Source organism: Trichomycterus rosablanca, chromosome 5, assembly GCF_030014385.1.
Source record: "Trichomycterus rosablanca isolate fTriRos1 chromosome 5, fTriRos1.hap1, whole genome shotgun sequence".
In the NCBI taxonomy this organism is placed as follows: domain Eukaryota; kingdom Metazoa; phylum Chordata; class Actinopteri; order Siluriformes; family Trichomycteridae; genus Trichomycterus; species Trichomycterus rosablanca.
In genome coordinates, this window is record NC_085992.1 from 42,354,006 (window position 1) to 42,414,953 (window position 60,948).

The following is a 60,948-nucleotide window of genomic DNA, read 5'->3' on the forward strand; positions in this document are numbered from 1 at the left end:
TTGTCATATATACATATACACTGAATCAGCCATAACATTAAAACCATCATTATCAGCTCCACTTACCATATAGAAGCACTATGTAGTTCTACAGTTATTGACTGTAGTCCATCTGTTTCTCTACATACCTTTTTAGTCTGCTTTCACCCTGTTCTTCAATGGTCAGGACCCCACAGGACCACCACAGAGCAGGTATTATTTGGGTGGTGGATCATTCTCAGCACTGCAGTGACACTGACATGGTGGTTGTGTGTTAGTGTGTGTTGTGCTGGTATGAGTGGATCAGACACAGCAGCATTGCTAGAGTTGTTATATACTGTTTTCACTCACTGTCCACTCTATTAGACACTCCTACCTAGTTGGTCCAACTTGTAGATGTAAAGTCAGAGACGATCACTCATCTATTGCTGCTGTTTGAGTTGGTCATCTTCTAGACCTTCATCAGTGGTTACAGGACGCTGCCCACGGGGCCCAGCAGGTACAGTGAGGTGTTTAAAAACTCCATCAGCATTGCTGTGTCTGATCCACTCATACCAGCACAACACACACTAACACACCACCAGCATGTCAGTGTCACTGCAGTGCTGAGAATGATCCACCACCTAAATAATACCTGCTCTGTAGTCATCCTGGGAGAGTCCTGACCATTGAAGAGCAGCATGAAAGGGGACTAACAAAGCATGCAGAGAAACAGATAGACTACAGTCAGTAACAGAACTACAAAGTGCTTCTATATGGTAAGCGGAGCTGATAAAATGGACAGTGAGTGTAGAAACAAGAAGGTGGTTCTTCATCCCCTTGCTTGCTTAAAGGTCCAACAGAGGCTGGACTTGAACTGACAATCTTCTGACTGATAGCCCAAAGCTCTACCCACTAGGCAACCACTGTCCCAGTACTGTAATCCATGGCAGCACCATGGTGCAGCTCATAAGAGTGGGTGCCACACAGCAGAATGGCTCATGGGGACTCAGGTTTAATCCTTTCCCCCAGCCATTCTCTATAAGATGTTTTGAATAAAGGCAGACCAGCAGCTCTTAATTGTCCCTGTTTAAGTAAGTGTAAGTGCCCAGTGTTTCCAGACCTATCATAGCTAATGGTTTTTAATTAACTTTGCCTAATCCAAGTTGATTCATTTTTAGAAACAACAACTTTTTTTTAGAAACAACAACAATTTTATCAAGGAATGTGCATTGCTCTGTAGTGTAGTAAGTGAACACCACCCTTTTTTGCCCCATATTTTACTAATCTGGATGGGGCTAATTTTAAACCACTAACTGATTCTCTTACAGTAGATGTGGGTCTGGTAGGGTGATAACAAGCACCCAGATACTCATTTCTGCAACATCACTGAACATCACTGAGGACATAGGAAAAAACACTAAGCACTCTTTCTATTTAGATGATTGTTTAGTATTGACTGGAAGACCAGGTTGCTGGTCATACCTCCCAATAAAGGGAGCAGTTATGCCTTCTTTGATTCGTGATCGTGGATTGTTATGGCAATGTCAAGCTAAAAATTAATACTTGAATGATTGAGGCCATTTTGTTACATCACTAAGTCTTATTTGCCATTTTTAAATGTTAGATTTGTACAATAAATATTTTCGAAGAAATAATTCAAAGAAGGCATTTATAAACTGTTTGCATAATGTTTATGTAGCAAATTAATCTCTGTTAAAGGTCCCTAGGCTTGTCTTTACAAATAGACAGCATTAAATAACTTACAAAAAAAAATTATATAATGGTCCCATGGAACTGCATATTTTTTAGGCTTATGTAAAATAATGGGGTGGTTTTTGACACTTATACACAAAAATTAACACAAGTGTAACATAAAAAGCTCTGAAATACAATTAAAAACAGTTAAAAATCAGTAAATAAATACAAAACCTGCACTTTACCTTTACTTCTTTATTGTTTTCTTATGCTTCTTAATTAGTGGAGAGAACTTATAAGCAGTAATAATTAAAAGAGTTTAGTGTTTCGATGTCGTTCTTTTAGTACATTAATTCACATTAAGCTGTATTTTATATGATAAACGTTTTAAACTCTTTAGGAAAAGCTGATTCTCACAATTTCTCAGAATCCCGAGCTATAACAGAAGTTTAAAGTGAAACAGGAGAAAAATCCAGCTGAACACAGATACATGTGAAGCTTTCAGAGAGGATTTGATGGTTATTCCACACAAATGTGTGTGTGTGTGTGTGTGTGTGTGTGTTTATAATTATAAACAATTAATTGTGTGTTGGTAGTAGTGAAAATTTTACTACCTTAAATGTAATAAAATGTGTTACAGTGTTACAAATCAAACTGCAGCACAACAGTGGCACCACATGAACAGTCATTTACTTTATTGGTATGAAATGCCGGTTTACCTAATTTAATGTAACTACAGCTCAGCTCTGACAATTATTTTAGCACTGTAATCCATGGCAGCACTGTGGTGCAGCTGATAAGAGTGGGTGCCACACAGCAGAATGGCTCCTGGGAACTCGAGTTTAATCCTTTCCTCCAGTCACTCTCTATAGGGAGTTTTGCATAAACATAGACTGGCAGCTCCTAATTGTCCCTATGTATAAGTAAATCAATGTGTGATGTATATGATGTTTTCCTGCCCTGTGCTCAGTGTTTCCAGACCCATAATGACCATAACCAGGATTGAGCAGGTACTGGAAATTAATGAATAAATAAATATAAAAAGGAAACTGTACCCCATCACTTCTTAGAAAGATTGTAACCAGGGTGTTAGTAACCTGAAAAGTACTAACAACCCCCATTTAAAAACAAAATATTTAGGCTTTGAATGTACCCTGCTGTTACTGTAAGCATTGACATTTCTAACCAGGGTCTTAGTCTTTCATCAGCTTCTGCTTGCAATACAATAACAGTTGCTGCACAATGTGTGTCACACACTGTCAAATGTAACATCTAACCAACCGTCGATGAAATAAAACGTAGGCAGAATCTTTCCACCATTTGGGTCCATCAAGTACGTAAATTATTTGCACAAAGCGTATCATTTAGGAAAGACACAATTTTCTGGCCGACAGTGAATGATAGTTTGCACTGTAAGTAAATATAAACCAATTATGTGAGCTTATTATGCCATACCCATCAAACTGTCAGCAGCAGTGTCTAAGCTGAGATCTTTACATATTCAAAACCCAGCGGAGCATTTGACAAATCTGATGATCTGCTGAAGCAGAAACGGACATCACTCCGTTTATCATTCACATACAAATTACATTAATGGTTGCTCTCATAGTCTGAAAATGGCAGGAGGAGTGAAGGAGCGGAGGCTGAGAATAATGCTAATCCAGCTATTTACATAAGAATGCTTTATTATCTTCATAAAAATAAAACAGATAACTCTAAATGTTTGTAAAAAATAAAAGTAATAATAAAACCACGGGTTTGCTAGTATCTATTGTCTCGAAATCCTGACCATTTTTGCATGAAGCCTGCCTAGGAAGTCAATAATTATTTGTTTTGTTTACTGTTAATGAAATAACTTAGCATGTTTATATATATATATATATATATATATATATATATATATATATATATATATATATATATATATATATATATATATATATATATATATATATATATATATATATATATATATATATAACTAAACATGGCACACCATAAGAAAACTAAAATCAGTATCACAGAGGTATGAGCTTGGTGAGTCTGAGAGCTGGTTTTAATCCTGCGTTTTTGTCTTGTTTCATTACTGAGAGCTTTGCGGTTCAGCAGTGCGTGATGGCACATCCTGGGAGACAGGCGCTGTTTAGTAGGACTTCGTGTGCAAGATAAATTCACGATCAGCAATGACAGACTTGCTGATGCCATTTGGGCGCAGTAGGTGCAGCTGTGCCATGAAAAGGATTGTGAAAGTAATGAGAGGGTGACAGTAGGAAGACTACATAAGCATGTACAACTACAAATAGGCTAATTTACTGGATAACCAATGTTTACAGCCAAGACGAAGCTTTTTTGCTGTATGAAGAAAGATAAAGGATTGAATATCCATGTATACTTTTACACTGGCTCATTATTTTACAGCAAACAAAAAATGGGGATTTTTTTATCAATTATTCTGCTAAACTACTTTGAGCTTTGCATGCATGATGAGTTGACTGCTGTATTCTGGTCAGGGTCACAGAAGGTAAGACATGTCAAGCTCACCACAAGAAGTAACAGCATGTATGACACTAAAGCTGTTACTTTTTGTTTCTTGTTTGTCTGTTACTTGTTTTCTTCCAAAATGGGCTTAATACATATAATATTGCTAACAAAAGTGAGCCAAACAGTTGTCCATTAAAACAGACCCACCACAACCCTCACCCTAAACAGCAGCGGTAAAACAGATGATGGATGGATGGATAGATGGATGGGTGATTGGGTGGGTGGATGGATGGATGGATGGATGGATGGATGGGTGATTGGGTGGGTGGGTGGATGGATGGATGGATGGATGGGTGATTGGGTGGGTGGATGGATGGATGGATGGATGGATGGATGGATGGGTGATTGGGTGGGTGGATGGATGGATGGATGGGTGATTGGGTGGGTGGATGGATGGATGGATGGATGGATGGATGGATGGATGGAAGGATGGGTGATTGGGTGGGTGGGTGGATGGATGGATGGATGGATGGATGGATGGATGGGTGATTGGGTGGGTGGATGGATGGATGGATGGGTGATTGGGTGGGTGGGTGGATGGATGGATGGATGGATGGATGGATGGATGGATGGGTGATTGGGTGGGTGGGTGGATGGATGGATGGATGGATGGATGGGTGATTGGATGGATGGATGGATGGGTGATTGGGTGGGTGGATGGATGGATGGATGGATGGATGGGTGATTGGGTGGGTGGGTGGATGGATGGATGGATGGGTGATTGGGTGGATGGATGGATGGATGGATGGGTGATTGGGTGGGTGGATGGATGGATGGATGGGTGATTGGGTGGGTGGATGGATGGATGGATGGATGGATGGATGGGTGATTGGGTGGGTGGGTGGATGGATGGATGGATGGGTGATTGGATGGATGGATGGATGGATGGATGGATGGGTGATTGGGTGGGTGGATGGATGGATGGATGGATGGGTGATTGGGTGGGTGGATGGATGGATGGGTGATTGGATGGATGGATGGATGGGTGATTGGGTGGGTGGATGGATGGATGGATGGGTGATTGGGTGGGTGGATGGATGGATGGATGGATGGATGGATGGATGGGTGATTGGATGGATGGATGGATGGATGGATGGATGGGTGATTGGGTGGGTGGATGGATGGATGGATGGATGGGTGATTGGGTGGGTGGATGGATGGATGGGTGATTGGATGGATGGATGGATGGGTGATTGGGTGGGTGGATGGATGAATGGGTGATTGGGTGGGTGGATGGATGGATGGATGGATGGATGGATGGATGGAAGGATGGGTGATTGGGTGGGTGGGTGAATGGATGGATGGATGGGTGATTGGGTGGGTGGATGGATGGATGGATGGATGCAAACCCCATACCAGGATCTTTCTTATCATACTTCAACATAAAGTAAGTTCAAAACATTGTAGTTATTATTGCTTATTGACATAAATAAATAATTACAATAATACAAAAATACAATAATAGGATAAGTGAAATGGTTATGGATTTCTCAGGTTAGAAAATGTCATCAGTGCGGGATCTGATTTATCAGGGATGATTGCTTTTGTCTGTTCAGTCACTGGTTCTGGATTGATTGGTGAAGTCTTGAGGGGGACAAGAAGAACAATATATATCGTGTTCTCAGTGTGTTCTATAAAGTGTGTTCTGTAAAGAAAGTATTATATATTTATTGGGCCTATACTCTATCCTGACAAATTTTGTGTATACATTTTTTAAGAAAGTATTGAGAGGAACCTGTGATTAGGAATTATTTTCACTGATGTCACACTACACCTTAAAACCAGCACGTTAAAATCGCTAGTAATCATCAAAACAAACAAAAAACATCCAACAAATCGCATTAACAAAAGAATTCAATTTACATTCCTTTTTAATTTTCAAGAAACGTACCCCCTTTGCCATCTAATGTCAAAGCCATTAAGTTTTAACACAATTCCAAATAGTTTTACAGGAAGTATAAATGCTCAGCTACTGTAGAGATTTTGTGATATAAAGCAGTGACGTTTTACAGTATGACATCACATATTGTAAAACAATGAAACCATATTACTGTAAAACTGTAGCCCAATGTATGACCTGCAAGTGTGTTACAATAAGTGTATTACTTTAAACAGAAAGCTAAACAGTGAAAGTCCAACTAGAAATACATTTACTTAACTTTTTGAGTCAGCAGGGGACATCAGTGTATTTATAAAGGTTCTTATTAGTGGCTCTATATAGAACAATTAAGCACGTTCAGTTTGTTTGTTTGTTGTGTTTATTAGAATTTTAACGTCATGTTTTACACTTTGGTTACATTCATGACAGGAACGGTAGTTACTCATTACACAAGATTCATCAGTCAGGTTATATCGAACAGTCTTGGACAGTTTTGCATCTCCGATTCAGCTCACTTGCACGTCTTTGGACTGTGGGAGGAACCCAGAGTGAACCCACACGGACACAGGGAGAACATGCAAACTCCACACAGAAAGGACCCGGACCGCCCCACCTGGGGATCGAACCCAGGACCTTCTTGCTGAGCATGTTCAGTACAGTTGTAAGTAGATTGTATAGGATGCATAACAATGAATTCAAACTTTTACTAGCAGGGTGGTACGGTGGCTCAGTCGGAAGCTCTGTCGCCAGGTGGGGTGGTCAGGGTCCTTTCTCCCTGTGTCTGTGTGGGTTTCCCCCTGGAGCTCCGGTTTCCTCCCACAGTCCAAGAACATGCAAGTGAGGTGAATTGAAGATACAATATTGTCCATGACTGTGTTTGACATTAAAGACTTGAACTGATGAATCTTGTGTAATGAGTAACTACTGTTTCTGTTATGAATGTAACCAAAGTGTAAAACATGACATTAAAATCTTAATAAATAAATAATTTTCTTTCACTAACATTTAATCAGTTATCACCTGGTAAAGTCTTATTTCTTTAGACATACCATGTTTTACAGTAAAGCCAGTTTTACATGGTAATGTAATGTTAATGTTAAACTCGTACCTTTTTTATTCCGATCGTGTGAACGCGCTTCAGGAAGATTCATAGCTCAGTGCGCGCCCCCGCATCTCTCATTTTACTCCAAAGCTCCGCACACAACTTCACAGTTTAGTAGAAGATGATACAATATCAAAGCTTATAACTAAACCTTATAAAATTAATAAACTATTAATTATCTATTATTAATAAACTAATAAATTCGACTCTGACCGTACACATGTCCTGGTCAGGATGAACAGGCAGCCTGACAGAAGTATCTAAATGAAAGTTAAAAACTTATAAAGACTCAGGCTATGATATAACGCTTTAACAATGAATTAGTAAAATATTTAATACTTTACTAAATGTCCCGTAATTGTACTCTGAACAAAATATCCTTTCTTTTAAACAGCTGCACAGTTCTCTTCATTTTCCTGGCTTTAGGAAAGTAATTACACTGAGGTCTAGCAACTGGATGAATGGTGGTCACGTGGTAGACGGACCATCGAGAGCAGGGCACAAGCACACCTCTGTTAACCTAAAGGTCTCACACACACACACACACACACACACACACACACACACACACACACACACACACACACACACACACACACACACACACACACACACACACACACACACACACACACACACACACACACACACACACACACACACACACACACACACACACACACACACACACACACACACACAACTCAAAAGAAGCTTTATTGGCATGACAAATAAGGACATCCGTATTGCCAAAGCTCAGTTACAGAGAAATAATAAAAATAACAATAAGAACAAAAATATACAAAATAGTTACAGGTGCAAAAATATAAAACAGAATAACTAATATAAACAGTGCAAATAATAACAATAAAAAGATGACATTTACAATAATGAGGTAGTCATAAACGTTTGTTGTGTGAGACATGGTCACCCACTGTCCCTCACCTGGTGGCAGGTGTGTGTATAGAGTGCTGCTAGTGTGCAGCTCTCTCTAGACACTCTCTCACTCACACACTCATACACTTTCCACACACACTTTCTCACATAGACACTCTCACACACTCATACACTTTTACACACACACACACTTTTTCACACACACACACTTTCTCACAGACACTCACACACACTCATACACACACATACACTTTTTCACACACACACTTTCTCACATAGACACACATACACACAAACATACACTTTTTCACACACACACTTTCTCACAGACACTCACACACTCATACACACACATACACTTTTTCACATAGACACTCACACACACACACAAACATACACTTTTTCACACACAAACATATTTTTCACACACACACACTCTCACATAGACACTCGCACACACACACACGCATAGTAACATGGGGGAAGTGGGCGGTCGTTCCCACCTCTACCTTCATCCCACCCCTCAGATGTATAGAGTAGCGTTTACTACCGTTAAGACAAGTTTGCTTTATGTAGATGTTGGTTTATGGGGGAAAAAACATGATGTGCAAACACCCTTTGACTCAAAGTTAACAGTTCTACAGAATGGATTTAGAACAGTACCCAAATGCATACAGGGCCAAAACTGACATGGGTCCATATTTTGGATTTATTTTGGATTTTTAGTTCAAGAGAGGCTTTATTGTCATTTCAGCTATATACAAGTACATACTGAAACAAAACAACGTTCCTCCAGGACCAGGGTGCAACATAGAACAAAAGTGCAACACAATACAGTACACAGTGCAGATACACAGCAAAAAGGTCCAGTGTTGAAATAACTCCCAGAGTTGATTTTAACACTTTTTCTGGGTTTATATAGCTCCACACTCTTAAGAGTTAAATCAACACATCAAAATAGTTAAATGTTTGACACCTTGTCAGAGTTCCTGTTTTAACTCATAAAACAGAGTTAAAGTAACTAAGGGAGTACAAACTTTAGCTGAACTTGGATAGTAGTAGCCTAGTGGGTAGAGCTTTGGGCTATCAACCAGAAGATTGGTGGTTGAAATCCAGGCTCTGCTATGCAACCACTGTTGGGTTCTATTTAAAAATAACACTGCTCCGAGTTATATTTTACTATTTCAGTAGTGTTAATTTAACTCCCTACATTATTCTTCTAATAATAAGAAGAATTAATTCCAATACACCAAATAATTTTCTAAAATAACAATTTATTTTTCCTGGCGGTGGCAGTTGAAAATGCAAAAGCAACAACAGGGAGGCCATTTGTTGGTCATAGGCTGAAGACAAAGTCACAATCAAATAATGGAAAATTTATCAAATTTAATACTTTTACAGAGAGGTGTTGAGTTTTGAAATGTCTATCGGTCAAATTTTCCCTTAAATCAGATCAACTTTGAAACAGAGAATAAACAAACTAAATCTTAAATTCTACAATAATGAACACATGAATTAATGCAAAAAAAGACTGCAATTATTAGATTAGATTCAATGTTGTCATTGTGCAGAGTACAAGTACAGAGCCAACGAAACGCAGCAGCATCTAACCAGAAGATAAGTAACAACAAACAGACATTAAGAACAGTAAACAGGCAATGATTGTCCAGTGTATAAACTAGTCTATAATTACAAAGTTATGAAAGGTGAAAATTATAGTAAATGCATTAAAACACACATGTCGACTCAAGCTCACTTCCTGGTGAACTTTCTGCTGACTGCAACAAGTGACGCAGCTCTGGTGTTGAAGTAAGCCTCTTGGCCTCTTGAATGATATTTGGCTTGAAGAACGCATTCCGTCTTGTCATCAAAACAGGAGAGTCTTGATCAGCCTTTAATAAAGAATTAATTTTAAACTACTAGTTGTACTACATTAAATGCTTAATTTCAACCCAGTATAAACATCATTCCAAACTTACCAATCCTTTCGTATCCAGAAATCTTGGGAAGGTGGAAAGGATATCAGCACAAAAACAAGTCATTAGCTTCCTAACCTAGCTGACTAGACGGCTAAACACGCAAACAAACAAAATCACAGGACCAAAAGCAGCTGATGTTACTTAAGTGGCAGCAATCAGCTGCAGTCAATTTGTGCAGCATTCTTACAACAGAAACTTTCTCTCTCACTCTCACACACACATCCTGCAGTACACCTGTGTTTTAGACTGACAATATCATCATCAATGTATACTTTCATTAAGACTGAATTAATTACACTTACCGCGTAAACTTGAAAGTTGGAAAATGGTGCCCTTGTCTCCAACCGAAGAAGTGAAATGCATGGGCAGAGTTTAATTAAATCTAAATGCATGGGCAGAGTTTAATTAAATCTAAATGCATGGGCGGAGTTTAAGTTAATCTAAGTTAGGTTAACACCGATCCAATCAACTCTGCCAAATAACTCCAACACTGAACACATTTTAAATCTGTATGTGTTAAAATGACACTTTGAGAGTGAAAATCAACCCTGAAATTTCAACACTCCAGTTTTTGCTGTGTAGACAACAGTACAATAAATACAAAAAGGCCTAAAATTAATACAAAAAGACATTTCTAATCTACAGAGTAAATAAGGAAGACAAGACTAGAGACAAGGTCTATCAGGTTCTGTGATTCTAAACCAATACTGTTACCTCAGTACTTACATTCACTACACAGGTGGCATGGTGGGTAGCACCTCACCTCACAGCAAGAAGGTCCTGGATTTGATCTCCACAGTCCAAAGACATGCAAGTGAGGTGAATTGGAGATACAAAATTGTCCATGACTGTTTAACATTAAACTTCTGAACTGATGAATCTTGTGTAATGAGTAACTACCGTTTCTGTCATGAATGTAACCAAAGTGTAAAACATGACGTTAAAATCCTAATAAATAAACATTCATTACACAACAACACCAATTCAACATCTTCAGTTATTAAAAAAAAAGTTATCAAACACTTGCTCAAAAACTCTCTTAGTTAAAACTAGACATTACTGCAATGTCTAGCCTTAACAAGCAGCAGACATAGCAAGCAAAATGTATTACACAATATATAATAATAATGTGATTGGTCTGAACTCTGAAAGGGGTTCTAAGGCTCTGGGACTCCACCAAACTTCAGTTAGAGACATTACCTAAGAAATGGCAAGCCAGCCAAAAATACTACAAAAAATATCAACAACTTAGAAGTCATCAAAGAATCCAGATGCACATGTGAGGGACTGCAGGTTTCCTGCCTGATTTCACCATCATGGTAAACTGGTTCATGCAAAAATTGTATCTATTACAGAGTTAACAGACAAAAAAACTTCGAGTTATTAACTGAATTTATACTGTATGTAAAACTTTTGAAGACATGAGCCCTGTTACATTTGGCATAAGAACAGCATTTCACAATAAGGACATCATATCAGCAGTCAAACTTAGTGGTAAAGTGTAATGGTCTGGGAATGCTTTGTTGCTTCAGGGCCTGGGTGATTTGCTTTTTCTGCTTTTTATTAGGAAATCTCATGAATGTACAGCCATCAGTTTAAGATATAGAGTTTAAGTGCAACTAAATTATTATCAAGACTATGGATCCAAGCATAAGAGCAAGTTCATCTGTAAATAACAAAAATATTCAGTTGTCTAGACTAGGCAGAACATTTAATTTATTTATTTTAATTTTTATTTGGCATAAAAAGAACCATGGTTAATAAAAAAAGAACCCAATTCTCACTGCTAAGTTTGCACACCCTCATCATTTTTATATTTTCTTCATTTCGTTTATAGTTGTAGAATTCATGAACCTATACTATACATATTTTAATGTACTGTACACTGCCTGCTGCCATTTGTACATATGACACACTTAAAATTAAAAAGTTACATAGAATTAGTACATAACCACGCAGGTGGCACAATGTGGCCACATGAGGGAGCTAATAAACCAGTTACTGAAAGAACAAGCGCTGTTCTAATAATGCAGTGAGTCTAATTGGCATAGTGTTTAAAAATGTATATATAGTTTATACTAGGGCTGGCTCGATACCACTTTTTTATGTCCGATACCGATACTGCAGATTGATACCAATCCGATACTGTCATTTCCCCTCCCAAACAGCTAAGCAGTAATAATACATGTCTCAATGCACCATGGTTAAACTAGCTATCTAAATAACAATGCTCAGACTGTGAAACAAATATTCTACAGGAATAAATACAGAACCTACAACATCACACTTATGCAAAACTGCTGTTTTTATTTTAACTTTTACACAAAGAACATTTAGCAGCATTTAAAATAAAATTTAAAGTGCAACTTTATCTGTATTTAACAAATAAATTATAATTTCAATATAATATTCTAGATCTGTCAACTCTCAAGTCTACACCTTGAAGAGGCAGCGCAAAAATATAAAACAAATAATAAAAAAATATTATTTATAAACAATTAAAATGAAACAATTAAATAATAAAAAATAATTGTATGAAAAGTTAAAAGTGGCTAGACTTCGAAATGACTTCATTAAACCCAGAAACACACTTCCAGAAGCACCGGAAGATTACGACTTAAACTGTACATGTAAATTGTCAGTTAACAATATGTATTAGCACTACGTTCTAATAATTTTAAAGGAAACTGGGGTAAATAACAGATTGCTAGCGAGGCTAAATGCTAGGTGTCCAAATCGCAGGTCTAATTAGTATTACAAATTCTAGTAACTTTTTAAAAAATGCCTTTTCATGCATGAACTGCATAACATGCCAAATGTATTTACCAGCCTTTTTATATTTTCGACATTTAGCAGACGATTTTATCCAAAGTGACTTAAAGTGCTGTGACAGTATTCTGACTAAGCAATTGAAGGTTAAGGGCCTTGATCAGGGGCCCAACAATGGCAACCTGGCAGTGATGGGGCTTGAACCAGCGACCTGTCAATTACTAGTCCAGCACTGGGCTACATCTGCCCTAGTCATTGATTTACTCATTTTGTCCAAAGTTTACATTGACAAAAAAAAAAAAAAAACATATGAGGAGAAAAAGGAGAACTGTGTACAATGTTTTCACAGACATTGGTAGCAAGGAACAAACATGGGTCTTCATGACCCTGTTTACAAACCCTGTTTCCCCCAATATTTTCCATAGTACATTTATGTTTGGTGCATTGTTTTGGCGTAGTTCAATGCTGCTTTATGAGATTAAGATATTAAAGATAAATGATGTACAGTATGTAATCATACACAATCATAGTTTCCTGACAAATCAGTTTAAAAACGTTGATCTAAGCCTTCATGTTAAAAACAGGTAACATATCGAATGTCCTTTTACATATAAACAGTAATATTGTTTGAAGACATCGTGAAAGCAGAATTTACAGATAAAATAATAGATTTTCTCGGCTGACTGTAAAATCTTGTCAGTATCATTAAGATAAAAAGCCTGCTTTGAATTATAATTGCTGGCCAGTCCGGTCCCTGACGTAAAGGATGATCTGCCTTGTGTTTATTTGTCCAGTAGACTGGCACTGAGCACTGCGAGATGATGAAGGATTACTCTGGGTTAATCTCCTTGCTGCCATCTGCCTGTTCCACGCAAATTAAAACCGAAACGCAAAGCCAGAGTCTCAAATATTGACTGTGTTAAATTGGCAAGTGTGTCTTTTTATCTGTGTAGTTGCTTGTCTAAATAGATGGCCAGTTTTGGGAGAATTACTGCCTATTATTATTTTATAAAAATGCACTCCTAAAATGTTTTGTTATTTTGTATTATTTATATTATTTAATTCCCTAAATTGCTGTTAATTTTTTTCTAATCTGAAGTATTCAGGTTGACTTAAATCAGAATGTTTGTAATAAGCTCTAATCCATTCAGTCGCTCACTTGAACACATACACTATTCAGAGTAGAAAATCCACATCCTGCATGTATTTAGGAAAATAAACTAGATAAGAAGAAGAGGATAAAGAACATGCCAAACTTCTCACAGACATTGATGGCAATGTATGAACAACAGATCATCATGACCGTTACCAGGGTTTACCAAATGTTTGTAAATATTTTAAACCATAAATAAATGTTAATGTCACACAGAGCTTAGTGAAACAGCAATTGTCAAAATAAACGGTAAAGCTGATAGTCAGGTGTCCACATACTTTCGTCCATACCGTTTATTTTGACAATTGCTTTTGCCCCCCCACCGTAACAGCCTCCAGTGCAATATTCTTAAAGGCTAACCCTAGCTTATGTGATGTCAGGAACGATGTCGGAAGCAAAAAGGCCTACCTTAAACCTTAAGTTTTGAATCTTATTGGTGACTTTAGTGTGCCCATACAAATAGGTTTAATTTGAATACAACCATTGCCAATTTTGTATTTCTAATGCTCTAATGGGCACTCAGGTGGCGCACTACTGCTGAGCTCTGGGCATCCAGGGTTCAAATCTCATTAGTGCTATTGGCCTGTAGGGTGTCTGCATGGAAATGATTTGGCTATTTGGAATGATGGGATGACCGAAACAGCCCAGCTATTGGGAGGCGCACTTGTCAGTGTGCTCTCAATGCCGGTCCCAAGTCCGAATATAAACAGAAGGGTTGTGTCAACAACCGCATCTGGTGTTAAAACTGTGCCAAGTCTGGTATGTAGACCAGATTCACTGTGGCGACCCCTAAATCAGCCAAAAGAAAAAAGAATTAATTCTCTGAGGTGAGTAGTAAAGGCCAGCTTTCATCCTGTTCTCCAATGGTCAGGACTCTTCCAGGACCACCACAGAGCAGGTATAATTTGGGTGGTGGATCATTCTTAGCACTGCAGTGACACTGACATGGTGGTGGTGTGTTAGTGTGTGTTGTGCTGGTATGAGTGGATCAGACACAGCAGCACTGCTGGAGTTTTTAAATACTGTGTCCACTCACTGTCCACTCTATTAGACACTTCTACCTAGTTGGTCCACCTTGTAGATGTAAAGTCAGAGACGATTGCTCATCTATTGCTGCTGTTTGAGTTGGTCATCTTCTAGACCTTCATCAGTGGCTACAGGACACTGCCCACGGGGCGCTGTTGGCTGGACATTTTTGGTTGGTGGACTATTCTCAGTCCAGCAGTGACACAGGTGTTTAAAAACTCCATCAGTGCTGCTGTGTCTGATCCACTCATACCAGCACAAAAATGGACAGTGAGTGTAGAAACAAGGAGGTGGGTTTAATGTTATGACTGATTTATTTATATATATATATATATATATATATATATATACAGTGCCTTGCAAAAGTATTCAGCCCCCTTGAACTTTTCAACCTTTTGCCACATTTCAGGCTTCAAACATAACGATATGAAATTGTAATTTTTTGTGAAGAATCAACAACAAGTGGGACACAATCGTGAAGTGGAACGAAATTTATTGGATATTTTAAACTTTTTTTAGAAATAAAAAACTAAAAAGTGGGGCGTGCAATATTATTCAGCCCCTTTACTTTCAGTGCAGCAAACTCACTCCAGAAGTTCAGTGAGGATCTCTGAATGATCCAATGTTGACCTAAATGACTGATGGTGATAAATAGAATCCACCTGTGTGTAATCAAGTCTCCGTATAAATGCACCTGCTCTGTGATAGTCTCAGAGTTCTGTTTAAAGCGCAGAGAGCATCATGAAGACCAAGGAACACACCAGGCAGGTCCGAGATACTGTTGTGGAGAAGTTTAAAGCCAGATTTGGATACAAAAAGATTTCCCAAGCTTTAAACATCTCAAGGAGCACTGTGCAAGCGATCATATTGAAATGGAAGGAGTATCAGACCACTGCAAATCTACCAAGACCCGGCCGTCCCTCTAAACTTTCAGCTCAAACAAGGAGAAGACTGATCAGAGATGCAGCCAAGAGGCCCATGATCACTCTGAATGAACTGCAGAGATCTACAGCTGAGGTGGGAGACTCTGTCCATAGGACACAATCAGTCGTACACTGCACAAATCTGGCCTTTATGGAAGAGTGGCAAGAAGAAAGCCATTTCTCAAAGATATCTATAAAAAGTCACCTGGGAGACACACCAAACATGTGGAAGAAGGTGCTCTGGTCAGATGAAACCAAAATCGAAATTTTTGGCCACAATGCAAAACGTTATGTTTGGCGTAAAAGCAACACAGCTCATCACCCTGAACACACCATCCCCACTGTCAAACATGGTGGTGGCAGCATCATGGTTTGGGCCTGCTTTTCTTCAGCAGGGACAGGGAAGATGGTTAAAATTGATGGGAAGATGGATGGAGCCAAATACAGGACCATTCTGGAAGAAAACCTGTTGCAGTCTGCAAAAGACCTGAGACTGGGACGGAGATTTATCTTCCAACAAGACAATGATCCAAAACATAAAGCAAAATCTACAATGGAATGGTTCACAAATAAACGTATCCAGGTGTTAGAATGGCCAAGTCAAAGTCCAGACCTGAATCCCATCGAGAATCTGTGGAAAGAGCTGAAAACTGCTGTTCACAAACGCTCTCCATCCAACCTCACTGAGCTCGAGCTGTTTTGCAAGGAAGAATGGGCAAAAATGTCTGTCTCTCGATGTGCAAAACTAATAGAGACATACCCCAAGCGACTTGCAGCTGTAATCGCAGCAAAAGGTGGCGCTACAAAGTATTAACGCAAGGGGGCTGAATAATATTGCACGCCCCACTTTTCAGTTTTTTATTTCTAAAAAAAGTTTAAAATATCCAATAAATTTCGTTCCACTTCACGATTGTGTCCCACTTGTAGTTGATTCTTCACAAAAAATTACAATTTCATATCGTTATGTTTGAAGCCTGAAATGTGGCAAAAGGTTGAAAAGTTTAAGGGGGCTGAATACTTTTGCAAGGCACTGTATATATATATATATATATATAGTACTGAACAAACATCTCATTAGTAAATGTGGTTTAACTGATAAACTGTGAATCCTGCTATGAAAGTAATGAAGTTATGAAAGTGTCTGGCATTTCTATTAGATTTTATTTCTACACTGGGCTTATAATTATTGCTGCAAGCCACATAATCGTGTAATAACTAATCTCAGTAGTTTGACCCATGGGTTATTTCAGTTTCTGTCACAGGCAAGTTACCTGTTTTTGTACATTCCTTCCACTATAAATATATATTTGAAATTTAAATGAAACACCAATGTTTTAGATGTAAGTGTGGTATGTTTATGTATCTAAAAGAATTGGATATTTCACTTCATAGCAAGTGTGCAATATAACACCACCAGCAGACTTAGAGTTCATTCACATTAACATAACATACTTTTGATAGCACATTTGTATCAAACTCTTATCCATACAGCAGCGAAAAACAGCTTAAAAATAAAATAAATATTGAAACAGTCCTTCTGTATCTTAAGAGGTGTTGAAGAGCAGCTCACAAGTCCCTGGCTTTCAGTTGATGCTAAAGAGGTAGAGAAGGGGTTTAAAATGGTCCCAGCCTAAGACTTCCTCATTGGATTATCTTAGCTTTCTTCACTCTAGAATAAACAGCTTCAGAAAAGCACTAACAGCTCCATCTACCACCAATTCCCGTACCTGTTTAACTGTTTAGGATGAATATAGATAAAGGAATACCTCTTTTACCTCTGTTTTTGATAGCACACTTTGGCTCTGGTGAGTATTTGAAGTTAGACTTTCTAGAGTTAAAATAGTTTTGAGACAACAGATATAAAGAAGTGAATTTTGCTCATAGCGTTTATACAGTATGTATTTTTTTCCTTTCTGTGTTTGTAATATCTGGAAATCTACTTAAACAGTGACATGTGAGTACATGTATTAATAATAAACTAACGATGGTTGGTTTTCATTGGTTGGTTTAGATTCTAAATAGGGATAACTGCACTAAATAAAAGTAAATATTAGTATACTAAGGATATAGCACAGTAGACCCTTGACTTATGAATTTAATTGGTTTCGAAGGGCTGTTCTTAAGTCAAAATGTTTGTTAGTTAAACCTATTTTCCCCATAAGAAATCATGTAAATAGAATTAACCCGTGCCTGACCTCCCGCCCCCCCTTACCTAACCTTTCTAATGTCTTAAATGGTCTTTTTTGTTATAAATACAAGTATATTTTCCCTTAAATCTTAAATTATAGAATAGATAATACTGTAATTAACAATAATAAAGAACAATACACCACACCACATTTCAGTACAGTACGTGTGCTTTACTATACACCATAATACATTTCCTTCTTTTTTTGTAAAATGTATCTACCAGAAACAACAATAACTCTCATATTTCTCTATTATTTCCTACTTTATTTCAACAGTATTGTATTTTGTAGGTGTAATTGCACAAAAGAAAAAATACTTTACTCAGCGACTTCCTTCTTCTCTCTCACTCACTGTCCCCTCTGTCTGATACACAGTAACAGCTACTGGCAGGACTAATTATACAACAACAAATGTAATAGATTTGTTCATTTTCTGAGCACTACGCTTCCTCTGCACCTTCTTTGAGGCCATTTTAATATTGAATTTTACAAAATATAAAGAGAACACTGTCCGCTGTCCGCTCACTGTATATACAGAGAGAGAGACGGTCGGAGTTAACTTGTTCGTGACCTCACGTGTTTTGCGAATTTCGGTTCGTAATCCGAAATTTGTTCATACGTTAAGTTGAAAAAGATCGTTCATAACCCGAAATGTTCGTATGGTAAACCGTTCATAACCCAAGGGTCTACTGTAGTTCGATTTGTGTTGATGAAAACAATGTATCAGCTATGGCTATTACTGGGTTGTTATTATTTGTGATGTTTGTCTGGTTGTGTGCCCAATTAAAGATTTATTAATTCTAACAACCATTTAAATGCAAAATAATAAGCATGTTGGCATGTACTTAGGACATGAGAAATAACATTATGGGTTTTTATTCACAGCTCAGGGTAATTTTGCACCGTATTTCTATGACAATGGACCTCATAGTAACAATGGCAACATGGCATTTTTCAGTCTTTCAGAGGACTCGCCAAACGGTAAGCTACTATAAATTGTTACAGTATAACCAAATAAATAAACAGAAAAGATGCTCCCTTTATCTCCATGGCGTCAGTACCTTCAAAACAGCAAGAGGTGCTCATGAGTAGCCATGATAAGTATGGACTGACAAAACACCAATAGACTTAGGTGGCACAGTGGTAAAACACGGTAGCACACCAGAGCTGACATTTCCTCGGTTCAAAACTCAGCTCTGCCAACGTTTTGCTGTTTTTCATACAAGGAGGGAAATGCCGGATAGGGACCTCATAACTGATGCAATTTTGACCTCTGTTGAGGAATAATGCATTGATCAGGGTGTGGCTCTCCGTACACAAAGCTGCTCCGCATATGAACTCGCCTTGTGCAGGTGAAAAGATGCAGTCTGCTATAGCACACGTGTCAGAGCAGGCGTGTGTCAGTTCGCTCTCCTCAATCGGGGCGGGGGTCAGCACCAGTACAGAGGAAGCATAACGCAATTGGGTAAAAAATTGGATGCGCTAAAAATCGTGAGAAAAGGGAGAAAATGCATAAATAGGATGCTGTGTGGTAAAGCTCATTGATGCCAGAGGAAAACAAATGCTGCCACATCTGGTGCAAACCAAACAAAAGGCTACTGTGGCTTAAATTACACTTAATTTGAATCCTGTGATGTGTCACAACACAAAGTGCATTTAATCGTTTTGTGCATGGGGCTGCACAGTCACAGACCAATTATGCTTAATGCCCTAGCTTATCCCAGGCCACCATTAAATGCACCTATGATGAAGTGATGTTTAGAGTGGTGACTTAACAAACATATTCCTGTGTGCATGAGTCTTGACACTGGGGCAGAGGTTTACCTTCCAACAGCTGGAAGCATACTTCCACAGCCACAATGGATTGGTTGGAAAAATTACAGTGGCTAAGTCAGTGCCTAGACCTTATTTTGATGAAAAATCTATTCCAAGAACATTGTTGTCTTCCCGTGGTATTAATCCAGTGTGAGAGAGCAAGTTTGCCAAGAACAACGCGCAAACAAATTAGGATCCAGATGTGCAATTTGTAACAGACAATCTGAAATCCACTGAGCTAAATAACACAGCTGTGGGCAGTGGTCTTTCAGCGGCTAAGATGTTAGACTGGACTAGTAATCAAAAGATTGCTGTTCAAGCTCCACCACCACTAAGTTGCCACGGTTGGGCCCTTGAGCAAGGCCCCTAACCCTCAATTAGCTACAACTGAAAGTTGCTTTGGATACAGCTGTCAGTTAAATGCCAGAAATGTAACTGTAAATGAACACTTATGCAACTAACAAATGTCTGATTTTTAATTAATTAAATTTGTGTCACAATTGCATACAAGAATTAAGTACATTCAGCGCCGAGATTCTGAACTCCTCAGTTCAAAACTCAGCGTTGCCACCAGTCAGCTGGGCGCTATCTAGCGAGCATATTTGGCAGTGCCTGCAGCAGACATGTTTCTGCTAGGGCGGGATGACCAGACTATGTGGGTGGGGTCTTCATGTGCTGTGTAAGGACTCTGATTACAAGATAGAGAGACACCTGTGCAGAGTTCATATACCCACCTCGACTGCAATCCGGGTTCCCCCAGCAGCAGAAGACAGATTGACTACACTAAATTGGAAGAAAATGGGAAAAAAATGCAGAAATAAAATAGAAAAAAAAAAGAATTTGGTACATTCAAAGAGTAGACATCACATAGTACGTTAACACTTTACCTTTTTACAGTTAGACAGTAAGTGTTTAATGTTTTACACTCTCTGAACCTTTTTGTTACTTAGTTACAGTGTCACGTACAATAAATTTCAATGTATATGTCAGTTTCTGTCATTTTAAGATAAAGTTTTGATATTTGTGTTTTCCATTCCATAAAATAAACTCCAAAACCAGTGCTGATTAACACTGATTACTAATCTTTTTCTCATATTTAGGAACTCAGGTATATGTACTAAATGGAACAGACCCAGAAGATCAGCCTGTAAGCTATGGCCTTGCCTTCAATCCAGGATCTAAGGAATATTTTCAGGTTGATCCCCAGTCTGGAGTGGTAATTCTAATAGAGGAACTGGACAGAGAGGTAAAGCTATGCAACATAATAATGAAATATATATTCTAGTCACACACAGTTACCCCACAGAGTGCTTGCCAACACAGATAAAGAGATAAATAGTGACAGCTCAGTTTTCCTACCATAGTCTAAAACTACTAAATAAACAGGGTAGAACAACTGTAAGAGAAGAGAACTGTAAGTCTGTGTGGGTTTCCACTGGGAGCTCCGGTTTCCTCCCACAGTCCAAAGACATGCAAGTGAGGTGAATTGGAGATACAAAATTGCCCATGACTGTGTTCAATATAACCTTGTGAACTGATGAATCTTGTGTAATGAGTAACTACTGTTTCTGTCATGAATGTAACCAAAGAGTGTAAAACATGACGTTAAAATTCTAATAAATAAACATTCATGACAGAAACGGTAGTTGCTCGTTACACAAGATTCATCAGTTCACAAGTTTAATGTCAAACACAGTCATGGACGATTTTGTATCTCCAATTCACCTTATTTGCATGTCTTTGGACTGTGGGAGGAAAACGGAGCTCCCGGAGGAAACCCACACAGACATGGGGAGAACATGCAAACTCCACACAGAAAGGACCTTGACCGCCCCACCTGGGGATTGAACCCAGGACCTTCTTGCTATGAGGCGACAGTGCTACCCACCGAGCCACTTTGCCACCAAAAACACAATGTAAAATAAAATAAAAATGTAAAGTTAACTTGCACCATGTAGCCTTGCTTTATGTAGTGTATATTAAAAATAAATAAATAAATAAATAAGAAATTAAAGCATTTGTATACAATGTCACTGTATTGAAAATACAACACAACACATACCGAGTTCTACAAAAAAACAGGCTCTTTGTTTTAGTTATTTCAATCATTTATGTTATAATCACATTCTAATTTGCTTAATTAGTGGTTTGTTTGTTTATTATTTGTTTATTAGGGTTTTTTAACATCATGTTTTACACTTTAACCATCCGCCTTATACAAATATTTCTAGTTTGAAACTCTGACTGTGGCATGATGGCTCAGTGGGTAGCACTTCGCCTCACAGCAAGAAGGTCCTGGGTTCAATCCCCAGGTGGGGCGGTCCGGGTCCTTTCTGTGTGGAGTTTGCATGTTCTCCCTGTGTCCGTGTGGGTTTACTCTGGGAGCTCCAGTTTCCTCTCACAGTCCAAAGACATGCAAGTGAGGTGAATTAAAGGTATTAAATTGTCCATGACTGTGTTCTATATAACCTTGTGAACTGATGAATCTTGTGTAATGAGTAACTTCCGTTCCTGTCATGAATGTAACCAAAGTGTAAAATATGACGTTAAAATCCTAATAAACAAACAAAGAAACAAATAGTAAACACTTATTTTACCTTAATAGTAAGGATAGCATCTGCCCTATACATGTATTTCTAGTTTGAAAATCTGACTGTGCTTGCAGATGCAAGATGAGATTGAGGTTCTGGTCAGTATTTCAGATGGATTTAATAAAGTGAGTAGATACAAATCTATGGCAAATTGTTTTTCTGCTTCTGTCTTTTTAATTATTATTTTTAATGCTATGTCTAAAGGTTATAGAAAAGGTGAGGGTGATTGTGATTGATGCCAACGATGAGTGCCCAATGTTTAAGAACCTGCCATTCATTTTGGATGTGCCAGAGGTAAGAGCAATACATTTTGTTGCAACTACAAAGTAACTCCTTTGTATTTTTAATAATTGTGTTAATAATAAGTGTGTGTCTGTGTGTGTGTGTGTGTGTGTGTGTGTGTGTGTGATACATAGAACACTCCATCTGGTAGCAGTATCTTCAAAGTTCAGGCTGTGGATAGAGATACAGGCTCAGGTGGATCTGTCACCTACTTTCTACAGGTAACTATTTGTCTGTACATTCCTATAATCCCTCATTTAGGATAAGTATTATCTATACTACAAAGACAAAAGTATGTGAGCACTTTTTCCTTTTAAACTTGTGGACTTGGCTTATTTAGTCCCACCCAAATATACCATGGTGTCATATATGCAAATATTAAAACTACTGCATGGAATGACATGCTGAAGACTTACAACAGTTTGAATACAACAACCTCAAGCACAAAGCGAATTTCATTAAGTAATATTATGTAGTGTTTGTTTAAAAAAACTGATTGACCTGTACACCAGTGAGTCCTCACCCAACATTTTTGGAATCAATTGTAAAGTGAACTTCAAGCCAGGCTTCACTGTCCAACATCAGGGCCTGCCATTACTAATGTTATAGTCCTTTATTGTCATTGCACAGCGTAAAACAAAATTAAGTGACAATCAGAACATATGATACAATTTGAATGAAAATATAGAAAATGTATAGCAGCCGAGTGAAATATAAATCTAAGCTATAGCACTGAGAAACTGCACATATTCTAGAAAAGCAGTGGCAGTGTTCATATCAACCAACAATGGCAACAATAAATTTATACAATTTATAAAATTATGTAAATATATCAGCTAAGGATATTCACATATACAGAATTTAGTGTTCTTTAAAGTGACGAGAATATATGATGAAGGTGCCACGGGTATGAAAAACATTTAAACAATAATAAACAGGCATCAGTTTAATGATCTTAAAGTGTGCAGTAGTGTGTGAATTTAAGCAGGTCCCAAACAGTTAGAGTGTAGTTCAGACATGGCCCTGGGCTAGAAGCTGTGGGTGGGTGTCCAAATACTTTTGTTCAATGCACTGTCAATGTGTGGTTCATCAACATTTTTCCTTTTACTTTTCCATTTTCTAAATAAATCCTTTAATAGAAAACCAGCGTGTAGATTGAGGATTGGGAGTTTAATCCAACTAAAAATTCTCTGTGAGCACATTTGACCTAAAACATGTGCAGCACACCATATAATGCAGTTGTAGTGTTTTGGGATTAAATTACAATTATTTTTTGTCAAATGGCAGGGTCTTAGCTAGCAGCTCTGTGAGAAATGGTAGTGATGGTGAAGGGAAGAGCATGTGAGTGACATTACAGCTGCTTCACATCTGGGCATGTGGACTTGCACTTTATAATACTGTGTCCTCCCACCTATCAAAAACATGCAGCAGGTAGAGCAACTTTTTTTTTAAACTTGTCTCTGGACGCAGATTAGTAATTGAAGTGTAAGGGTCTGTTGTCCTGCGATGGTCTGTTTCACTGTCCAGGATGTACTGCCTCGTTTTCTGTGTGGCCGTATACCCACTGCTACAACGAGCAGGCTAAAGCAATTAGTAAAAATTATTTAATTGTCTGTTTTACCACTGCTTCATCCTGGTCAGCGTCAAGGTACGTAGGTCTGAATTATTGGGTGAAAGGCAGGAAACACCCCGAACAGGTCGCCAGTCCATCACAGAGCAGACACACACACACACCCTCACACCTAGGGCGATCTAAGCAGCTCCAGTTGGCCTGACATGTCTGCATGTCTTTGGACTTGTGGGAGGAAATCGGAACACCCAGGGGAAACCTTACTGTTTTTATTCATAGATCACTTTCCATAAAGAACATGTTTACATTAAACACCATTATGAATTTTGGCTAGGTTGGCTATCATAATACTCAGCGTAAACTTAACTTTAAAAACTTTTTTGGTTTAATTAATTCGGAAGCACTGATGACCTCGGAACTAAACCATAAAGGTCACCTAATGATCTTCATAATAGTGCAGTAACTTGCTCTCTTCTATCTTTAACACATTTTAAAGAATATCAAAATTATTTTGCCTGTTTGTTTGTTTGTTTGTTTTTTTGTGGGTCCTATTAAATCATAAATTAATTACCTTAGATTATTTATTAAATTCATTTATTCACCAACACTGGAGTCTCTGGGACAACAAAGATTTCAGCAGAACAAAGGTGCTTAAAGCTGTACAAAGTCTTTAAATCAAATAACTAATTGTTAAATATTTAGTAGTAATTGTAGTTAAAATGTATTGAACCAGTAGTTTAATACTTGTTTCCCCCTTGTTTACTGTACAGGGTAAGAAACGACTGTGGTGTATTAAACTTAATTACAATTGATGATTAATGTTTTTAGCTTATGATGTACATATAACATTTTAAAATAGTGAATTTTATTTTTTAACCCAGAGCACTGATCCAAACACCAAGTTTGCTGTTGACCGGCACAGTGGAGTGCTGAGGATAAAACCTGGTGAGACCCTCGACTATGAACGATCCCAGACACATTTTGTCATGGTGGTAGCAAAGGTAAGAAAGGCATTAATGGGGTTTATAAAAAAGACACATTATAATATAGCCAGGGTAATAATAACGAATAAAAAAATATATATTTTAAATGAATTATAAGGAAAACTGTTTAATTGTATTTTTATTACAAAACAGTGAAACTGAGATTACTTTTGTTTAGAGACTATTTTGTTCATTTTGTCCCCAAAAAGTATAATAATGACTATAATAATAATTTTGTGATTAATTAATTATCTGATTTGTTTAAAGGACGGAGGTGGAAATTATCAAGGAAGAGAACAAGTCATGTCATCATCTGCTACCTTGACCATCAATGTCATTGACAGTCAGGACTCGCCTCCCATCTTTGTTGGTGCGCCGTACTATGGTTATGTCTATGAGGTCTCTTCACCTGTGAGTACTCATGAGTTTTCTCATTTTGCATGGTAACATGTAAACACTGCTTTCTCCAGCTAATAAGAAAAATAAAGAAAGGTTACTAATATCAACTGTCAAAATGTATAATTGTTTGCTGAGGCACTGTTTACTGGTCATTTAGAAACTACATTCTGTCAATTTTTTTTTTACAGAAAGCTGGGATGCAATACAAACTACTAATAAACCAGACCTATAATTGCAGCTAATATGGTCTGTTGCTCATGGATGTACATGCATACAGGCATAATATTATGACCACTGACAGGTGAAGTGAATAACACTGATTATCTCTTCATCACGTCACCTGTTAGTGGGTGGGATATATTAGGCAGCAGGTGAACATTTTATTCTCAAAGTTGATGTGTTAGAAACAGGAAAAATGCGTAAGCGTAAAGAGTTTGACAAGGGCCAAATTGTGATGGCTAGACGACTGGGTCCAAGGAAGGAACAGTGGTAAACCGACGACAGGGTCATGGGCGGCCAAGGCTTATTGATGCACGTGGGTAGCGAAGGCTGGCCCGTGTGGTCCGTTCCAATAGACCAGCTACTGCAGCTCAAAAGTTAATGTTGGTTCTGATAGAAAGGTGTCAGAATACACAGTGCATCACAGTTGCAGGGCTGTTTTGGCAGCAAAATGGGGACCAACACAATATTAGGTAGGTCATAATGTTATGCCTGATCATTGTAAACTCAATGATATCAATAGTCACTATTGATCAATAGTCATCAATAGTTATAAGTTTGCTGTTGGTCACTCAAAATGAAAACAAATGAAAATTATTTTAAAATATTTAAATGTAGGTAAGAGACCATGGTGTAAGAATTAACATTTCTAAAAATGTAATACCATGCACTTAAGTTAGCGTTTACATCCTTTGACACTATCTATCTCATTTACAAAAATGCAAATGAAAACAATCATTTGTGAACTATTATTTTGTACATTTAGGCTAATTCCTAATTTGATGCCTGCAACACATTTTAAAACATTGGGAAATGGAAATTGTGCGGGTGGAAAGTTTTAAACATTCCTCTTTTGGAACTTTTCACTGATAAACAGCTGAACAGAGCACAAAACACAGGTTAGCATTGTTAGTCCAAATTATTTAAATATGGGCTTAGTCACTTATTTCACTCTTTCACCTTCCACTATAATTCCCAGTACTTCTTGGCTATGTCTGAGGGGAAGATGGCAAAGCCCAGCAATAGATTAGCACCCTGTTCAGGGGAGAAAAACCATACATAAAACAGTAAAAATTAAACCAAATTTTAGATTTGTTAGATCTGTTTAGATTTTAGATCTGTTTAGATTTTTGAAATTGGCAAAAAGAAGAATTTTTCCTTTGTCTAGTTACTTCAGTGTTCATTAGTACAGAGCACAAAACGCAGGTTAGCATTGTTAGTCCAAATTATTTAAATAGGGGCTTAGTCACTTATTTCACCTTCCACTATAATCTCCAATACTTCTTGGCTATGTCTGAGGGGAAGATGGCAAAGCCCAGCAATAGATTAGCACCCTGTTCAGGGTATTGCATTTTACCTGGTGTTTTCCAGTGAAACTTGGACAGCTGTGACTCTGGCCAGAATAAAGCCATTAATTAAAATAAAAAAAATAAACATAAAAAAATATACAGTGTATCACAAAAGTGAGTACACCCCTCACATTTCTGCAGATATTTAAGTATATCTTTTCATGGGACAACACTGACAAAATGACACTTTGACACAATGAAAAGTAGTCTGTGTGCAGCTTATATAACAGTGTAAATTTATTCTTCCCTCAAAATAACTCAATATACAGCCATTAATGTCTAAACCACCGGCAACAAAAGTGAGTACACCCCTAAGAGACTACACCCCTAAATGTCCAAATTGAGCACTGCTTGTCATTTTCCCTCCAAAATGTCATGTGATTTGTTAGTGTTACTAGGTCTCAGGTGTGCATAGGGAGCAGGTGTGTTCAATTTAGTAGTACAGCTCTCACACTCTCTCATACTGGTCACTGAAAGTTCCAACATGGCACCTCATGGCAAAGAACTCTCTGAGGATCTTAAAAGACGAATTGTTGCGCTACATGAAGATGGCCAAGGCTACAAGAAGATTGCCAACACCCTGAAACTGAGCTGCAGCACAGTGGCCAAGATCATCCAGCGTTTTAAAAGAGCAGGGTCCACTCAGAATAGACCTTGCGTTGGTCGTCCAAAGAAGCTGAGTGCACGTGCTCAGCGTCACATCCAACTGCTGTCTTTGAAAGATAGGCGCAGGAGTGCTGTCAGCATTGCTGCAGAGATTGAAAAGGTGGGGGGTCAGCCTGTCAGTGCTCAGACCATACGCCGCACACTACGTCTGCATGGCTGTCACCCCAGAAGGAAGCCTCTTCTGAAGTCTCTACACAAGAAAGCCCGCAAACAGTTTGCTGAAGACATGTCAACAAAGGACATGGATTACTGGAACCATGTCCTATGGTCTGATGAGACCAAGATTAATTTGTTTGGTTCAGATGGTCTCAAGCATGTGTGGCGGCAATCAGGTGAGGAGTACAAAGATAAGTGTGTCATGCCTACAGTCAAGCATGGTGGTGGGAATGCCATGGTCTGGGGCTGCATGAGTGCAGCAGGTGTTGGGGAGTTACATTTCATTGAGGGACACATGAACTCCAATATGTACTGTGAAATGCTGAAGCAGAGCATGTTCCCCTCCCTCCGGAAACTGGGTCGCAGGGCAGTGTTCCAGCATGATAATGACCCCAAACACACCTCTAAGACGACCACTGCTTTATTGAAGAGGCTGAGGGTAAAGGTGATGGACTGGCCAAGCATGTCTCCAGACCTAAACCCAATAGAACATCTTTGGGGCATCCTCAAGCGGAAGGTGGAGGAGTGCAAAGTCTCGAATATCCGCCAGCTCCGTGATGTCGTCATGGAGGAGTGGAAAAGCATTCCAGTGGCAACCTGTGAAGCTCTGGTAAACTCCATGCCCAGAAGAGTTAAGGCAGTTCTGGGAAATAATGGTGGCCACACAAAATATTGACACTTCAGGAACTTTCACTAAGGGGTGTACTCACTTTTGTTGCCTGTGGTTTAGACATTAATGGCTGTATATTGAGTTATTTTGAGGGAAGAATAAATTTACACTGTTATATAAGCTGCACACAGACTACTTTTCATTGTGTCAAAGTGTAATTTTGTCAGTGTTGTCCCATGAAAAGATATACTTAAATATCTGCAGAAATGTGAGGGGTGTACTCACTTTTGTGATACACTGTATATTAGTAAATTATATTAATTTCATCTCATTTTTCTTTCTCAGGGGTCTGAAATACTTACGGTTTCTGCGAAAGATGGGGATGTGGAAAATCCTAATTCAGTGGTTTATTCTATTGAAAGCGGTATGCATTGTTTCAAGTACATTATTTTAAATGTTGCATTGAATAAGTTTTTCTGCAAGTAAAACGAATTTTAAAAAAATACAAATTAAGCTTTAAGGGTCATTCCTACAATGACCCCAGTACTGATCATTGTATTTATTAAGTACATTTTAAACAATACAACTTCTAAACATCTTACTGAAATAATTAACACTTTTAAATACTAAACACAATGTTTTCTACCCCCCAAAATAAAATGACTGTATACATACTGTTTTTATCTCTTAGATACCAGAGGTTTTTCCATGTCCCCAGTGCTGTACATTCTGATTTAGTGATGATTTAGTGATGATCATGAAAATATCTCAGTATTTCAATACTGTTTAATAGGTTTTGCTTAAGTCCCTCTAAACCCTGGATTTTTTTTCTTTATGAGTTTCATGTTATTGCTGATTATAAGGGTTTTTCACACGTCCCTCAAATTGCCATCCACACTGTTATTTCTTACCGCTGTCTCTTAAAATGAAGAGCTGTTTTATATACTGACATCATTTCCTGGAGCTCACATGATCTTTTTGGAGGGAAAACAACTGTGGAAGATGAGTGGCTAACTGCTCATTTTAATGTTGTTTTTTCCACATTTTATCCTAAAAGTCTTATATGGTTAATCATAACATGTCCACCCTGTTATGGGATATATGAGAAAAAGCAATACGATTTAATAACTTCAAAAATAATCATACTAAAAAGCAGAGAATTCTTTGTCTGAATTCACTTTTATGCTAGCATAGTTTTGCTCACTCGCTAGCTAATGGCTAGTTCTATGTCAGAATGTCCACCCTGTTATGGTCCACCCTGTTACAACCTAATACGTAACAGGCTGGACGTCACAGTGTATATGAGTGTACATGTGTAATTTAGCTTGACCAGTATTAGTTTGGAAAAGTATCACATGTCCTTTTTATAATAAAACATGAAAAACAAATTAAAACAGTGTTTCATTTTCAAGAAGTTTTAAGGTCCAAAAGGCACCCAATCCCAGGAATTACCCTTAAAGAATTTTATATTTGTAAATATTACACTATTATTATTTCTGCTTTCTTTTGTTTTTTTTTAGGAGCTGATGGTGCATTTGCCATAAACAAAACAAGTGGCTGTATTACTTTAGTCACTAATCCAGATGGTTTGCAGAAGGAAATATTTACTATAAAAGTCAAGGTGAGAATTTAAATAGACTGACGTGCACCCCACCTCCAGTGGCACTGGTAGTCTTAATTAAAAGAAAAATAATAATAATAAATTTTGCTCGGGGCAGTCCGGGTCCTTTCTGTGCGGAGTTTGTATGTTCTCCCCATGTCTGCATGGGTTTCCCCCGGGAGCTCCGATTTCCTCCCGCGGTCCAAAAACATGCAGTCAGGTTAATTGGAGACATTGAATAGCCCTATAAGTGAATGTGTGTGTGTGTGTGTGTATGTTCTCTCTGGCAAACAACTCTCTGTAGTGCCATCCTTCAGATACCTGGGGAGTATTCTCTCTGATGACAACAGTATTGACAATGAGGTCCAGAACCGAATCCATCAAGCATCAGCAGCCTTTGGGAGACTCAGGCGCCGGGTCTTTCAGAACAATTTGCATCTCCACACTAAAGTCTTTGTCTACCAAGCTGTCTGCATCACCACCCTCCTCTACAGCTGCGAAGCCTGGGTCACTTATAGCCGGCACATCAAGGCCATGGAACACTTCCACATACGCTGTCTTCAGCGTATTCTGGTGGTCACCTGGCGGGACCGAGTACCTCACACAGAGATACTCAGTAAATCAGGCTGTATAAGTATTGAGGCAACTATCACCCAACACCAACTGTGATGGCTGGGACATGTCATAAGAATGCCCTATAATCGGCTTCCTTGCAAGGTGCTGTATGGCCAACTAGATCATGGCCAGCGCTCTGTTGGAGGGCAAAAGAAGCGCTATAAAGACCTGCTGAAAACTAAACTAAAGAAGTGCAACATCAAGCCTGGGGACCTGGAGCACTTGGCTGCTGACCGAAACACCTGGCGGCAGTTTTGCTCAGATGGGACCCAAGATGGGAGACAACAGAGGAGAATGAGGAGGAGAAACACACCCATGGGTGCCAGTAATATCACCACCACATTCACATGTCCCACCTGTAACAGGACTTGTGGGTCCAGGATAGGACTATATAGCCATCAGAGAACTCACCGTTGAAGGACAGCAGTGGACGTCATCATCGGACTCGATGGACAACCACAAGCAAGCAAGTCTGCCCTGCGATGGACTGGCGTCCCGTCCAGGGTGTTACTGTGTGCCTTGCGCCCCCGCGACACTAATTGGATAAGCGGATAAGAAAATGAATGGATGAATGAATGAATGCATTAAATTTTGCTCAGAGAAGCTAAATTTGTGGTACCAATCAGAATATCACAATCTGCTTTATATCCTATTTATGATTGCCATTTTAAATAGCTATTCTACATTAAATGATTAATTTGTTTCTATTTTAGGCATCAGAGGTTAATTCAGAAGGAGTGTTTGTGGACTTTGCTGTCACCACTGTAACTATTCAAGTAGAGGACCTGAACAACCACCCGCCTACATTCTATGGGGAAAACGGCCCACAGGACACATTCAGGTTGACTATGTATGAGCATCCACCAGAAGGAGAGATACTGAGGGGCCTACAGATCACAGTCAGAGACTCAGACCAGGTAAGATGCCCATTCTGTATTGTCTGGCTTGCTAAGTGAATTTTATTTTAATTTTGGGGGTGATGTAACTGTGATAGTGATAGTTGTTAATCTAAATGGAATTATACAAATATCCATTACTGTAATGCATTACTTCCATTAGTTTGGTAAGAGGGCTGTGTCATAACTGAGCTTTTTTCCCTTATTAATCCAAAGGGACTTTGAGTAAACAAACGCTTTAGCTTTTGTGATGTTACATAATGTTTTTCCCTCACGTTGTCTTGTCACAAGTCTTATTATACAGGTGACCACGGTTAGTACAATATTAAAATGTCAAGTTCCCCCTAAAAAGAGTACAAGCTGTTTCCAATATGCTAAAACATTTAAAGACTATTCTGCTTTATTTATATGATTAGTGTCATGATGGTGTTTTTAACCCAGGTCATGTGGCTATAAAAGAAGAGTTTTATCTAGTAAGTTATGGTTGGACCTGACTACAGAAAGTTAAACTTAGCGCACACTTCTTCACCTTGTAGTCACCTAATAATTTACACAATCGCTGTATATATGATAGATAACATTTTAACACTGGTTCACTGTTTGCATGCAAAGGACAGTTGTAGCCTAGCGGTTAAGGTACTGGACTAGTAATCAAAAGGTTGCTGGTTGAAACCCCACCTCTGCCATGTTGCCACTGTTGGGCCCTTGAGCAAGGCCCTTAACCCTCACTTGCTAAGATTGTATACTGTACTGTAAGTCGCTTTGAATAAAGGCGTCTGCTAAATGCCGAAAAAGTAAATGTCAATGCATGTGGTATCAAAGAGAGATTGGTTAAGAAGATACGGAAACCGGTCAACTGGGCACCCCCTAGCAGGCACAACTGGCAGTGCATACAGCATACAAAATTGGCCATTGCCTCTACAGAAGTAGAGGAACATGGAAATCAGTGTGTGACTCTCCATATGTGAGACTGGCCTCATGTACAAATCCACTGAAGTATGGACAAATAAGAAGGGGTTGTGGACTGTGTGCGTGTCACAGTTTGTTTGTTTGTTTATTAGGATTTTACACTTTGGTTACATTCATGACAGGAACGGTAGTCACTCATTACACAAGGTTCATCAGTTCACAAGGTTATATCAAACACAGTCTTGGTCAATTTAGTGTCTCCAATTAATCTTACTTGCATGTCTTTAAACTGTGGGAGGAAACCCACATGGACACGGGGAGAACATGTAAACTCCACACAGAAAAGACCCGGACCGCCCCACCTGGGGATCAAACCCAGGACCTTCTTGCTGTGAGGCAACAGTGCTACCCACTTAGCCACCGTGTCACAGGGAGCATATGTCTAGCAAATTTAACCTTCTTGGATGCGATCAGGGTCCCCAGCAGAGAAAGACTAATTGTCAATGCTAAAGGGGGAGAAAAAGGGAGAAAATCCATAAATAAAACTTTAAAAAAGGAATAGGCTGTTTAAAAAAAACTGATTTCAGACACACAAGAAAGAATAATCTACAAAATTGAGCAATAGAGCAAAGATACAAAAAATAGGCCAAAAATCTGTTTAGATTTTAGAAACTGGCAAAAAGAAGAATTTTTCCTCAGTCTGGTTACCTCAGTATTCAGTAGTACAGAGCACAAACACAGGTTAGCATTGTTAGTCCAAATGAGCTCAAATTATTCTGTGATACAGGAAATTTACAACCTGAAGATTCAATCCAAGAATCACTAGGAATGTCTCCTGGTATCCCTAATGGGAGGAAAGTGATTCAGCCTAAAACTTCCTACAAATAACTCATGATATTGTATGTGGTTAAGTATAAAGTCAAGTCAAATCCACTGGAGAATGTCTCCTGATAGTCTGTTTCTAATGGTAAACAATACGGACAACCTAAAAGCTCACAGTAACCTCTCTCCTAGGAGTGTCACTTTATATTTCCAGTAATAGGCTGGGAATTCTAGTCAAATCTTTTCAGGCGACTCCTTCACTGGGCAACATCTCCTAATGCTGTATTTCAAATGGCAGGGAAGGAAGTTAAAAGGAACCGTTCTCCTAAAAATCTCTCTTCATATTTATGGTCATATAAAAGGAGTTAACCCAATACCTCACATGAACCCCCCTAATATGTAAGCAGCATACAAAGGGTTCAACACAGAACCTCACATTCTTAATGTCTGTTAATATTTCTGATGGTGTGTCAGGGAGGGCAGGCCTCACAAGAACTACCCAACAGGGAATTCAGTGAGCAGGATTTTAGAACTGGTCTATTGTTTTAAGAACAGGGTAATGCTGACATTCAGAAGGAAATCCTAAACGAACAGCCAGACTTACTTTTCTGAATAAAAAACTGTTGAATAAAATCTTCACTGGTTGGCCTGCAAAGTAATTATGCAATGTGAGCACATTCCACCAAATAAGGTGACTTCTTTTGGGATTGAAAACTTTTTTCTATGACTAAATGACTGAAAAATATGCATTAAAAAAGCACTTCATAAAGTTTTTTTGGGTTTGAAAATATTATTAAATATTATTATATTTCTTAATTGTCTGTTTACCACCACTTTATCCTTTTTTAATGTCACTGGCGGAAAAATAGGAAACACCCCGAACAGGTTGCCAGTTCATCACAAGGCATATTATGAGATGAGATGAGATAAGATAAGATGAGATAGCCTTTTATTATCCCATGGGGGTAAATTTGCAGTGTTACAGCAGCTTTCAAAAATTTAAGTTTACATATACAGTGTATACACATATTGTATATTAAAAAGTAGAAAAGTTAGAATATGTAAAAAATTACAAAAATATAAACAATCTTTAAAAAAAAAAAGTTAACCAAATATTGCACAGTTATTACAATGTATTGCACAAAGTACAGCAGGTATTGCCCATATTTTAAAAAGTTATTGCACTTGAGAGCAGATTAAAACCATGTGAATTATTGTGATGGAGATAATTGTCTGCATTTGGGGCAGTGCTGGTTATATAGCCTGACAGCAGAAGGAAGAAAGGAGCTGTGGTATCTCTCCTTTGAGCAATGTGGGTGAATAAGTCTGTCACTAAAGGAGCTGCCCAGTGCTGCCACAGTCTCATGCAGTGGGTGAGAGGTGTTCTCCTTTAAGGATGAAAGCTTGGCCATAATCCTTCTCTCCCCAACTGCCTCCACTGAGTCCATAATATCAATCAATTACCTTCCCAGCCTGCCAGCAAGGGTATTTTCTGTGTTAAGTTTTCTTGTTTGATTCCTGCATCTGGTTACCATCTATGTGACGTTTGGCATACTTTGCCCATGCATGGGTTTTCTGCTGGTACTCCAGTTCCCTTCCACCACCCAAACATTTCAGTATGTTTACTACCTTCTCCTGTGTGTAACTGAGTTTGTTACTGGTACCCTGTCAGGTTAAAGCTAGTTTTATATGTTATGCAGTGTGCTTACAGTTCATTTTATTGACATTCTGTGTCATTCTATATTGTTTTGTTTTATTTCTACCAGGGTGCAAATGCAAAGTTTAATCTAAAGCTGGTAGGCCCTGATCATATGGTACGAGTTGTCCCGCAGACTGTTCTGAATGAAGCTCAAGTCACCTTATTAGTAGAGAACTCCTCTGCTATAGACTATGAGAAGTTCCAGTTTCTGACATTTAAGGTAATTTTACTCAATTTTCTTTAGAAACAGTAGTCCCATATAAAAATTGTCGAGTTTACATCATTTGGCCACATTATTCGCAGTTATTGTAACATTGAGGTGTTTAAGTAAACATGTCATAAAAATTTACATACTGTATATATTTACATCAATAATTTACAGTACCATGTAGTTATTTGTTATTAATATTACAGCCTGGGTTTAAATGTGCTTCACTTTCCAAAATAAAAGCTATAGTAACAATGTAACTACTAGGGATGTAACGATACACTCTACCCACATTGTGATGCGATTCACGATACTGGGTTTACAATAAGATTTTTTTTCCGATTTTGTAAACAAAATTTAATTGAAGACAAATTATGACAAAGTTTTCTTTTATTATTTATCTTAAAAAAAATTTAAAAAAATACTGTATTTGTGCTTATCTTTTATTTATCTAAATAATGAATGCCCTTTTATTTTTCAGGTAAGTACAAACTATGCAAAACAATGCTGCACATTTCCCTTTTTGTGTAAAAAAAATACTGAAATACAATAAATCCCACATTAAATAAATAAATGAATAATACAAATAAAGAAAGTATCCTCACATAAATAAATTTGGCTGGAAAATTCCAAACCGGGCAACCCTGTAGTACCGTCAACCAGGCGAGGTGAATATCACCAGTGCCCTCGGCTGTTTAAAGTAAGTATTGATTCATTATACATGTAAACCGATGTGAATTGTTACACATGTGAATCGATTTTAACTTACAATGCCAATTGGAGCTTGGAGTCAGAGCCATCCTCCCAACCCCCCATCGAGGAGGGCAGATGCGGTCACTTAGAGTGCAGGATATCTTAGAGTGCAGTAAAGTGAGTGGAGAGCCACGCACTGCCATCCGTAATCAGCCTCCCCACTTTGCAGGCGCCTCGACCAGTTAGCAGAGACCACACTTGCCCCGGCAACAAGAAACCCTGTGTGTCTGTGTAGGTGCCCGCCTGGCTGATAGCAGAGCTGAGATTCAAACTTGAGAGCTCAAGATCTCAGCACTGCTGGGCTAGCATGTTTCACTACTGCACCACCTAAGCTTCTTATGTTTCTGTTTTAAGATCAGTTTAAAATCAGTGAAGATGCAGATATTTAATAGTAATTGTTTTTGCCTTTCCAGCTTCTTGCACTGGAGATTGACACCCCTGAGAGGTTCAGTGCTACCACAGATATAGTCATACATCTGCTTGACACTAATGATAATGCTCCGAAATTCTCATCTGATTTCTACATTGCCAGAGTACCGGAGAACTCACCTGGTGGATCCAATGTTGTGTCTGTGACTGTGAGTATAGCTATACTATGTTGTTCTTCTTAGTCACTTATAATACTGTGAAACTACACATTGAAACTACAATTATGTGCCTATTCGCCCACAAATTATATGCTGTAATATTTATTTTATACACTATACTGCCAAAAGTATTCACTCACCCATCCAAATCATTGAGTTCAGGTGTTCCAATCACTTCCATGGCCACAGGTGTATAAAACCAAGCACCTAGGCATGCAGACTCTGGGTCGCTCTCAGGAGCTCAGTGAATTCCAGCGTGGTACCGTAATAGGATGGCACCTGTGCAACAAGTCCAGCCGTGGAATTTCCTCGCTACTAAATATTCCACAGTCAACTGTCAGTGGTATTATAACAAAGTGGAAGCGATTGGGAATGACAGCCACTCAGCCACGAAGTGGTAGGCCACATAAAATGACAGAGCGGGGTCAGCGAATGCTGAAGAACTCAAGAACAGTGTGTAGAGAGCTTCATAGAATGGGTTTCCATGGCCGAGCAGCTGCATCCAAGCCTTACATCACCAAGCGCAATGCAAAGCGTCGGATGCAGTGGTGTAAAGCACGCCGCCACTGGACTCTAGAGCAGTGGAGACGTGTTCTCTGGTGTGTTGATTCACGCTTCTCCGTCTGGCAATCTGATGGACGAGTCTGGGTTTGGCGGTTACCAGGAGAATGGTACTTGTCTGACTGCATTGTGCCAAGGGTAAAGTTTGGTGAAGGGGGGATTATGGTGTGGGGTTGTTTTTCAGGAGTTGGGCTCAGCCCCTTAGTTCCAGTGGAAGGAACTCTTAATGTCCTGACCTCAACCCGATAGAACACCTTTGGGATGAATTAGAGCGGAGACTGCGAGCCAGTCCTTCTCGTCCAACATCAGTGTCTGACCTCACAAATGCGCTTCTGGAAAAATGATCAAAAATTCCCATAAACACACTCCTAATCCTTGTGGATAGCCTTCCCAGAAGAGTTGAAGCTGTTATACCTGCAAAGGGTGGGTCGACATCATATTAAACCCTATGGATTTAGAATGGGATGTCACTCAAGTTCATATGCATGTGAAGGCAGACGAGCGAATACTTTTGGCAATATAGTGTAAATCTTAAATCTAACAGAAAAAACCCTGACCGAATTCAGGGTCATCTGAGATAGACTGACAGAAAGGGAAAATATGTGCTGTGGTCTTACAAGTCCACCTTTTAAATGGATATACTGTATTTAAAGTAATTCTAAGTGTGTTTTGTTACAGTAAGCTAGCACCCAAGTTAACTTGGTGCTAAAATACTGCCAATCAAAAAGTGTTTCAAGCTCAGACACCTTCTTGTTTTTATACTCTATATAACCTTATGTTAAAGTGGCAGATGAAGCTGTGAGTTTTAGTCGTGGGGAAAACTCTGCCCCAGTACGTCCTTCATCAGTGGATAACAAGAGAAAGCCTTGATACATGTGTGTAAGTCATGTTTTAGCTTCGGTTATCCTGCCTCCTGATCCACTCTCATCAACTAAATGAGTAGCTGGTGATCACCAATGCCGAGAACGCTGTGAAAGTGCATTTAGAGGACAGCTGGACAAATCTGTAGTCTGATTAGTACGTGCTTAGAGCCATTCTACTGACAGTTCTTGCTTTTATTTTATAAATGTTACATTGTTATCTAATGGTGTATTTTATATAGATATTTATACAACCCCAAGGGTAGTTGTAGCCTAGTGGTTAAGATACTGGACTTGTAATCGAAAGGTCGCTGGTTCGAGCCCCACCACTGCCAGGTTGCAACTATTGGGCCCTTGAGCAAGGCCCTTAACCCTCAATTGCTTAGACAATATACTGTCACAGTACTATAAGTCACTTTGGATAAAAGTGTCTGCTAAATGCCAAAAATGTTAATGTAAATGCAAATCAGAAAAAGTTGGGACATTATGGAAAATGCAAATAAAATAAAATGCAGTGTTCCTTACATTTACTTTGACTTTTAAGGAACATTATTGGAGGATTATTTGCTTTTTCCATACTGTCCCAACTTTTTTCTGATTTGGGGTTGTAATAGTCATAATACTGTACTCTCATAATATAGTTTAAGACTGTAATCTGATATTATGCCAAATAAACAGTATATTATATAGATTTAGAAAAAAAACGAATGAGTAAACAAAGGAAAACCGTATTGAAGCCACATGCTGCCTTTTAACTACAATGACTGTTCTCAGCTGTTATGTCCACTAAGTGATTCATTGTGGTATGAGCAGCATCTGGAGGAAATCATTAGGTTCAGTGACTGCTTTGCATGGCTGTAAGGATGAACATTGGCATCCTTAATAAAGGGCGTCGTGTGGCTCCAATAGTTTTCCTTTTTTCATTTTTTATTTTACAAAAAGCTATGTAAGATACTGTTTATTTGGCATAAACAGTAAAGATGAGTAAGATGGATTGTAATACATTTACCTTCTGGTGGAAAAGCTTAATCTCACATATTCACACATGTATGAGGAAAAAACAGGAAATGATTATTTTAATAAAACCACATGTGCTACAATTATTGGCACCTATGCATTTACTGCTTCGTACAAACTGCCAATAAATCAGAGCAGATGAATACATAGCAGATCATTTGAGACAGTTCATGTTTACATAATCTTTTCAGATCTTCCAGGGTCTTAGTACACTCCCCGCTTTAGCTCACTTTAAAGATGTTCCATGGGGCTTAGATCAGGGCACTAAAATAGCCACGGCAGTCATGGAAGCTTGATCATGTTTGTGTTTATCTGGACATATGTTTTGGATCATTGTCCTGTTGAAAGCTTCAACAATGACCATGTTGAGTCTATTGGCAAAGACAGACAGACAGATTTTAATCTAAATGTCCTGGTATTTCATGGAGTCTATGATGCCATGTACCCTAACAAGACTCCCAGGGCTTTTATAGGAAAAAAGGACCACAACATCACAGACCTTCACCATACTTAAAAGTGCCCGTCATGCTCTTGTTAGTGTAGTCATCTTTCTTTTTACACCTTGAGTGTTTGTTGCCAAAAGTTCCACTTTCATTTTATCTGACTATACTGTAGAACATGGTCAGAGTCCAGGCAGAATTTAGCAAACCTTCCTAAAATGTTGTTTGTCGGTCTTACCATCAATTGTCTTACCATCAATCACACTGTGCCTGTTGGGTCCTATTCCAGGCAAGTTTGTGACAGTGGGCTTTTTTAGGCAAAGTTGCTATTTATTTAAGTCATTTCCTAATTTATGAAGGTCAACACACTTTCCCCTCATTTGAATTGTGTTTTTTTGTCTTTTTCCTGTTGAATTATGATCTCTGTCACCTTACATATTTACCCCAATAAAACAGAAAGTTCTGAATAACACAAAACATTTAAGTCACATTTTGGTTCTAAGATTTTAGAGTTTTCAGTAATTGCGGATCATGCTGATATGTTGAAAATTAATGAGGCTTTTGTTTCTTATAACTAAATGGTCCTATTTACATAAATGAACATATTTTCTTTCGTGAGACTTGATTGATTTTCCTGTGCTTTCTATAGGCTAAAGATCCAGACTCTGGTTTGTGGGGTGTAGTAAAATATTCTATCTATGGTGCAGGTTCAGATCTGTGAGTACACTTGCTTTTACTATCACTATCTCTTGCTTTCTCTTACCAATAAGCATAAAAAAAATCCAATTTATTTCAGAAAAGATTGTTTCCATGGTTTATAAATGAATCTCTGTAAAACTATAACATTAACATTACTGTATATTGTTTGCTAAAATAAGATCCAAACACCAAGACTTTGTGTGTAGCTGTTGATTCGAGCTATTAATTCATTAAAAAGTAACAATGTAATGGCTGCTCAGGTGGCGCAGCTGTAAAAACATACACTGGAACCAGAGCTGGGATCTCGAATATATCGCCACATAGTCACATAGTGGCTGGGCTGAGCGGCCACATGAACAACGATTGGCCTGTTGTTCAGATATGGGTGGGATTAAGCCGGATGGGGTCTCTCTCTCATAACTAATGCAATTACGACCTCCGCTGGCTAATGGCGCCTGCACAGAGATGAGAAAAGAGAGCTGTCAGGGTGTGTCTCTCCGTACACAGTGCTAAGCTGCACTGCACTCATCAAAGTGTAAGTGATAAGATGCATAGGGCATGTGTCGGAGGGGGCATGGGTTAGCTTTGTTCTCCTCAGTCAGAGCAGGGATCGGCATTGGTGGAGAGGAAGCATGACGAAATCAGGCAATTGGACGCGCTAAAAGGGAGAAAAAGGGGAGAAAATGCATAAATAAAATATATATTAAATAAAAAGTAACAATGTAATGAGTGAAAAGTACCTATTAGTATTAGACAAAGTCTTAACCACTAAAGTTGGTATAACTACTGAAAAAAGACATTAAATATCTAGCATCCCTGTTAAACATAAAGAGTTTTAGCAACCCACTGTGTTTAGCAACCTAAAATAACTACCTACATTTCTGTCTTGGCTAATCTGTTAATAGGATTTAGGGAAATAAATAAACTGTTCTTGTGGCCTTGTAACAGTCCCACATACCTGCCAAGTAAAGGGTGAGAACGACTAGCAGTTTTATTTCACATATAAAACTTAGAGGCAAGGACATAAATAATGTGAATAATGGTAAATTTAGGGTTGATCTTCTGTACATTAATATGTGCAATTCTAAGTGATTGAAATATATTACTAAGGTTATCCTTTAAAAGCAATGGGTCAGGTGAGGTGCTATAATTGTAATGTCACTTTGGGAAAGTGGTACAGTAAAGGTGATTGCGGCAGTGACAGTAATATGCTTCAGGTCATTTTGAAGTACAAAATGATCATTTGTTTATTAAAGGTTAACATGTTATTTACATTTACTTTTACTTTAATTTTAATGCAGACAGTATGAACCCAAGAAATGTCATGTTTGTCTGTTATTAATATACATCTATTCCTGTATTTCAGTCCTGCAACACATTCCAAAAGTTGGGACAGTAAAGCATTTACCAGTTTGAAATGTTATCATACCTTCTCACAACACAAGATAACTTTTGCATTTTTTCATAGTGTCCCAACTTTTTCTGATTTGGGGTTGTAATTTTGTGCTTTGCATCAGAGACATGGTGTCCTTGTTTTAACAAGAAAGTGACATGAAATATTGAAAAGTACCCCAGAAAAATTAAAGGTTTCAAAGAACTATATTACAAAAGGCTTCTCACTTGACCCTGTTTAGTAAATAAAGGTCAAGTCAAATTTATTTGCATAGCGCAATAAACATTGTCTCAAAGCAACATACAGGATACATTGGAACAGCTCACAGCAGTAAAGGGGGCCATGCTCATAAATAATCATATGTCTTAATATTCTCAGTGCTCAGACAGTGTAATCCAGATTCATCTGTATTCATTTCCTCCCCTTTGTGCTACTGCAGTTTCTTTATCCAGTCGCATTCGGGGATCATCTACACCCAGCCCTGGGCCAGTCTGGATGCTGAAGTCAAATCCAAGTACAATTTCTTTGTTAAGGCTGAGGACACAGAGGGGAAATACAGCCTTGCTGAAGTTTTTGTCACTGTTTTAGATCTCAATGATCATCCACCAGAGTTCAATGAGAATATTTTAGAAAAGACCATGCTCATTGGTGCCCCCGTGAAAATAGAGGTCAGTTATTTTATTATAAAATGATATATTGTAAATAGTTTTGAGAGGGAATTTGTGTGACAATACTATTGTCTGTTTAGGCAGTGGATGACGATGCAGAAGAGCCCAATAATGTTATTGAGTACTCCATCATGAAAGCAGAACCGGACAACATCTTTGACATCAATGCAGACACGGGAGAGATTAAACTGAAGCCTTACATCAAGTCTATGGACATTATACAGAACATCACCAACCAGAAAGACTGCACATGGTCTGTGGTGGTCCAGGCCCGAGACAGAGGCTCCCCGTCATTCAGTACAACAACCATCGTAAAAATAGATATCACAGAAGCGGTAAGGTTTAAATTACTACTATTTAAGTTTTCACTGACCAGATTAATATAATATAATGTGTTTTACCATCCCAAGAAAATCAGAATTTGATGCCTGCAACACACTCAAACCATCAAGTTGGGACAGAGGCACCACGTTTCATTATTGATGAAACAAGACTTAATGAAACAGACACTGATCACTGTTATCTGATTCTCTTATTTATGATGTTCCATACATTTTCAGTGGAGACAGGTCTGGGCTGCAGGCAGGCCAGTCAAGCACACACACTCAGTGTCTATGAAAGTACACTGTTGTAGCACATGCCTCTGTGTGAATGTTACCTTTACACTCATGCAAGTCACCCATGCTGTGAGCACTGGTGCACCCCATACCATGAAACCTTTCACTGATAATGGTCTGGATGGTCCTTTTTATCTTTGGCATGGGGAAATCAATGTTCTTTTTTCTTGAAAAACAAGCAAAAATGCAGACACCTGACCAGGCACACATCTTCACTGTCATTTGGTCCATCTTAGATGAGCTTGGGCCCAGAGAACTTGTCAGTATATATGCCAATTATTTATTTTGCGCCATTAAACTTTGAATGGTGTAAAATTGATCCTTATAATGTTCGGATCCCAAATAAAAAAATATATATAAACACTTTGTATGCCTTGGTGTTCTTTGGTTTCAGTTTGTCCCCAGAATTATATGTATAAAATATAGAAAATATCAACATTTCACCTGTTTTGGGTGTTTTTGGTGATATTGAGGTTGTTATAACATTATAACAGAAATTTTATAATTTTCGAAAATCCTCCTTTTTAATGTATAACCAAACCTGCAGTAATGCGAGAACCACTAACAGTTCACATGACTTGGGGAAGGGGCAAACATAAGTCCTTTAAAAACTTGATGTATTCTGTGATGTGGAGGCACAGAAATATGGTTCCAACAAGGACACTGATAGTTCAGACAGCATAGTTGTAGATAACGGGGTTAAAAACATATCCCCAATATCTAATATGTCTTATAATAACATACAGTACATCTTCATAAGTAAGAATATACATAAAAATATACAACTTTGTTTGTGATGTTATTCTATTGTTCTTGCAGATCAAATCCAGAATTATTTCATACTTCTTGAGCCTAAGAACTCAACCCTGGACTGTTTTCACTATATGTCTCAGCACTGTCATTCTTGCCATCTCACTGACAGTGTTTATATCCACCATAATATACTGCAACTCTGTAAAAAAGTCTCGAGTCCACCCACACAGCAAGATCAGAAAGATCATAAGAAGGCGCTGATCACGATCCATGTGCAGTTGGTTTTGCTTTGTCACTTTATTTTTTGTTAAAAAACATCTAATGAACAGTCTGTAAAAGAGCACAGTATAAATTAAAAGTGATTTTAAACGATGCATTAAAAATTTTAAAACAGCTTCAGTCTTAATGAGACTGCATGGTCCCGCAGTTCCAGGAGCCCTTTACAACCGTTCTGATCTTGTCTGTGAAATCAGGCTTATATAATACAGCTAGAATAACCCTTAACTGCAACAAACAGTATTAATAACTGTCAGTTTACATGTGGTCAGCTCATATGAATAGTTTCCTCTTGCAAAATATATTTTATTCATCTAAATATCATATAGATCAAAAAAGTTATCTTTACATTATGTGCTGTCTGTGAAAGAATATCAACTGTCCAGTATAGCATACTGTCCCATAGACTTGATTTCTCTGTGTGCTCTTTTACAGACTCAGCTCAGTGGCCCTTGGCTATCCCTTTTAATGAAAAGTAGAGATAATCCACTGCAAGTCTTAGGCTTTATTGGTGCAGCCATTGTAACTGTGGTCGCTGTGACTGTTTTGATCTCTGCTGCTATGTTCATGCGTAATAAAAAGTCCAACAGAATCCTGCCTTCCCGACGCATCATAAGAAAAAGAGCTCGGCACCGCAAGCAGTGGAACTTCCAGAACCCTTTCAAACAGCACAGCAATGCTGAGAATTTTACAAGGAAACCTCAAGAGACTCCAACATCACAAAATGTCAACTGTAACAATAATAGTCTCGATGTACATGGCTCTCCTCCAAGACCACCCAGTGCTCCCCTGCCACCTCCATTACCAGGCTATTCCAGGCAGAGAGAGCAACCATGGACAGTGCCAACTGTTTCTGCAACAGTAGCAAAACCAAAATCAAGTAGGAAAAAAGAAAACCAGGTCAACACAGCACTGGTTTCTGAGCTTAAGCTGAGACTGGAACAGAAGAGGATGATGAACCAGTGCTAGTGCTAAAAACAGATGTGTGGATATGAGATATACACATGCTCACATCTGTACTAATGTTCTGCAGAGATGTTAGTGCTATGTGAACACTAGTCACCTCATACAATGGATGACAGTGACAAAAACACATGACTGCTACCTGGACATCATATTCTAAAACCAAAGCTATTAAAATAAATTTGACCTCATTCTTTCATCTATAACAGTCTCTACTCCTCTGGAAAGGCTTCCCATAAGTTTTTGGAGTGTGTCTGTAATACTTTCTGCTCTTAAGCACTTGTAAGGTGGTAATGCACTGATGTTAAACACAAAGGCCCGCATTGCAACTGATATTCTGATTAATCTGATAACTGGCTCAAGGTCAGATCTCAGTCCAGCCCAGTGAAGTTCCTCCACACCACACCAGTCCAACCAAGTTTTTATAAAACGTATAAAACTTTGCACACAGGAAGAGGTAGGAAGGAGCCTTCTCCATGCAAAAACATGTAACATATACACTGATCAGCCATAACATTAAAACCACCTCCTTGCTTCTACACTCACTGTCTATTTTATCAGCTCCACTTACCATATAGAAGCACTTTGAAGTTCTACAATTACTAACTGTAGTCCATTTGTTTCTCTACATACATTGTTTGTGACCCACTACAGAGCAGGTATTATTTTGGTGGTGGATCATCTCAGCACTGCAGTGACAATGACATGGTGGTGGTGTGTTAGTGTGTGTTGTGCTGGTATGAGTGGATCAGACACAGCAGCGCTGCTAGGGTTTTTAAATACTGTGTCCACTCACTGTCCACTCTATTAGACACTCCTTCCTAGTTGGTTCACCTTGTAGATGTAAGGTTGTCATTTTTAAGCCAATGTACATGATATACTAATAAAATATACTTGAAGTTTATTTGATTTATAATAATACCAGGGGATTTATGAGTCTAAACCATATATTGGTTGTTTTTATCAAAAAATGCTGCTTTGAACGACTTTGAACGAATTCTGGAATAAATATTTTTTGCTACTAATAAATATTGTACATTGTTGAAGCTATAATGATGTATAATGATGTACTGTAAGCACGACATTTACACAGCTGTGCAAGCACAAGCTTAATGATCTTAAAGAAATTTACTCCTTTACGTCATCAAAGATTGGAGCTTTAGGGGATCAGCTAGTCTGTCTTCAATGAGAGAAAAATAGAGATTTATAAGTAGTCAGAAGTAGCAACTGCAATTACAATACAAAACCCAAATACACACAAAATATTACAAACATAGCTGTGTTCAGCAGCATTGTATTTCTGTTAGTACTAACATACACCCATCAGCCATAACATTAAAACCACCTCCTTGTTTCTACACACATTGTCCATTTTATCAGCTCCACTTACCATATAGGAGCACTTTGTAGTTTTACAATTACTGACTGTAGTCCATCTGTTTCTCTGCATTCTTTGTTAGCCCCCTTTCTTGCTGTTCTTTAATGGTCAGGACTCTCCCAGGACCACTACAGAGCAGGTATTATTTGGGTGGTGGGTCATTCTCAGCACTGCAGTGACACTGACATGGTAGTGGTGTGTTAGTGTGTGTTGTGCTGGTATGAGGGGAAATAGATGGACTACAGTCAGTAATTGTAGAATTACAAAGTGCTTCTATATGGTAAGTGGAGCTGATAAAATGGACAGTGATTGTAGAAACAAGGAGGTGGTTTTAATGTTATGGCTGATCGGTGAATATTTATGTTTTGTGCCTGTGATTAAATAATTGAGACACACCTTTCTTTGTCTACAAAGCACGTAAAACATTTATAAATGTAAGTTTTGTATGTGATTTTTATGGGTCACAGTGGGTCTGTTTCCCTGTAATCACTGGGCAGTAACACTGTGATACAGTAACACATTCCTGACAGGACACCACTAGGTGTAAGTAAGTGACTTGTGATGGACTGACTATATGGGTGTATTCTCACCCTGCACCTTGTGTTTTCTGGGTGGCAGTCCCACAGTGACCCTGAGCAAAATAAATCGGTTAACAAATAATAAATGAATTCATATATAACCTTGTGATGAGTCTTGCACTAAAGGCTTCTAGGAGTGCACATTCAGTAGAACTCTTGTATGTTTGCGGTTAAATTTGGCCTTGTGTTTCCTTTCATCAGACCTCCTGCAAGTCTTGCGGCCCTCGCTTGAATCCTTCCACAGTCTCTCATAGCTAGAAGCCTGGAGGCTGTCAAAGGTCCCATGTCTTTTATTTGATCTGTGTTTCCTCTTCTTGCCTCCTGTTTTTTCTTTAGTCCTCCATGAAACATTCTAAGCAGTCAAACTTTATATAAGTAGTGCAGGCATACATTCCTGCTGGCACTGCCTGTACCATGGCAAGTACAATGACCACAATGTATATGAACTTTTCTGAAATCACTTCCTCTCACAAGAACAATGCATTGGCCTTGTCGGGGTGGTTGATTCTTTAGAGTCACACAGACTTCATACTAAGTGGCAGGCAGCAGGTCTGACTGAGTAGGTGTTGATACCTGGACCAGTATGGATCAACCCCGTTTCGGGTGTATCATAGTGACTGAAGTGTATGGTAACCAGGTACCTGCTGGTCAACACAGCTGGTCAACATAATGCTGATCCTACACATAGTTTGCTTGCAATACAAATATTTATATAGACATTCTCTTAATTTGCTGCCAAAGGAAAGGCTGGGAATATGGAAAGTGGCCCATCAGGAGACCTGACATCCACCAACATGTCAGATGCATTGCTATTGATAAGATGACCAACTAAGACTTGATTGTGACCCCACTGAAATGGGTTTGTGACTAAGAATTACACCAAATTTATTAGTATCATATTCAAAATAAAGTATTACTTTTTCGGGAATTTGAACTTTATATCAGATAAAAAAAATGGATTGACACTTAAAAAATACTTTGTAAAACCTTTGAAATTACCCTGATTTCTGGTGTCAGTAAAAGTACAAACAATAATTGAACCACTTTTGTTTGTTGTTATTTAATATACCTCCAGTAGAAATAACCAACTTCTCTTTGGTGGTCCCACAATTTTAAAACCCTTTAAAAAATTTAAGCCAGGAGATTATAACCCTTGTGTGTTGTTTGGGACTGTGGGTACCGTTTTCAATGATTACCAAAAGAAAATGATGCTATTTATTATTACTTTAACCTCAGACTCCTTGCCTTTGGCTCATTTTGTGTAAAGAACATATAAAATAACACTTTTTAATGAGTTTACACTGTACACCCTCCCTACACATTTATACTGTATTACACATGTGGTGTTCAGGTCCCTCTACTCTGTCCTACTACAACATGTCCTGCTGTGAGTGTGTGTGTCTGTGTGTGAGAGAGAGATAGTCAGAGTGCCAGACAGAGAGAGAAGCAGACAGACAGACAGACAGACAGACAGACAGACAGACAGAGAGAAACAGACGGACAGGCAGATAGAAACAGACAGGCAGAGAGACGGAGAGAGAAAAAGACAAACAGGCAGAGACAGACAGACAGATAGAGAAAAACAGACAGACAGGCAGAGACAGACAGAGAAAGAAACAGACCAACAGAAAAAAAACTGACAGGAAGGCAGAGAGAAACAGACAGACAGACAGAAACACAGACAGAGAGACAGACAGACACAGCATACATGCATCAAATGAATGTATGCAACACACACACAGTATAGCTGACCCTCATGTGTTGTATAGGCGAGCATGAATAGACAGTGGGACTGATGTGTAGACTGATACAGATACTGTATCTGTTCAGGCTGCTGTTTCTTACACTGACAGATGTTTTACATTTCTTAAACTTGTTTTATTTCGATTTGGTCAAAGTAAACACGTTTTCCCAGCCATATTTTGATAGTGATTTTTCCCTTTTTTTATATTTTATCACAACAAACGGATGGCACTGTTAATTAAAATATGATCCCACACAGGTAAATAGTACATGTTAACCAAATATGCTGTCTTTATTGCTTGTAAACAACTTAAACATCTGATATCTTGTATGTTAAATAAGTTATGGCCGTATTGATTTAAAAACACAATAATGCGGTGGGTCCACCAGACCCGCAAGCATTGGCTGAGTTACAAAACTATGAACACCACACAAGGGATATATGACGTCCATTTCTGAATGCTGTCCATTATAAACGGTGTCTGTTGTCCTGTGAAAGTCAAAGAAACAGTGCACAGAGCATGCTTACTGGTACAGCCAGCTAAAGCCTCTTAACAATAATCCCTGATGTGCTCCGTAAGGCACTGAGTCATATGTATTACTAGGTCTGTCTCAAAGATAACAGTAAATGGATTATTGTTTGATCACTAATCCTTCAGTTAATGTTCATTTCTGCTGGAATCAGAAGTCATTACTTACAATGCTGCTCTACTTACAATGGTTGGGGGCTTAATGTTGAGTCATGTTACATCAGAATATTATTCGTAATCTTGAAACAACTCCATCTGAGCAACGGTTTGCACATTACATCAAAATCCGTGTTTCATTTGTTTTTCGGAGCAAAAATAGGTTAATGCACCATGTACAGGAACCTTTACAAATTCTAATGCACACACAAACACACACAAACAACAAAGTGTTTATACATATACAAAGACTAAGGCGAAAGACAGAGTTTTGGGGTTGGAGGTTATAGAGATTTGTGGTGATCAGGGATGTTGGGTTGCTGTTGTTCTGCCTCTCTTCACCAATCACTCAGGTTTGTTGATGGTGGGGGAGGTGGTCTCATTAAAGCCTTCAGAGCTGTGTTACCTTCTAGTTCTACCATTTAGATATGCTTTAATAATTTGGGGTTCTGGGGTCTCATACCACTCTTTGCAACCGTGACATATTTCTATTAGTTAGTGAATATCACATATTAACTACATATTCTGTTACCCTGAGATGGTTTCTCATGGGAACCTTTTCATCTACCTGAGGTTGAGATCTGAGTTTGAGACTGCCATGCCAACAATGTCGCTCCTGCTAGATATTATGGGAATTTGCTATGTCTGCACCAAAAACATCCAGAACTCACTATTTCTTGTGCTTTTTACTAGTTATAACTTCTGTTTTAAATTATTTTGTGTATGTATGGTTTGTTTAAATCTAATGCATTCAAATTATCCTTTAGGCCACCCAATAAGGATGGGTATCTGTTGAGTCTGGTTCATCTTAAGGTTTCCTTAAGAGAGGAACTTTTGCCCTTGGTTTGCTCAACTGGGAGTTTTTAATTTTGATATATCATACACTGATCAGCCATTAAAACCTTAAAACCACCTCCTTATTTTTACACTCACTGTCCATATAGGAGCACTTTGTAGTTCTACAATTACTGACTGTAGTCCATCTGTTTCTCTACATGTTTTGTTAGCCCCCTTTCATGCTGTTCTTTAATTGTCAGGACCCCCACAGGACCACAGAGCAGGTATTATTTGGGTGGTGAGTCCTTCTCAGCACTGCAGTGACACTGACATGGTGGTGGTGTGTTAATATAAGACACAGCAGCACTGATGGAGTTTTTAGACACCTTACTGTCACTGCTGGACTGAGAGTAGTCCACTAACCAAAAATTTCCAGCCAACAGCGCCCCATGGGCAGCGTCCTGTGACCACTGATAAAGATCTCAAAGATGACCAACTCAAACAGCAGCAATAGATGAGCGATCGTCTCTGACTTTACATCTACAAGGTGGACCAACTAGGTAGGAGTGTCTAATACAGTGGACAGTGAGTGGACACGGTATTTAAAAACTCCAGCAGCGCTGCTGTGTCTGATCCACTCATACCAGCACAACACACACTAACACACCACCACCATGTCAGTGTCACTGCAGTGCTGAGAATCATCCACCACCTAAATAATACCTGCTCTGTGGTGGTCCTGTGGGGGTCCTGACCATTGAAGAAAGGGTGAAAGCCGGCTAAAAAAAAAGTATGTAGAGAAACAGATGGACTACAGTCAGTAATTGTAGAATTACAAAGTGCTTCTATATGGTAAGTGGAGCTGATAAAATGGACAGTGAGTGTAGAAACAAGGAGGTGGTTTTAATGTTATGGCTGATTGGTGTATGTATATATATATATATATATATATATATATATATATATATATATATATATATATATACATACAGGGGTTGGACAATGAAACTGAAACACCTGGTTTTAGACCACAATAATTTATTAGTATGGTGTAGGGCCTCCTTTTGCGGCCAATACAGCGTCAATTCGTCTTGGAAATGACATATACAAGTCCTGCACAGTGGTCAGAGGGATTTTAAGCCATTCTTCTTGCAGGATAGTGGCCAGGTCACTACGTGATGCTGGTGGAGGAAAACGTTTCCTGACTCGCTTCTCCAAAACACCCCAAAGTGGCTCAATAATATTTAGATCTGGTGACTGTGCAGGCCATGGGAGATGTTCAACTTCACTTTCATGTTCATCAAACCAATCTTTCACCAGTCTTGCTGTGTGTATTGGTGCATTGTCATCCTGATACACGGCACCGCCTTCAGGATACAATGTTTGAACCATTGGATGCACATGGTCCTCCAGAATGGTTCGGTAGTCCTTGGCAGTGACGCACCCATCTAGCACAAGTATTGGGCCAAGGGAATGCCATGATATGGCAGCCCAAACCATCACTGATCCACCCCCATGCTTCACTCTGGGCATGCAACAGTCTGGGTGGTACGCTTCTTTGGGGCTTCTCCACACCGTAACTCTCCCGGATGTGGGGAAAACAGTAAAGGTGGACTCATCAGAGAACAATACATGTTTCACATTGTCCACAGCCCAAGATTTGCGCTCCTTGCACCATTGAAACCGACGTTTGGCATTGGCACGAGTGACCAAAGGTTTGGCTATAGCAGCCCGGCCGTGTATATTGACCCTGTGGAGCTCCCGACGGACAGTTCTGGTGGAAACAGGAGAGTTGAGGTGCACATTTAATTCTGCCGTGATTTGGGCAGCCGTGGTTTTATGTTTTTTGGATAGAATCCGGGTTAGCACCCGAACATCCCTTTCAGACAGCTTCCTCTTGCGTCCACAGTTAATCCTGTTGGATGTGGTTTGTCCTTCTTGGTGGTATGCTGACATTACCCTGGATACCGTGGCTCTTGATACATCACAAAGACTTGCTGTCTTGGTCACAGATGCGCCAGCAAGACGTGGACCAACAATTTGTCCTCTTTTGAACTCTGGTATGTCACCCATAATGTTGTGTGCATTGCAATATTTTGAGCAAAACTGTGCTCTTACCCTGCTAATTGAACCTTCACACTCTGCTCTTACTGGTGCAATGTGCAATTAATGAAGATTGGCCACCAGACTGGTCCAATTTAGCCATGAAACCTCCCACACTAAAATGACAGGTGTTTCAGTTTCATTGTCCAACCCCTGTATATATATACATACATACACAGTGATACCTTGTAACTTGTAACTGTAAATATACATAGTGCAAACTGTAAAAAATATATGCAGTTCTACGGGACCATGGAAAACACATTAACAGGTTTCTCATACATCCTTATGGGAAAAAATACCTTGAAACTCAAGGTCTTTTAAACTAGACACCATATATATTTATATATTTTTTTATTTATATATTTTACAGGCTCTGTGCACTCAAACATTGTGTGTACATTAAGTCTGGATACTTAGGCTAGGTGGTGGAGTCATGGTTGAGTTGAACTGTCAGCACAAATGCTCATTTGGCTGTCCTTCAATCTTAGAGATGGATTCCATGCTAGACAGAGGTGACAATAATCTGTTGGATTCCTCTGGGCTTAGTCTGTTCAGGAAGTCCTCCTCCAGTTCTTTTGCCTTGTTGCTGGGAGTCTCAAATGTGTATGAATCCTGAATGTCTTTGGTCTTTTTACTCAGAAGTTTATTGATTTTTCTCTTGAGCGCTCCACAGCAGACTATCACAGTCAGAGGTACGGCTATGATGCAGGCCACCGTGATTACAACTACATTAATGAGCTTTTGGGTCCCACTGGTGCTTGCTGCCACATCTGTCGAGAAGAAAACACACTGTTCTTTTTTAGGGATTAGGCCTTGTACACATACACAAGCAATGTATTTTGTTTTTGGAACCAAGCCCTCAATGAGGATCCGGTTATTCCCTGGACTAACATTAATTCTGCGCATATCCCGCTCTCCAAATACGGCATACAGCACACTAAAGGCAGTGGTGCTCTTAGCCTTTGGAGCTCTCCAGCTCAGACACACACTATAGTCTGTATCTCCTATAACTTTGACAGAACGGACAATTCTGTCGGGATCTTGCTGTAGAGAGGATGTATTAGCATTAAGATAACTCAAATTGGTCTCAAGGAGTACATCAGGACTAGTTGGTTGTGGATTTGTAACACTTTCTTCAACGCTATCGCTCTGCATGCTTGGATAAGGGTTGACTGTAGGGTTAATTAGCCCAGCAACAGGGGAGGGTCTTGGAGAAATGTATCTGGCAAGATTCTCTTGATACACCGCCTTCTCAACTGGATTTGCCGTTTTCCCTTTCTTTTTCTTTCCATTTCCTGTTTGATTTTTTGTCTTTGGGGACTTTGTTATGATTAAAGAAATCACAGCCTCTGCACTCCCAGCATAGTTTGTTGCTTTGCAGATGTATTTGCCAGAATCCTGAAAGGAGACTGCTGATACATGTAAAATAGACCAAACTATTCCGTCCTTGGAGTTCTCTTGCTGAACTGCAAACAGAGGAAAAAAAATAATTGGATTCAATGTGTAAAAACAAAGGATATAAAAGATAAAGATGCAATATGCTCTAATTAAAGGACTGCTTATTCTGGAAAATGAGGGTAATTTAATAACATGAGGGTAATTTAACTCATGTCTAGGTTGTATTATTATTACTCACTCACTCACTCACTGTCTTAATCGCATATCCAATTAGGGTCACGGGGGAGGTGCTGGAGCCTATCCCAGCTTTTCAATGGGCGCAAGGAACACAGTAACACCCTGGACGGGGCGCCAGTCCATTGCAGGGCCGACACACACACACATACACACACACACACACACACACACACACACACACACACACACACATACCCATTCACCTATAGGGCAATTCAGTGTTTCCAATTAACTTGACTGCATGTTTTTGGACTGTGGGAGGAAACCAGAGCTCCCGGAGGAAACCCACACAGACACGGGGAGAACATGCAAACTCCACACAGAAAGGACCCGGTCCGCCCTGCCTGGGGATTGAACCCAGGACCTTCTTGCTGTGAGGCGACAGTGCTACCCACTGAGCCACCGTGCCTTATTATTATTATTACTATTATTATTAGTAGTAGTAGAAGTAGTAGCAGTAGTACAGTGGCGATTTCTCTAAGACTGCGAAACTCGCCGGTCATTGGATAAATGCCTCGATTTTGTCCCGCCCCCGGACGCTGAGCGTCTCTGGGGGTGAATGGAGCTGTGGGCGGGTCTGGACGCTGAGCTTCTGCAAGATGATTGGAGGATCAGTGGAAAGGCTGAATCCCATTTTGATTGACAGCTAGTTTGAGCGCTACACCGTCACTTCTCAAACTCAAAAGAAGCTTTATTGGCATGACAAATAGGGACATTCGTATTGCCAAAGCAATACACTTCATTAGTCACTTAATCACTGGGAGCTTCAGTCCCATCGCGGATTTTGCCAGTGAAGTCGAAAGACAAACTGCAACCCATTTCAGGCCATTTTCTTGTAAAAGGAACGGAGGGCAGAATTAATGTGTAAATAAATTGACAAATTTTATGATGTAAGCCGACAATGAGCTTCCCCTCTTTGAAAGACCAGCAGCCGCCACTGCAGTAGTAGTAGTAGTAATGGAGGCATTATTATTAGTAGTAGTAATAGTAGTAGTAGTAGTAATGGATGTATTATTATTAGTAGTAGTAATAGTAGTAGTAGTAGTAGTAATGGAGGTATTATTATTGTTATTATTATTAGTAGTAGTAGTAGTAGTAATTGAGGTATTATTATTTTTATTATTATTATTATATACTCACCCTAACACACATTTAATCTAACAGTCATTACAGTCTCCTAAAACACTCATGTAAAGTAAGACTGACTGGCATTTGGCCTAAACCGTAGCCCTTGTTACATAAAAAATGGCCTTCACTAAAGACATCACTTGGCCATGATTGTTTATGTGACCACGCCCATCAGTGCAATGCTACTTTAGAAATTTACAGCTAATGATAAAGCAAGTCATTTTCTTTCTTGTAACACTAGCCAACAAGAAATACAATAAATAAATAAAGTAAATAATTCAACAATTTAAAATGTAAGCAACTCAAATCATATTATTTTGAAACAGCAGATTTGATTTGGTTGGCGAAACACGCCTTTTTTTATTTGTTTAATTCATATTTTAAGGTCATGTACTACACTTTGGTTACATTCATGACAGAACAGGTAGTTACAGGTTACCCATGATTCTTTAGTTCAAGTTCAATGTCAAAAACTAGCACAGGCAATGGACCAAAAGAATCTGGACCTTTCTGCTGTGAGGTGACAGTGCTACTCACCGGGCCACTTTGCCACCCCCAAACTGACAGATCTAACTAAAAATGCTTTAGGCATGCCAACATACCACACTTTCAATTTTTATTATAAAAAAAGCCACAAACTGCAACTTTAATTAATGATGACAAACAGATTTATACTGTATAATCACAGTTCTGTACACTTTTATCACCTCTTTGTGTTCTTATGTTGTACTGGTGTTACTGATATATACATCTTCCCAGCCCACCATTATACTGACCTGTTCCATTTAATGGGTTTCTATCGGCCCTTCTCCATGTCAGCTCAGGCATGGGGACACCAATAGCACCACACCGCAGTAGCACGTTGTTTCCTATTGTGCTCCTGATGCGTCCTACAGCTGTATGAACCGTGGGCTCCTGACATTGTCTCATCTCAGCATCAGTGAACAGAACTCCTGACAGACTCTCAGGATCAGCACACCTCAGTCTGGTGTCAATGAATGCCACCGAGACAAAAGGAGACTTCTGGAACTGGACCAGGTCATATAATCGACAGTCACAAAGCCAAGGATTGTCATGGAGTCCTGCAGCAAGACAAAAAGTAACAAATTTATTAATTATATAAATGGACAGCATGGTTATGTGTCCCGGTCAGGGTCTCACTTGGACTAAAAGAGAAAAAACCCTGGACAAAGCACAGGTTCATCACAAGACATTATTACTATATTCATTTATTTAATTCTTCTCAAGTGTAGAACTGTCTAGGGTTTAATTTAAGAATGCAAGGACACACACTCATACCTAGGGGACTTTAGTATTTCAAATTAAAGTGACTGCATGCCTGTGGACTTGTGGGAGGAAACCCGGAGGACACAGACATGGGGAAAACATGCAAACTCCACTCAGAAAGGATCCAGATCGCTCCTCTTGGGAATCGGACCCAGGACCTACTTGCTGTAAGGCAACAGTGCTACCCATCGAGCCACCCTATATTATATGATATATTAATTGGCTACACTAAATTGTCACAAAGTGTAGGTGAGTAAGTTCATCAATGTGTGCTGTACCTTGTAACTCAACATCCCCTAAACTCAAAATCTTTGCTCAACTCCCTTTGTCAAGAAATTTGTACCCTTAAACTCAACGTTTCCCCCAAAACTCAACATGTTTAGTTTGTTTTATAAAAAATTTATTTATTTATTTTTAAATGAACAAAACAATGAACAGTCGCTTTTTTCAGACGTCATTAAAGTGCGAATATGAGATCTGCGTTTGTGTGAAATAACCATTAAATCATCTCTGAAAGCCTCCACATGTATCTGTGTTTAGCTGGATTTTCCTCACTGTTTCACTTTTAAACTTGTGTTATAGCTCAGGGTTCTGAGAAATTGTAAGAATCAGCTTTTTATTTCAGTGTTTTTATATTATATTTGTGTTATTTTCAGTGTATAAGTGTCAAAAACAACCCCATTATTTTAGCCTAAAATATTGATGACAGTATTTGTTACTTACCAAGAATCCTTTTCGAACTCTCTGCTCCTTGGACAGGTTTGATTGCCAACAAAACATTAAGAACGTCAGATGGCAAGGTCAGCAGGTTATTGCTTGAGAGATCAAGGTATGTCAAACTTTTTATGTACGTTGCTGCCTCCACAGGAACTGAAGACAGCTGGTTGTTGTGCAGATCAAGTAGTCTTAGGCTTGGCATGTCTGTTAATGCCTGCCAAGGAAAAGCAGTAAGGGAGTTCCCATCAAGTCGAAGCTCCTCCAGACTTATCAGTCCACGAAAACTTTCTACATTCAGTGTGGACAACGCATTGAAGGACATCCACAGAAACTCCAGATTGGAAAGGTAGTTAAAAGCTTCACTTGGGATTCTCTTTATGGCAGTTTTTTCTATTCTGAGTTTGTTGGTGTCGGCAGGGAAGTTGGCAGGCACCAGCGAAATGTCCGGCTCATTACAAATTACACTCCTAAAGAATAAAATCAGAGACATTTTTTTAAGGATTTTAACATCATGTTTTACACTCTTTGGTTACATTCATGACAGAAACAGTAGTTACTCATCACACAAGATTCATCAGTTCACAAGTTTATATTGAACACAGTCTTGGACAATTTAGTGTCTCCAATTCACCTCAGTTGCATGTCTTTGAACTGTGGGAGGAACACGACACGGGGAAACATGCAAACTCCAGACAGAAAGGACCCAGACCGTCCCAACTGGGTTTTGAACCCAGGACCTTCTTGCTGTGAGACAGTGCTACTGTCGCCACCGCCCCATTAAGGTGTTAGTGACATCAAAGCCTTGTACTTTGTCTTACAATAAGGTGAGTTCTTAATAGGTTCATTGAATTCAAGTACAATAAAAATGTGCACCCCCTTTGCATAGAAGTAAAAGACCATGAAATGTACTTTAATATAACACAACAAGTGTTGGATTCTATTTATTTATTACAAAAATAGAATAAAATTTCTAGATTGGTAATATTATATTATTGTTGACTACAAAACATCAGTTTGTCTCCTCTAGCTAATCTCTGGCTATTGTTGGAATATTTGTTATTGCTCTGGATGTACATCTAATCTAGTAAAGGGCGTCACATAGTATAATTTTTATTTATTTACCTGTACTCACTTACTCACATAAGGACATCGAATGAATTTTTGGAGAAAATAAAAACACTATAGTTAGTATTTAAGTATTTTAGGGTGATTTTAAGCAGTCAAATTTACTTATCTTCTGTCCTTATATTCTGTCATTACTTATCCAGGTTGTACCCAGCTGTAAAGGGCACATTTTAATCAGTGGTATGTTCTACACACATGTATGTACACATACGGCCCAATAATACTGTTTTACTTTTTAATAAATTATGCATCCAGAACTGATAAATATACACACAATAATAATATAAAATTATTAAAAAATGTAGATTAATTACAATATTAAAAGCCATTTCCAATCAGTCAATAATAATACATGTTAAATGGTTTAGCTATTTATTTACATAATTATAAATACAATTTTAAAAGTATGTTTGTAAAGACCTGTTTGTGGAAAATGCTGTTCTGACTGATACAAATAAGAATACAAATAAATGTTAGAGAATTCACTCACCTGGCCTTGGATCCATCACTCAGGTTGTGATAAAAGCAGCTGCACTGAGAGGGACATGAGGTAAGCACAACTGGTAATATACCTGACACAAGCAACAGAGCTAAAAGAACAAAAAGCATCATCTTTATCCTCCCACTTAAGCACCTATTTCTAATAAAATGAGTCTGGAGGTAAACACTCTGGCCTGCTTGTTTACATCTATCGAAATCTCAGCAGCATACATTGCATGTCCTGCTCAGTGTCTCATAGTGTTATGTGACCAGCATGGGTCTCACATATAACAGGGATGGAGGAGGATTAGTGAGCCGCATGTCCATGTGTGTCATGTCACATCTGGGAATTTAATAAGCTGCACACATACAGACTAGTTCAATGTAGGTTTAAAATACCTCCAAATTTCAAATAGTGCAGACTGATTTTATCCCTTGTTCTTAATCCATGTTTTACAAGAACAAACACAGCCTTTTTAGTGCTATCATAAAAGTTAAGCCTACTTTACTGCATATTACAGGAAGGGATAAGAGTTGATGAAAAGCAGTACAAATGATGGGTTGGTCTAAAGGCGTCACAGACTGCGCTAAAGTAATGTCATAAAATTGTATACAAAATTTCAAATAGACAATGCAAATCAGTATAACTATATTGATAGAGTACATAGTAATGCCCTGTGATGGACTGGTGATCTGCCCAGGGTGTTTTCTGCATTTTGCTCAGTTAATTGTACCCACTGCAACCCTCAATGGATGAAGTAGTGGTACAACAGATGATGGCTGAATGAATGAAAAAGTATACAGTAGGACAAAGTATTTACCTTTTAGTTCAAATTCAACTTCAAATTAACACACAATGTTTTTTTTTTTCTAATATCTATAAAGATTAATCTAAAAGTCTAGGAGCAAGTCAATTGACCTACCAATGCTCCAATAAATAGATTCAACTTTGAATGTTGAAGTGTTGAGTTTTGATGCCAGTATGCCTTTTCTATGTGCTTTCTGTGGTAAACAGGAGTTAGCATGGACACTCGGACTGGCCTGCAATGCAGTTCCATATAAAAGGGTTCGATGCAGTGTGTGTTGTGATACATCTACCCCAATGATCTGCAATGTGAGTCACAGTGGCCCATATTTTGGTCCATACCGGATGCTGCAGGCTTCATGATCTCTTGTATTAATAAGTCTTGGCTGCCCAACAAACAGTGGTTGGTGGGTTGCCTCCCCCCCACCTTCAACTACTGTCACTGGGTACTCACCATTACTGCCTGATACAGGGATACTTCTCTGCCATTTGGCCAAACTCCTTACACAATGCCTGAAAATGAGGTTGATGTCCCCCCAGAATCCTATTATATTATATAAATCCATATTATATAAATCCCAAATTGCATTATACACGGACATTACTTTATTGTATTCTGTAAGTTCTACAGTAAGATGGAAATGCATTAATAACAATACAAAAACAGCAAAAATCAGCTGTGTTAGTAAGAGATATTAAAGAGTCTGCCTCAAACAGTCTCGTTTTGGCCAAGAGTAATTTGGTCATGCGATATTCCTTTCCTTATAAGCATCCATCAAAACTGAATGTTGGATGCATGTTTTACCACTAGAGGGAGGATTTACCACAATAATGTGGGAGATGCTGTTAACCAATTAACAGAAAAGTTTTGCATTGTTAACATGTTTATGAGGCGTCAAGAAGTACAAAATAAATTGTTACCACATAAATAGGACAGATTTTACATACACTTGTCAAGGACATGTACATCATGGCAACTTTGGGGCTTCAACTTTTTCTGCTGCTGTTAACTGAATGGTTGGACTAATTGATTTTTTTGTCCAAACATTTTCAGTTGTTTCATAGGCTTATAGTGGTTTTCTAAAAATATATAGAGAATATTCAGTTTACTGTTAAAGTTATTACCCTTTTAGGAGAACCATATCCTATTCACTGTAGTTCCTGATCTTCCTGACATTCTATATCAGCAACTGATGGGAACACTGATGGATCCTGACATTATTTATTTATTAGGATTTTAACATCATGTTTTACACTCCTTGGTTACATTCATGACAGAACAGGTAGTTACTCATAACACAAGATTCATTAGTTCACAAGTTTAATGTCAAACACAGTCATGGACAATTTTGTATCTCCGATTCACCTGACTGCATGTCTTTGGACTGTGGGAGGAAACTGGAGCTCCGGGAG

At 38.7% G+C, this 60,948-nt stretch overlaps 3 protein-coding genes across 3 annotated transcripts; 1 reads left to right on the plus strand and 2 right to left on the minus strand.

Moving 5' to 3' along the window:
• Positions 1 to 17,669: 17,669 nt before the first annotated feature.
• Positions 17,670 to 45,096, plus strand: cdhr1a (cadherin-related family member 1a). The gene is made up of 17 exons (XM_062996377.1): positions 17,670 to 17,730; positions 19,000 to 19,095; positions 21,030 to 21,175; positions 22,595 to 22,645; positions 22,725 to 22,814; positions 22,937 to 23,023; positions 25,254 to 25,373; positions 25,623 to 25,766; positions 29,100 to 29,178; positions 30,275 to 30,375; positions 31,683 to 31,886; positions 35,363 to 35,515; positions 36,670 to 36,834; positions 40,371 to 40,438; positions 42,253 to 42,481; positions 42,562 to 42,816; positions 44,563 to 45,096. Exons 1-17 carry the CDS (start codon positions 17,670 to 17,672, stop codon positions 45,094 to 45,096), a joined length of 2,583 nt encoding a protein of 860 aa, XP_062852447.1.
• A 2,080-nt stretch (positions 45,097 to 47,176) lies between these two features.
• On the minus strand, positions 47,177 to 47,842 carry lrit2 (leucine-rich repeat, immunoglobulin-like and transmembrane domains 2). The gene is given in 4 exon segments (XM_062996378.1): positions 47,177 to 47,354; positions 47,356 to 47,499; positions 47,501 to 47,599; positions 47,601 to 47,842. Coding segments are annotated over 4 exon segments (663 nt in total).
• A 4,966-nt stretch (positions 47,843 to 52,808) lies between these two features.
• On the minus strand, positions 52,809 to 58,862 carry lrit1a (leucine-rich repeat, immunoglobulin-like and transmembrane domains 1a). The gene is made up of 4 exons (XM_062995241.1): positions 58,741 to 58,862; positions 57,132 to 57,592; positions 55,898 to 56,203; positions 52,809 to 53,824 (listed from the first exon to the last, which is right to left on the minus strand). Exons 1-4 carry the CDS (start codon positions 58,860 to 58,862, stop codon positions 52,809 to 52,811), a joined length of 1,905 nt encoding a protein of 634 aa, XP_062851311.1.
• Positions 58,863 to 60,948: the final 2,086 nt, after the last annotated feature.

What these genes read in the sequence shown, in the direction of transcription:
- cdhr1a (XM_062996377.1), top strand. Translation starts at nt 17,670, where the DNA reads ATGAATATAGATAAAGGAATACCTCTTTTACCTCTGTTTTTGATAGCA. An exon ending in TTGTCATGGTGGTAGCAAAG is followed by an intron (nt 25,374 to 25,622) that starts GTAAGAAAGGCA and finishes ATTTGTTTAAAG; the next exon opens with GACGGAGGTGGAAATTATCA. An exon ending in TCCAGTTTCTGACATTTAAG is followed by an intron (nt 35,516 to 36,669) that starts GTAATTTTACTC and finishes TTGCCTTTCCAG; the next exon opens with CTTCTTGCACTGGAGATTGA.
- lrit1a (XM_062995241.1), bottom strand. Translation starts at nt 58,862, where the DNA reads ATGATGCTTTTTGTTCTTTTAGCTCTGTTGCTTGTGTCAGGTATATTA. An exon ending in AGTGATGGATCCAAGGCCAG is followed by an intron (nt 57,593 to 58,740) that starts GTGAGTGAATTC and finishes TTTATTCTTTAG; the next exon opens with GAGTGTAATTTGTAATGAGC. An exon ending in GAGTTCGAAAAGGATTCTTG is followed by an intron (nt 56,204 to 57,131) that starts GTAAGTAACAAA and finishes GTCTTGCTGCAG; the next exon opens with GACTCCATGACAATCCTTGG.